A 72089-nucleotide genomic window follows, 5' to 3' on the forward strand; every position below is an offset into this window, starting at 1 on the left:
CAGAGGACTGGAGAAACACCAAGCAATGCCCAGAGAAATGGAGTTACACCATTTACTAGCCAGCAGGCCCAGAGGGAGATGTCTCCCAAATTTCTGAGCAAAAACACGGAGGAAGCTTTCCCTAGTTATATCTTTCCACCCTCTTTGTCTCCCAAATAAGGGTTTTTTCAGACCTTATGTCAGATGACTAGCCTACAAGGTCAGACAGCCAAGTTTATCTTCCCTATTATTCAAGCTGCTAAAAAGCAAAGTTAATTTACAGAGTAAGGGGCCATCTAAAAATAACAGAGTTGACTCACAGAATAAGGGATCATCTGATAGCAGAGAATTTCAAACAGTAGTTTGTTTGTTTTTTACAAAAATAGGGGTTAGCCTTCTCACTATCACTAATCTATTGCCCTGTCCCTTTCAAGTAATTAAAACATGCTGGTTTTCCCAGCCAGTTGTCATAACTGATGCAAAGAAAGACCAGCAGACATTTGACGAAAGAAGACCTGTTTTCTGGTTTCAGCTCTGCTTCTCTATTGAGCTGTGTGACCCTGGACAACTTCCTGTACCTCTCTGAGCCTGTGATCTCTCAACAGTTCTGGGATAGAGCATCTTTGCTCCAACAGCTCTGAGCTGAGTGTAGGCCAGCTCTGCTCCCAGGCCAGCAGGGGAGGGAGCAGAGGACAGAAGTCATCCCAGAGCCACGCCAAAGTGGGACACAGACAGGAGTGCCTGGACTGCTGGGAGGGGATCAGGAAAGACGTGAGGCTGAAGCACCCTAAGAGGAGACTTGGAAGATGAGGGGGGAGTCGCTGGGATAGACAGGGTGTGCGGGCAGGGGAAGCAGCTCAGCAAAGGCCAGCGAGAAGAGGTGTGTTCAGAGGCAAGTGGCTCTCAGTGGCTCAGGGTGAGGGGGTGGGCTGCAGGATAGGAGAGAGACAGGACTGTGAAAGTGCTTTGTGCTATGACAGCTGGCAAGGTCCTTAGCATCCCCAAGGGCTACTCAGTCACGCGGCTGCAGGGCTCTGGAAGGTGATGCACCAAAGTGAAGAGGATATGACACATAGGAGGGGAGGGGAGGGTTGGGTGTACCTGCCTAAAGGTGTCCAATTTTTTTGACCCCATGAAGTCTGTTTGCACTTTGAACTTGCCTTTGAACTTCCCTTCTGGACCTTTCTGTACAGAGAGTGTCACAACCATTACAACCAGGGCCGTGGTGGCTGGTGCTCTCTCTCCAGCAGTCTCTGTGACACCTGTGTCCTCAGACCTCCCTCCTCTGGACACAGGGGTCACAGCATCAAGCTCCCAGATCTCTGCCCAAGACCCCTCCCTCTGTCCTCCTCACTCTGCTGCTCTGCGCTGGGACCTGGTCTCTGACTCATTGCCCTGCTCTCCCATCCTCTCTGCTGGTGCTACTGAACAGCCTGCTGCCCACTGTTCCCCTGCCCCAGGCCCTGGCCCCGCTTTGATGCCCATATGCTCTTAGCCTCACTGCAGAGTAACTGAGACACGCCCCCCTCCCCCATCCCCACCTCCACTGATCCTCATGCACCCAGATGGGCCCACAGCCGGGCTGCTTGGGCCTCTGGGGGTGACGGCACTTTCTGACAATCACATCTTTCTTTCCAGAGTCCACACAGGTTGCCATGGTGACTGAGTCAACAGATTGGGGGAAGGGTGGGCTTTCAAGTAGCAATCACTGTGCAGCTCCTCAGAATAGCCTTTCTCTTGCCGAGTATTGTCCACTAGCTAGATTTCTCCTGGGGCCCTTTGCCGACTAGGAGGAGAGGAGGGTTTGGGGGCCCCAGCCCGGGCTCACTAGATAAACCCACTCTGAAGGCCAAAGACACAGGCAGCCAGCCTCTAGGATAGGGGTGTCGAACTCAATCAGAGAAGGGGCCAAAATCTAAAATCCAGCCTAAATCGCGGGCCGAATGGTTTATTGAACAGTCATAAACTGACAATGTCATAAACTGACAGCGGAGTGCAGTGATGACAGCGCGGTGCGAGCTACATTGCAAGGATTTGGCCCGCGGGCCTTGTGTTTGACACATGTGCTCTAGGAGATCGGGAGAGGTAAACTGATACCTGAGAGAGGTTGTCCCTTACCTCCATCTATCAGAGATAGCCTACTCTCAGCCCCAGCCCAGCCACAACCCCTGCTACATGTTCCTAATCATTAAACACAATAGGAGACCAGCATGGAACCTTCGGGAAGGCTTTTAAAATTGCCCCAAATGCCTTCCTTTCAGAGAAAAACCACCTTCAACATTTGACATGCCTCCTTCTTATCCTTCTTCTAAGATTAGGTGGCGATTTAAAAAGAGATGGGAAGAGAGATAAAAATATAAACAGTTAAAATATATGCGTTGACAGTTGCACACCCTACTTTTTTCGTTTTGCATTATATCATAAGCATTTCTCACATCGTTAGAATTCTTTACATCATTTTTAAATGACTCATAAAAATTTACCAAATGGATATGCCATGGTTTGCCATTGTGCCTTAATGGCAGGGTATTAAGATGGAATCTAATTTAATGCCGCTATAAACATCTTTATCTCCATCTCTGATCGTTTTCTTAGGATCTATTTCTAGAAATGGATTTCCTGAGACAAAGAGTATAAATATCCTAAGGTTTTCATAGACACTTGCCAAATGTCCTCTGGAACATTATTCTTTCAGCACCTATAGTATACCGTTTGAAAACGTTATGGGTAGATGAGGAATTGCAAGGCTTGGAGTTGCAATGAGCATAAATGAAAAGCTCTGATTTTCAATGCAGTTTAAGTGAAAAGGCTGTCTTCGCCCTAGTCCTTGCCTTTCGGACAAACAGGCCTTACGTTTGAAGTGCTGGTCCACCCGGTGGCGGTGTCTGCCACCACTGAGTGGGAGAGCCCCTCGCCTTCACCTGCTCTCCCGTCCCCCCGCCCTGATGGCCCGGTCACTGCCTGGGAGGTGGATAAATGGCTCCGTTGGCTGCCCTTGTTCCCAGAACCCACTTCCTAGCAATGCAAGGGAGCCATTTGTCATTCTGCCACAGGGCCCGGCTCTGCCAGACATCTCATTCCGCTTCCCCGACCAAGGACATGGCTCCGAACAGCCGATTCCAATGTGGGGCTCTGTGGAGCATTGGACAGAGCGCTGAAGTGGAGCAGAGGCCAGGTGTCTGACTGGCCGTGTGACTCTGGGCCTGACGGTCTTCGTGTCTAAAGATGCTGCCATCTCCTAGGTCCCCCGCATCCTTCCCGAGGTCCCCAAGGTTATCTCTGTCCGTACTCTCACTGGCATAATATTCCCGGTCTTGCTGTGCTCTCGGGACCCCTCCGTCTCTGTGCCTGGCTCCCTCAGGGTGGGGGGAAAGGGGGGTCAAGATGAGTGGGTCTGTGTTCTTGGGCATCTCCCAGTTCACACCCCCACGGTTCTCTTTGTTGCATTTGTGATGCTTTGGGTCTAAGCCTCTTGGGTAGATGGCAGGTTAGGGAAGTGGAGAGTCACCCCACATTTGGCTTCTTCCTAATGAGCCACCCACTCTCTCTGTGGGTGTGAGCAGCTGGGCTCCCTCTGGGCTGAGAGGCTGATACTGGTCTGTTTCCAGTCGCCAGTTCATCTCCTGGGAGCAGTGTGTCCAAGTGCTGACTCTGTGCCCATCTGTCAGGGGAGAGGGGAGGGATCGGAGTGAGACGGGCCAGGCCCTTGTCCTTGAGGGATCAAGTCGCTGCTTTACACATCAGGTCACTAAGCACAGAGTGGCCAGGCCCAGGGCCCGCATGATCCCAGCTGGGGGTGAGGGGGCCTTTGGGAGGAGGTAACCTGAATGGTGAAGGTCCAGTGAGAGGAAGTCAGGTGAGGGCGGCTCGGGGACAGGGACAATGCTTTGGTCAGGTGGGTCAGGGAGATGGAAGCCCAGCCCACTCCTCCTCTGCTCTCAGGTCCGGCAGCCTGTCTTGCAAAACCAAACCCAGGTGAGTTCTGTGACCTCTTCCGGGCATTAAGGGCTTAAAAGAGGCCTTATTCCCAGAGCTCTGAATGTCAACAATGGGGCTCTCTGGCGCCTCTGGGTGTTGCCCCCTCATCCCAGTCTCCTAGACTTCCCACTGCGTGAAGGAGGTCTGTAAGCCTAGCACTGAGGTGACCCTGACAGTGGCTCCCTGCCACCACCCCAACGGCTGTCTCCATCAGCTGGAGATGAGAACAAAGCCCAGCCGGCTGACTTTTCCATGGAGACCTATATTTCCAGATGTTCCCCGGGTGCTGAGTATTCCCTAAGGAAAAGCAGAAGGAGAAAGATGGGGAGGATGGGCGTGGGGGGCATGCAGATGAAAGAAAGGGAGCAGCTGGCTTCAGAGCCTCCTGGAAGGAGAGAGGGAGCTTCGGGCCTGTCTTTTCCCTGGTGCTCCCGGCTTTCAATGAAAGTGCAGGCTGATTGATCGGCGGTGTCTCTTTAAAAGGACCAAAGCAAACAGGGTGCTTTCAAGCCGCGACTGGGTGTGTCTCCACCCTCCTGGAAAACGAAATTCTACTTATTTCATTGCTTTCCGAAGCTGACTAGGGATTTGATTTTGTTCTAGTAAATTGCTACTTGCAAGAGCCTCCGGTGCCAATGCAATTCCTGGAAATGGGGGATAAGTGTGCGCAGAAGAGTCAAAAATAACCGGCCCTCCTCCGAGAGACATGTCTCTGGGTGAGGGAGAAAGTGGTCGCTGGGTCCCGAGTGCAATTCCTGACTCGGGCTAATCAGTGGGATGTAGGCCTTTCCGCCTGCCAGGCAGGAGAGGGGCAGCTGCGGGGACTGGAGTTCTGTCACCACGCCCTGCTGGAGGCCCAGGAGGTACAACAGTAAATAACGCGGGAGTCCCCCAGCAAGTGTGACAGGTAATGTGTGGGCAGATCGCTGGGAAGTTAGCTGTGCCCAAACCACTGCTCTTGGCTGCCTGATGGGATGCTCCCTGCCCCACCCCATTCAGCCAGGAGGCCCCGCCCTGCCTCTGCTCACACTGCCTTCCTCACCTTCCTTCCCTGGTGCCCCTGTATTTGACTGTGAGGGTCGGGCTACTGTTCTGAGGACTTAACAATCATGGAGGGGGGGGGGGGGGGCTTCATGCTGGTGTAGACACGAGTCAAGGAAAGTCCTACCAGGCAGCTGTTAAGCCAGGCCTTCCTGCTGGCCACTCTCCACGTGGGTGTGTCCGCTCCCCCTTTTTTGGCCCCCAGGAGCTGACACCCCTCAGTGCAGAAATATGTCAGCCCCGCCACCCCCATCCATCTCAGCTGGTGACTTCCCAGTTTTGCAGCCTCGGAGCTTAAAGGTTGGTAGCCTATTTACATCACAAGGCAGTGAGTCCTCCTTGGAGGAAGCCAGGAAGCTGCTGACCTCAGTACTTCAGCCCCTGGCCTCCCAGACAAGGCCAGAGCCCCACATCTGCAATGGCCCCCAAAGGCAGCCTGGTGTAACTCTGCCCCCGAGAAAATGCATTCATTCATTCAGCCCACAAATGTTTCCTGACTGCCTCCCATGCGCCAGGCACTGTGCTAAGAGCAGTGGAGACAGCAAGCGGAAAGAGAGATTGTTCCTGCTCCCATTAGAGGTATTAAATTAAATGATTGTATGAATAATTACTACTGTGATGCTATTACACGGGACAATAGAGTTCTACAAAAGCACGCAACACGAGGTCTAGCATTGCTTGGAGGATCTAGAAGTTTCCCTGAGGAAATGACACCTAAGCTGAAAGCTGAAGGGCTGGTAGAGACTTACCACAAAAGGGAGAGAAGAGTGTTCCAGAGGCAGAGGGAAGTGCAGTGCAAAGGCCCGGGGCTGGCGGCCAGGACATGGCGCCAATGAGCCCGGGTAGAAGGCTGGTGCAGATGGAACGCAGTGAGCGGGGCTGAAGGGGTGCAAGAGGAGTCTGTCACGAGTCTAGGGCCACGTGAGCAGGGCTGCAAAGGCTGCATTAGGATGTGTGTCTTCCTCCCGAAGGTAACAAAGCAGAAATGAAAGATGATCAGCAGGGGAGGGATGTCAGCAGTTCTCACCCACAAGGAATAAAACATTGATTCCTTATAAGTCACAGCATCGGGCTTCACTCTACCTTTGGGGCCACAGAACAGGGACAACCATTGAAAGTGCTCACTGTATGTGCTGGCTGCCATCGCAAACGCTTTCACCCAGCAATCCTGTTATCTCCATGTTATAGGGGGGCCTTGATGGATGGCATCGCTCACCCAAGATCTTGCAGCTAGTGTGCAGTGGGGCTGGGTGTGAACCCAGGCTGCCAGGCGCCAGGGCCTGAGCTGCAGCCACCAGGCTGGGGGTGCAGGCAGCATCCTCTTTATTAGGATGGAGTTTCCAGCATCCAAAGGCAGCAATCTTGCCTCTTCTTCACCAGAGGGAGGAAGGGCGGAGGGAAGGGATGTTTCATGAACATCTGCTCTCATTAAGTAATTTGCCTAAGTTCCCACAGCTGGTCTGACTCCACAGCCCTTGCCCTCTCCAATGAGCCAAACATTCCCAACTGTTGTGTACTCCATCCTCCCACTCTGTGTATTAGCTGTCCCTCCCTCGTGACATGGTGGCATCAAGGATAACCACAGCTCTGTGCCATGGGAGGAGTGCCTGTACAAGAGGCCTATGGCAGGCATGCCCAGAGACCCCTGCCTTCAGCCATTAAATAGCCAGGGTCATTGATGTTCAACACACCAGACTTCCCTTTACATCGGTGACTCTCCCCTCTGGTCCTCTAGGAGATCACCCAAAGTGTCAAATGTTTTCCTAAAATCAAGATGCACCATGCAGCCCTTGCCAGTGACTCAGTTATTTGGAGCAACATCCCATACACCAAAAGGTGGTAGGTTCCATTCCCAGTCAGGCAATCCATGTCTGCATCTCTCTCTCTCTCTCTCTCTCTCTCTCTTAAAAATAAAGAGATATACCATGCTGAGTGGGAAGGGTCCTGAGCAGAGAAAAAAGGGCTGAGTCTGGGTCCACATTCCATAACTTAGTTGTGTGAGCCTAGTAAATCCCATTTCCTCTCACCTTTTTTCTCTTCTACGAAATGGGCATGCTATACTTCTCTGCCTTTCCCAGAACTATGGGGGGAGGGGGGGTCAGAGGATGGGAAGATCATAGTAAAGGAAAATGCCTTAGAAACTGGGAACTAGCATGTGACTGTGAAATTTTACATGCTTTCATGCTGAAATAGGCTACTAATTCTCCCAGGAAGTCTTCGGCGTGGTTTCTTTCCAGTCACGCATTGCTGTCTTCCGGGTCCCCCTTTTTTTCTTACAACTCAGCTGTTTAGCTGGAGGTTGTCATCCAACTCACTCCCCTGCCATCTCTGTCTACATTTCCATTTGGATTCCCATTTAGAAACGTGGGGTTTCAGGGTGGGAAGAGAACCACCCCCCCTCCCCGCAGTGAGGTCTGCTACTCACCCCCTCACCAGCTACACAGAATTCCTGCCATCTCCTGCTGACATTCTCATTGGGTCTCACAGCCACCCCCTTGCAAGATGAGGGAGCACAGGTGTCAACCCAGCTAAGCTCAGAGAGGCCAGAGAGCCCCATATGGGTACCAGACCAAGACCCCCCATCTCTTCTGGACAAGGGGACTGGAGGGCACGTGGCTCCAGCTGAGGCTGAGTGTTCCACAGCCTGGGCAGACGCTTGGAGGTGGGGATGCAGAAGGGAGCCATATGTGGCCCATGTGGGCTCATATCAGGACTCAAGGAGAAAGGTCTGGATGGTGAATGACCCAAGTCTGGCAGGTTTATCCTGACCAGGTTAGGGGTACACACAGGTGTCCTCCATGAGATGAGAGAGCCTTGTGAGGAAGAGCCAGAGCTGAAGGTTCCAAAGCACTTCATCACCCCACACACATCACTGGCTACTTAGAGATGTCCCTCAGCCTGGTCTGAGTTGAGCCCACCTACCTCCCCTTGTGTGACCCAAGCTTTTCAAAACTTGTCATGGGACATCTCTCCTCTGGGTCTCCAGGCTTGTTCCCAGGACAACTTTCCCCAGCTGCTTCCCCAGGAGTAATGGACAGGAGGAGGGAGCTGCCTCAGCTCTCGGCCCTTGGACCCTGCCAGCGGAAGCCTCTCTAGACTTGACCAAATGTGTTTTAAAGGGTGGAGACAGAAACAGTCACAACATGCCAGCCCGCAAACAGATGTGCAGGGAATAACCAAATCGGAGGCTGGCTCGCACCAGCTCTGCCCTCTCATGAGAGCCAGCGACCCTGCATCTTCCCACCACTATGGCCAATGGAGAAATCTGCCTCTTCATAGGGCTGTGGGCCAGGGCGGTGATGAGCCTGCTGCTGAGGTCAGACTGCCTGGCTTCATACCACCTGCACCACATACCAGTCCTATGATTTAGGAAAGCTAAGGTCTCTCTCCTTCTCCTTGTCTGTAATAGGGGCTGGCAGTAGCTCTGGGGTTGTTGTGAGGATTAAAATGAGTCAATCAATGTAATGTGCTTAGCACAGGGCCTGGCCCAGGGAGGGCCTCTAGAAGCGCTGGCTATATCTGCACAAGTGTCTTCACGCACCTCAGAGTACAATTTGGTAGGCCCATCGACTCAGCCTTCATCCTGTCCAGACCAGTGGTACCAACCTTTTGGACCGTGGACCACTGATTGGTAACTGCAGGTCTAGACCACACTTTGCCTGGCCTCACATTCCCAGGGATCCTGCTCCCAGGAAAGGGCAGTGTGCTCGGCTCAGCTGGGTTTCCTGTGCCCAGGGAGATCCAGCCCCAAGGCCAGCCATGCCCATGCTCCTACCCATCCAGAGAGCCAAGGGAGCACGGATCACTGTTCCTTTCGAAGTCACGTTGAGACAGAAAAGACACATGTGTTTATTCTGAAACAGGAACAGACGTCCGTCCGTGAAGAGTCCAGCAGAGCTGGTAAACAGGAGTGATGTGTCAGGTGTCAGAGGAAGAGAAGAAAGGGATCCGGAGATTAAGTGCAGCAAGAGGCGTTTTAATGCTCCACGTAACTGATTTATAAATTCCGTGGAAGGCTCCGCACATTTGCTTCTTTGCCTGAACACGGCATCTCCATTTTTCCACTTTATAGTCTTGGAGGAAATGGCCTTTTTCAGAGCTGCCACTTAAGCACTTAACTGTGCCCAGGGGCGTCTCTTGGGACAAGGCAGTGATAAGAGTGAGACCTTGGCCCCAGGGAGAGTCTGCCTGTGTCTGCTCAGCCAGGGCCGCTGCTCCTCCTGCTCCGCTTCTCCCTCCTCTTCTCAGCTCTTCCCCCACCACACACACACACACACACACACACACACACACTCACACACACACACACACACACACACACACACACCCCTCAGGTCTGAAAATGGCTCCCCCACCAGCAGTTCTGGGTTTCTTGGGGACCTCTGAATAATCAGACTCTTGTTCCCCTTTGGGGGGAAATAGTCTTCCAGGCTATGTTTCAGTTCTTGTTTAAATCAGGATAAACCCAAGCAAATGACAGTTTGGTGGGGGTTTAAAAATTAATTTATTTCTGCCGCTCTTTTGATCTGAGTGATGGCAAATGAGCAGTGTTCCATAGCCCTTTCCTGTAGGCTGTGCCTCCCTCGGCTGCTTCTCTGGGTGGAGTTAAGCTCTGAGGTCAGACCGACCTGCCTCTGACATCAACCGTGTGTACTTCCCCGAAATCCAGTTCCCTCTCGCCCGTAAAATGGAGATGAGATCAACATCTGCCTCATAAAGTGATTACTCACGACCTCCGTGGAAGGCGAGGCCAGCTCCCAGTGCGGTCACCATCACGGCTCGCCTGCCTGAGGCCAGCCAACGCGCCCAGCCCTACTCTTGGCCAAGACCCAGCCTCAGAGCTGGAGCTCAGCACTAGTGGCTCAAGGTCAGGGCCGCAGTGCTCCTGGGTCCACCTGTCTCCAGCTGGGAACCGGGTCAGCAGCCTCAGACCTGGAGCTCAGCACTAGCGGTTCAAGGTCAGGGCCGCAGAGCTCCTGGGTTCATCACCCCCTGCTGAGAACCGGGTCAGCAGCTGTCCCAGCCTGCATCTGAAGAGGGCTCCTGCTCCACCTGGCTGCCAGCTGGTGGTGCAGGAAGCACGTAGACTCTGTGCCAGAGACCCAGACTTTTAGTAAAAATAAATAAATAAAAAAAACAACCAAAAGAGAAGAGAGCCTGTCTCGCATTACTTATCCTACCCTTCTCTCTCTCTCTCTCTCTCTCTCTCTCTCTCTCTCTCTCTCTCTCTCTCTCTCTCTCTCCCTCTCTCTCTCTCTCTCTCTCTCCTTCTCTCTTCAGTCTAAAAGGGTCATAGTGCTGTTGTGATAATCAAATCAGATAATGGCTATTCCGGGGCTCCGTCATCTGTAGAGCACTTTACAAATATTCACTTTTCTGGAAGAGTCCCCGGGGAGCCGCATGGAGCCGAGAGGCCTGGCTCCCTCCCAACAAGAAGAGCAAACGAACCTCTCCCATGACTTCATCACCTCAGGAAAGAAGAAAGGCTGTGCTGCTGGGGCCCCTTCCAGCCACCACAAGGCGTCAGCTGGTCGCTGGGGTTGCCCTTCCGCTCAGACTCGGATGACATTGGCCGGGCACAGAATCCCTGAGCTGTCCAGCAGGCAGGCTCTCACAGTGACTTTCAGCTCCATGTGGCGACTTCCAATTCCAGCTTCGCTTGCTTCAAAAATAACAGCTAACATTCACGGAGCTCTGCAGAGCACTCTGTACATCTTAGACCATATGCTTCTCGCAAGCCCCTGGGAGGGGCACAGAGAGGCTAAGTGACTTGCCCACGAACACAACCAGCATCCGAGGCAGTTATGCCCCAGCACCTAAGCTCCTACCCTCTGGTGCTCCTCTGTCCCACTTCCTCCCTTCTCCTCTGGCCTGACTCAGATGGGACCCCCAAAGGATGTGCTCAGAGCACAAGACTCGAGTACCTTTGCTGGTGGTGGAGAGCATTCACGTCCTAAAACCACACTCCACCAGCATGGACCCCTCTCTGCACATCACTGGCACGTGCACTGTTGGACGGGATGTAAAATGGAGCAGCCGCTGTAGAGACAGTGTGGCGGGTCCTCAAAGAATTAACGACAGAAGCACGAAAGGACCTAGCAATTCTGCATCTGGGTCGACACTGAGTGGGAGAGAAACAAACCCTCCTCTCCTGTTCTGGTGTGGCCCCCTTCACTCTCACACCACTGCCACACTTACATGTCTGATGCCACGCGTGGCCTTTCTCCTTCACTCCCTGTTGCCACTTACACAACCGATGCCATGTGCGGCCCTTTTCCCACACCAAGCTGTTCTCCCCAGCACCAGCTGGCTGTCCCACAGTTCAGTTCAATGCTGACAGGAGCCAGAGCTGCCAATTGCAAGTAGGAGGGCCCCAGGGTACCCACAACTCTGACGTGGCTACTAATTGGAGGTTCCCATGACACCATGCCTGAATTCAATGATTTGCTTGAATAACCTCCAGAAATCAGGAAAACACGCTTACTGGTTTATTACCTAATAAAGGATAAAATAAAGGATCGACAGCCAGATGAAGAGAAACAAGGGAAAAGGGGAGTCTGGAAAGGTCCTGAGCCAGAAGCCTCTGTCCCTGTGGGGTTGGGATGCATCACCCTCCCAGTATATAGATGTATTCATCTGAGAAGCTCTTCAAACCCCTATTATTGGGATTTTTATGGAGACTTCCTCAGTAGGAATCACTGATTATTAACTCTATTTCCAGCCCCTACCCCCCTCTGGGGAATGAGGGGCAGGGCTGAAAATTCTAAACTTCTAATCATGGCCTGGTCTTCCTGGGGACCAGCCCCCATGCAGAAGCCACCCAGGGTCACCTCCATAGAACAAAGGACACTGGTGTCACCCAGGAAATTCCAAGAGATTCAGGGACTCTGTGTTAGGAACCAGGGCCAAAGAGTGATCCCAGTACTCTTTTTGCTTAGACTATTTCAAGGTTCTTGAGAGTCCTGTGCCAGGACCCAGGGACAAAGACCAATATCTATTATTTTTATTATTTCACTAGAGGCCCAGTGCATGAAATTGGTGCTGGGGGGATGTCCCTCAACCCAGCCTGCACCCTCTCCAATCTGGATGTCCAACCGCCCTCTCGCAATCTAGGACCACTGGCTCCTAACTACCCACCTGCCTGCCTGCCTAATGCCCCCAATGACCCTCCCCTGCCAACCTAATCACCCCCAACTACCCTCCCCTGTCAGCCTGATCTTACTCCTAACTGCCTCTGCCTCGGCCCCCACCACCATGACTTTGTCCAAAAGGAAATTGGATGTCCAGAAGATGGCTGGTCGACCTGATCTATTAGCATATTATTCTTTTATTAATATAGATAATATCCAAAATAATTGCAAACAGAAACTCAGAGAAATATTTGCACAGCCATGTCTATAGCAGCATAATTCACAATAGCCTAAAGTATAAACCACCCAAGTGTCCATCAATGGATGAACAGATAAACACAATGTGGTGCATTCATATAGTGGAATGTTTTTGGTCTTAAAAACGGAAGATGCTGACACATGCGAGAACATGAATGAATCCTGAAGACATTATATGATGTAATAAGCCAGACACAAAAGAACAAATACCATATGATTCCACTCATATGAGGTTCCTAAAACAGTAAAATTCAGAGAGACAGAAAGGGCAATGGTGGTGGCCTGGGAGGATAGGGGATTCGGAGTTATTATTTAACTAGCGGTCTGGTGCATGAAATTCATGCACGGGGACGGGGGGTCCCCCTCAGGCCAGCCTGCACCCTCTCCAATCCAGGACCACTGGCTCCTAACTGCCCACCTGCCTGCCTGCCTGATTGCCCCTAGCTGCGCCCTTGCCAGTCTGGTTGCCACACACAGCCTGCTGGTCAGTGGTTTGGTCATCCCTCACTAACCCCCCTGCCAGCCTGGTTGCCCCATGTAGCCTGCTGTTTGGTCATTACTGTGACAGCGTCCTGGACAATTTGCATATTCCTCTATTATTAGTATAGATGGAAACAGAGTTTCACTCTTACAGGATGAAAAGAATTCTAGAGATTGGTTGCTCAACAATGTGAATGTAGGTAACATTGTTGAACTATATACTTTAAAATGCTTAAATGGTCAGTTTTATGTTATGTCTATTTTACCACAATTTTTAAAAGTTTTTTAAAATATATTTTTCTTGATTTCAGAGAGGAAGGGAGATGGAAAGAGAGATAGAAACATCAACGATGAGAATCATTGATCAGCTGCCTCCTGCACACCCTTCACTGGGTATTGAGCCCACAAAAAGGGTGAGTGACCTTAACTGGAATCAAACCCAGAACCCTTCAGTCTGAGGGCTGAATCTCTGTCCACTGAGCCAAACCAGCTAGGGCCAACAAGTTTTTAAACTGTCATTGTGGGCCCTGCCCCTGGGGCTTGCCCTGGCCAGTAAGCCAGCTCCAGCCTGTGGTTAGCTCCTCCTCCAAGAGTCTTCACTCAGCAAAACTCATCTCAACCCCATCCCTGTCTGGATCCAGACCTTGCCCTCAAGTCCAAAACAAAAGAGTGAGCCACTGTGGGTTGTCTTCCTCCAACACAGGGCCTGGTAGAAGCCTCAACATTTCACTCTTTCTTCAACCCCTCTCCCCTCCACAGACCTGTCTCTCTAAATGGAAGATCTAGGATTTATTTTCTCACTGATATTGACTGTGCCAACCCCCATTCCAAGACCAAAGTTCCATTTTGGTGTTAAGTAACACATTTATTCACCCTGCAAAAAAGATACCATGTCTGTCTATGAAATTGTCTCTGAATTGGATAAAATAAATGTGATATGAGCAACTTAAGAACTAATGCAGGAAGAAAATATTAAAACATTCTATTTTTATATACAAATAAAAATTTAACCCTTGCTAGGTGGTTCAGTTGGTTGGATTATTGTCCCATACACACACACTGGGGGGCTTGCCAGTTTGATTTCTTATTGGGCACAAAAGGGAGAGAACCAATCAATGTTTTTCTCTTCTCTTCTCTTCTCTTCTCTTCTCTTCTCTTCTCTTCTCTTCTCTTCTCTTCTCTCTCTCTCTCTCTCTCTCTCTCTCTCTCTCTCTCTCTCTCTCTTTCTCTCCCTCTCCCTTATTCTTTCTCTAAAAATCAATCAGAATATCCTCAGTAAGGATAAAAAATAGTAAAATAAATAATCAAACTGCATTAAGCATGCCATTATTTCAGTATGGTACTAATATTTAGTCTGGAGATTAGCAGTAGTATGATTTATAAATGTATATGCCTATACTGAGAGAGGACGCTAAAATATTCTTTACTATAAGGAGGGATGTGCAACCAAAATGCTTGGTGACCAAGGAACCAGGTGACAGCATCACTAGGCGACCCTCCGGCTGGTAGGCAGACAATCCCAGAGGGAATGGATCGGCCTGAAGCCGAGTCACTAGTGATCTGTCTTCGGCTCTATCTGTTGCCCCGAATTGTTTGGGAAAGCTTGTACTTTGGAGAATGTGGAAGTTAAATAGAAGCTACATTAGCCTGCACTTTCCTGTCACATAATGACATGCCAAACCCTCTGAGTCCTTCATTTTCTGCCACATGCAACGAAAACACCCACTCTTTTGAAGAAGAATAAAAGGAAATACTCTAAAATACTAATCGTGCTCGTAGTTAGATGGTGTCTCTGTGGGTAATTTTTCTTCTTCCCTCTATTTCCCACAGTTTTGGGATGTCGCTATATTGCTTTAACAAAGAGCAAATGCAGGTGTTCCTTTTGTTTTTCTGCTTCCTACCTATCAGCACATCACGTCTTCATAGCTCGCCGAGACCCAGGGCTAAGAGCTGAGGCCACAGGCCGCTCAGATGCTCCCTTGTTAGTGAAGAAATCAGCAGGAGTGGACAGCAAGCCAGAGGTGGGAGGAGAGCAGATAGATCTCCCTTCCCATCCCAGTCAGCAATCAGCAATCAGCCATGTGCTTCGCCGCACACCGATGCTTAGGTTGCCTGCCTGGAATATAGTACAGTGGGTAGGACAGTGACTGTAGAAGCCATATTGCTTGAGTTCCAGTCCCGGGACCTGAGAAAATACTGCCTGAGTTCAAGACCCAGGACCTGAGAAAGTTGTTTACCCACCTCCCATCTACCTCCTCCCCTCTCACAATGCCACTCCTTCTGCCAGCATCACTTTCTTCACCCTCCTCACTTGGTTTTTCCTCCAACGTCCTCAGCGAGGCCTCCCCACTACTTGCTGCTCGGTGTCCCCATGCCCTGGGCACTCAGCACTTGGCTGTGGATTGCAAAGTGAGTGAGGGCAGGCACTGTGTCCTCCTATACCAGTGGTCGGCAAACTGCAGCTCATGAGCCACATGCGGCTTGCGAGTCAGGGTTTGCCGCTCTGTTGACTAATGAATTTGCCGACCACTGTCCTATACGGCTCTGCACGCCCAGCCCCTGATCCCAGCCTGGCAGATACTCGGATATATGGAAATACATACGGAATGAGCCACTGAGCGAATTGGAAGCCTCTCTCCTCTCCAGGACAAAGACTTCCCATTACTCATGGATATAAATCGGCAGTTTCAAAGGCTTAATCCTTCTGCACTTACTGCAAAGCCATACACACATGGAAATAAATAAGTTTCTTTTTTAGGAGGAAAAAGACGGCTTTTCATGGCACCATAAAAACAACGCTTTATTTTTCATCTCAGAGAGCCTGTCTGGGCATAGTTATGCTCAGGAGCCCGAGAAAGACTTGAGGCTAACGCTCCCGTGAAAAATTGCTGTCCACACAGCTGCCCGAGGCTCGTGCACGAAGTAGAAATTTCTTTCTGTGTCCATCTGTGTGTGGCCAGCATCATCAATCTCCCCAGAATGGGGCCTGTGAGGGTAGGGTGGGTCTGCAGCTCTCAGTAAATGGCAAAGAGATTTGGTGGAAGGGAGAACATGTGGGCATGGGGGACTGTAAACGATGGAGAGCAAGAGAACTCTAGTACATCGTGACCATTTTCAAACCTATTATGAGGACCTGAAGAGCCCAAGTGCCCTGGCGCCGGGCTGGTTTAAAGTGTCTACATGGCTCTTTTCAACAGCCCCCAAACTCAGGGGAGGATGCCAAACACTTCATTGATTCATTCATCCATCATTCATGCATTCACTCATCGTGTGATGGACATCAGTGCTACTCAATAATATGTCCCTGTCTGTCTTCTGGGCCCATATAGGATGAACATCCTTGAAATCCTTATACTTACTTGGGGCCATCTGTCAAATTCTGGCCAATGAGTGTGGGTCAGAATTGAGTTGAAAATGATAAATGTTGCCCTGATGCAGCTGATCGATGTTTCCCTCTCATTGATGTTTCAAACTCTCTATCCCTCTCCCTTCCTCTCTGTAAAAAATCAATAAAATATATTTTTTAAAAGAAAATGATAAATGTCACTTATTCTGGGTTGAAGCATTTCATTGTTGGTGCAAGACCCTCCAGAATCTCAGCTGAGGACTCTGGGCACTCTGTCAGCTTGGATTCAGCAGGAAAGCACAAGAGAAACATCACCCTTCAGCCATGTATGAGCAAGAAAAGAAGCTTTTGTTTCCATAAACCATAAATCTGGATGTTGTGGTTGTTACTTCAGCTTAACCTAGTCTATCCAGACTAACATCATGCAATCAGCAAATCCAGAAGCCAGATGCCTTCAGCATCAGTCCTGGTTCTACAAGTTATTGGTTAAGCAACTTTGGGCAAGTCCCTGAGCCTGAGTCTTCTCTCCATCTGTAAAATGGGGACAATAGCAAAACCTGCCACTCTGGGCATCTTCATAAAACGGGAAAAGCTCCTTCCAGCCCTCTCCCTCACCTATTTCCCTGACCTCTCCTTGCCTTTCTACTCTTGAGAGTCCAGGACAGGAGCAGTCCACAGTCCTGGGTCATGAAACAAACATAAAAAAGGAACACTGGGCTCTTCTCAAGCAGCAGCTCCAAGGCACACACACACTGGTACTACCTATTTTTTCACTGCAGAGGCCTGCACCCAGTCAACTCCATGAGTGAATGCTTGCCAAAAAGTTGATCTAAAAATCTCCATTTTTTTAAGGGTGTGTGGAATGTGTCTATGACATTCTGCAAACAGACAAAGAGTAGCATGTCGCACCACCGCTGTCTTCATCTGCTCCGTCTGCCATAACAAAGTGTCACAACATAAATTTACATCCTCCCAGTTCTGGAGGCTGGGAAGCCCAAGATCAAGATGCCAGCTGATTAGGTTTCTGGTGAGAGCCCTCCTCCTGGCGTGCAGACAGCTGTCTCCTCGCTGTGTCCTCGTGTGATAGGAGAAAGTTCCCCATGTCTCCTCTTATCAGGACACTTATCCCATCTGATCAGGGCTTCTCCTCATGACCTCATCTAACTCTACTTACTTTCCAAAGGCTGCACCTCCAGATGCCATCTCATTTTTGGTTCAGGGCTTCAACTTGTGAATAGATGGAGAAACAATTCAATCTCCAGCAAAAGCATAGCAAAACTCACACGGTCTCTGAAGCAGTTACCACTTTGCAAGCATTTTACAGTTTACAAGGCATATTTCCATACACACACTGGAGGTGCACAGTGAGCCCATGAAGAGGCCTTGTGGAGGAGGACACAGATCTAAGGGACTGGCTCACATGTACTCAGCAAGAGGCCAAGAACCCAGAGTTTAAACCAAGTCCTTTCTGCTTCCCAAGCCCATCTCCCTCCTGAACCCCAAACTGCAAACCAAATGCAGTCATTATTCTAATAATCTCTGGATGAGGAATGGAGTGTGAATGATCTAACGTCATGATTAAAACAAAAGTACAGTCAGTTCTGGATTAATAGACTGGGAGACAGGTATGCAGTTAACTTCAGGTCTGGGTGGGAAGGCCTGAGTTCTGGTCCTGGCCCAGGCACACACCTGTGTTACGACCTGGGGAAGTCACTAATCTCTAAGCCTCAATCCTTGTCAGTGACATGCAGCTTATACTTGCTCCTCCTCACAGGGCTGATGTAGAGATGAGGTGAGATAATGGGTGCACTAAGCACAAAAAAGTAATTGTATCAGTTTCCTCGGGCTGCTGTAACAAAATGCCACAGCCTGAGTGGATTAAACAACAGAAATATGTTTTCTCACAGTTCTGGTGGCTGGAAGTCCAAGATCAAGGTGCCAGCAGGGTTTGGTTTCTCCTGAGGCCTTTCCCATTGCCACACAGATGGCCACCTTCTCACTGTCTTCATGTGGTCTCTCTTCAGGGCACATGCATGCACTGTGTCTCTGCAAGTCCTGATCACCTTTTCTTACAACCAGATTGGAACAGGGCCCACCCTAATGGCCTCAGTTGAACTTAACTACCTCTTTAAAGACCTTGCCTCCAAATACAGTCACATTCTGAGGAATTAGGGGTTAGGGTCTCAACATAGGAATCTGAGAGTTGGGGGTCCTAATTGAGCCCATAACCCGAGGACAGGTGGAGTGGACCTCTCTCTCACAAACACTGGTGATGTGAGTGCAGATTTGTCAGACCCCCTTGGGGCATTATTGGGCATCGTCTCCTCAAGGTGAACGTGAACATACCTCATGACCCCACCAGAAATGCAACCCTCTGCTCACCCAAACACGGGCACCAGGTGTTCATGCAGCACCGTTCTTAATAGCTCCAGACTGGGAGCTGCCCAGCCCCCACCAACACCTGGATGGGTAAGTAACCTGTGGTGTGTTCACACAATGGACTGCTCCGCACTGCAGGGAGAATGAAGGGATGACAGCCACACACAACAACTGGGGTGAAATGCACAAACATAATGTTGAGTTGAGTCTATTTGTACAAGGTTTACAGATATGCAACCTAAGTAATGGATGCACCTAGTGGCAGGAGTCCAGTCAGTGTTGACCATTGGGGGTAATAAGGCTGGAGGATGGGAGGGACTAGAAGGGAGGGAGCATAGGGGGTCTTCAGGGTGCTGGAAATATTCAGTTTCTTGATCTGGGGGCTGGTTATACCTGTGTGACATGGACTAATTTGTATCCCCACACACACACACAAATTCATATGTTGAAGCATTAATCCCCAGTGGTACCGTGTTTCCCTGAAAATAAGACATCCTTAGAAAATAAGACCTAGTGCATGGAAAGATAAGACATCCCCTGAAAATAAGACCTAGCGCAACTTTGGGAGAAAAAATTAATATAAGACACTGTCTTATTTTAGGGAAAACAGGGTATTTGGGGTTGGGGACTTTAGGAGCTGACAGATTTAAAAGAAGCCCTAATAATGGGCTAAGTGCCCTTAGAAGAAGTGGTGGCTGGCTCTTCAATAAATGGCTGGTGAAATTGGAAAGCTTCATGCAAAAGAATAAAACAAGACTCCTCTTTGTCACCATAAGCAAAAATGAATTCAAAATGGATCACAGATGATGCATTATGCTTGAAACTTACATAATCTTATTAACCAATGCACCCCAATAAACTTAATAACTTGTTTTAAGAGGCAGCTGGGAGCTATCTCTCTGTCCCTCTTCTGCCACAGGGAAAAGGCAGCCATTCACAAGCCAGGAAGAGGAAGACCCTACTGGGACCTGACTGCAGGCACCATGATCTGACTTCCAGCCCCCAGAACTGTGAGAAATCAGTATATGTTGTTGAAGCCGCCCTACCTGTGGTGTTTTGTAGCAGTCTGAGTGAACTACAGCTGCATGAACTATAAAATTCATGAAGCTGTACCCTACTATACACTCATAGTTTGTGCAACTTTTTGTAAGTAACAGTGTGATTAGAAGTTTTCAGGGAGTGGGAGGTGGAAGGAAAATGAGTCCTCCTGGGATAGGGAAAACAGTCTGACTCTAGAAAGACTTCCTTGGCCAACATATGTGAACTCAGTGTCTCTCCCCACTTTAGCCTTCTGACCACCCCGACCCCCTGGCCTCTCCTCTGCCTCTTCCCAACCTGCCTTCTCTTCCCTGGGCACCTCCCTGACCCACATTTACAAAAGCTCCTACTTCCAGCTCCACTCACTTGTTCTCACCTGCTTGAGCTTCCCCGGTTCTGAACAGGAGCACCTCCCCCGCCCTAAGCCCAGAGGCAGATGGTGTGCCATGCCCCTCCCAACTTCCTTCCTAATTTGCTGGCCTGATGCCTGCTCCTTGACCTCACTCCATAGGGGCTGGGGGTGGTGAGCTGCATTTCTGCTGACCTGGATTCTGTGCCTTTGATGGTGAATAAGAAGTTGAACTTTGCCCCCAGAGACTGAGGCTCTGCAAAAATGCTGGCTCAGATCAGATAAGAAGCAGAAACAGACCAACTCAGGGGAGAAGGGCTGACCTCCTGGGAAGCCTCAGTGAGGACTGTAAGGTTTCTCCAGCTCACAGTGTTCAGAGGTTTCAGGTGTTATGCCTTTATTTTTAAAGTGATATGGAGGTATAATTTACATACCATCAAATTAGCCTATTATTCATTTACTTACAGAGTTGGGCAGCCGTCACCACAAGCTAATGTCAGAACATTTCCATCCCTCCAAAGAGAAATGGCTGCGTGCATTAACAGTGACCTCCATCCTTCCCCACCTTCCCTTCCAGGCCTAGGAAATCATTAATCTACTTTCTCCGTAGATTTGCCTGGTCTGAACATTTCATATAAATGGCATCATACAATATGTGGGTTTTTCTGTCTGGCTTCTTTCACTTAGCAAAATGTGTTTCAGGTGCAGGCATGTTGCAGCATGTATCAGTACTTTATTCTTTTTTATAGTCACAATCCTATTGTATGAATATGCCACATTTTGCGAATCCATTCACAAATGGATTGATGGACATTTGGGTTGTTTCCAGGCATTTGGCTGTGAATATTTGCATGTAAGTCTTTGTGAGGGTGTATGTTTTCATTTCTCTTGAGTGGATATGAATGAATGATTGGGGCAGTGTTTACTACATGCAGGCACTCAAATAAATCCTTGTGAGGGAGTGAGTTAAGGGTTCTCAGAGCCCTCTACCTTTGCCCAGTCATAGAACGGGTCACCCTGAACTAAAATTAATCATTGAGCTCTAGGCCCCAAGAAGGCCAATGCTATCTCTGAGGCTCAAAATATGTCTGCGGGTCATAGACCAAGGCTGGAGGATGGACAGGCCCTAATCATAGTGATTGACTGAATGAAGAGGGAGGACAGTTCGGCAAACAGATTTTGGAGTCCGATATCGGGGATCTGGTAATCAAGTTACGCTCCCTGCCTCCCGGTTATTTATAAATTAAATGAGTCAGCAGATGAAAAATCCTTAACACAATGCCTGGCACAAAGCAATCACTCAGCAGACGCTAGTTACAATGATTAGGATCATCAGTCACCATCAGGAAGGGGTGCTCTGAAGAGGTCAGCATCCTCAGGAGATGAGGAGCACCAACCTTCTGTTGACGTTCTTGTTAAAGTGCAAGATTTCCTTCCTCCCTTTTATGAGAGAAGACAGAGGCATGTTCGATTTCAGCTGCAGCACAGAGCTCCGTGTGAGGCTGCGGGAAGGTGAAAATGACTTCATTTTCATCCATCTTCCCCGGGCTCCTTCAGCTGACACCGGCAACAGAGCTCTAAGCATTTCATATTGGCTTGTCCTGATTCATTACTCTGGCCTCACCCTGACACCCAGCCCCACCGGCTGAGTGGCAAAGCTTGGCTCCGATCAGAACATGAGGGCTCACCGGCAATGAAAGCACCTGACCGCCTCTGCCCCTGCTCACCCTGCCTCGCCTTGCCGAGCCATGTCCTTCCCTGGGTTGCCTTTTCCTCCCCCCATCCCCCCCTGTCACGACCAGCCCCCTATGGTCGTGTGGAAATGACCGCCCGGTAACGGCTTTGAAAACACCGAATGGCATCAAGTACAAGGACAGCGTGGAGTCCCATCCTCAGCAAGGCATTCCCCTGTTTGGTTTGGACGTCCAGCGGAGCATCCGACAGCAGCTTCATCATTATTAGCGGTGCTGCACTGCGACTCTCTGGAGGAGCACTAACGGGAATGAAAAGGAACTGACATAATCAGTCTGACACAGTTCAGTGGGGAACTATTACACCAAAGGTAATGAGCTCCGATGATATGTTAATGTTATTGTAGGAAATTATGCCGGTGCAACAAAGTGGCTTCGAGTTGCGGGGAGGTGGGGGAGGGGGACGGATGCAGGCAGTAGGCTGATGGAGGTAAAATTGAGGCAGTTCGGAAAACTCCCTCTCCTCTGTCCCCAGGTGCTTGGGGTCACTGGGGGCTGAGGTCTGGTATCAGTCCTGCAGGAGGCTGCAGGGGCCACGTAGGCAACGCTGCCGCTGTCAATATGCACAAGGCGCTGGGCATTTGCACAACTAGTGAAAGAGCATCGCTAAAAACTGATGGAGAGAAGTGTCATGCTGAAACCGGTTTAGCTCAGTGGATAGAGCGTCGGCCTGTGGACTAAAGGATCCTGGGTTCGATTCAGATCAAGAGAATGTACCTTGGTTGCGGGCACATCCCCGGTAGGGGGTGTGCAGGAGACAACTGATCGATGTTTCTCTCATCAATGTTTCTAGCTTTCTATCCCTCTCCCTTCCTCTCTGTAATAAATCAATAAAATTTATTTTTTTAATAAAAAATTTAAAAATTAATGGAAAAAATATCCTTGAGTGAGGGTTAACAAAACAAAGCCAAAAAAGTTTTGCCACTCTGCACATATCAGCAAAAACTGGACAAGAACAATGAGTACCACTGATTTACTATCACAGTCCGTCTTCTCCTCTCTCCCATTACCTGGTCAGACATGAAAGGCTGCATATGCTATGATTCCATTTCCATGAAAGCCCACAATAGGGAAATCCATGCAGACAGAAGGAGATCAGGGATTGTCAGGGGCTGTGCGGGTGGATGAGCAGTGACAGAATACCAGGACCTGGGTTGGTCTGGATAAAAATGTGATGTGACGGTGGCCAAAAATTGTGAATGTGCTTAATGATGTTGGAATTGACACTTTGAAGGATCATAAAGTTAAATTTTATATTATTTAAATTAAATTTATTGTAACAGTATTTTATTAAATTTTATTTAAAATACATTTCATTTTACTCAATATATATAAGAAAAATACACTAAAATTCTAAGTATATGTAAGATAAACACAAACATTTTAAAACTGCAATTATTGGGGTGGGGAAGCCCTCTCTGCCATGGCAGCTCACACAGGCTGCCGCCCAGGACCTGGGACTGCAGGCCTCCCAGGAGCTGAGGCGAGTGGCTCACAAGCTGCAGGTGGTTGGAAGCTCAGTGACAGCTGTGCCTGGAGCTCAGGTGAGGGCAGCGGAGTTGGCATTCCCTCTTCAGGTGTTTCTTCAGCTTGCTCTGGAGCTGCTTCTGGAGATCCAAGAAGAGAACATGTTACACCATGACTGCATTTTGTGCGCCTTCCTAGGAAGGGAACCTCCCATCTTCATCACTGAAGTCCCAGTGCAAGCCCCACCCCAGGAAGTCCCCCAGCCTGTAGGCCTGGGCCCTGACCTGAGCGGCTCTGTGCTCCTGCCTAAGCCCAGCCTCTGGGAGCTCTTCTCTGTGTGGCCCAGCCACATGCCTTCCCCCTCATACACACCACCCGCTCCTCCTCCTGTGTCTCCTCCTCAGTGAGCTCAGGTGCTCCAGCCATTAGTGGAGATACTGGGCCTGATTTGGCAGCTTTGGGACTGGAAAAGTGAGATCTATGGAGCCCAAAAGCATGATCAGGCTGGGAAATTCTGGCGGCTGGAAAAAATCTTGAGGGTACTGGTCCAGCCAGATGCCCAGGATGCAGGAGATGGCCCTGGGGAGGGAAGTAGGTGGACAGCAGGGTCTGAGGCCTGGCCTTTCCTTCCATGCAGCCCTCCCAGAGCACCACTCAGAGAGCCAGGGGTCCTGTGCCTGCTGCTCCTGCCCATCCAGAAGCCAGACCTACTCCTTGTCCACCTTCAACCTGGCAGTCCTGGCAGAGATATGCCTGGTCACCCAGGAGGGGCTACAGAAAGCACTCCTAACTGACAGCTCTGGATCAATGAGGGAACTACCTGCCCCCTTCTTCAGGGGAACCTGACATGCTCTCTCAGTGTCCCTGTCCCCTCCCACTACCTTCCCACCAAAATGTCAACTCCATGAGGACAGGGAAGGCTGGTGTCCTCCCTGTTCATGTCACTCATTGGCACACAGTAGGTGCTCCAGGAATAGATGGTCAATGAACAAACAAACAAACTTAGTCTCCAGCCCTGGCTTCCCGTGGCCCACATAACACCTCAAGCTTTGGCTCCTGCACCTACATGCTGCCTAATTCATTAGCTGTCCTGTAGGGTTCTCCTCCCACTGACACTCAGCTCCACAGGCTGGGGTACACCTGCCAAGCTGCCACTGAGAGGTTCTACCAGATTAGTGAGCAGGGTCCCTGGATAGGGGTGCAGGCAGGGGTAGGGATATGAATTTTCTAAGGGGCTGACCCAGGACAGGGACACTTCATAGAATCTCCAGTCTCTTTATCTAAAGAGAAAATAGTTTAGCCCAAAGCCCTGAGGAGAGTCAGAAATGAGGCAGAGGCTTCAACAGAGAAAGAGAAAATGGCCAATTAGCTCAACCGTAGCCCCTCCAGCACACTGTCTAGGTACCCAGACAACACTTTCTAGGGAGGACCTCTCTCCCTGGTCCCTACAAGAACCCTATGAGGGTTCAGAGGACTAAACGCTCAGAGAGATGCAGTGACCTGAAGACTCACAGTAAGCAGATGGCTGAGTGGCCACTGCTGTGGAGGGGCATGGCTCACCTGGGACATGGTTGGTCCCACACACGTTGGTAAGTAGCACATGTTCTGAATTAACACAGAAGAGTGAGGATGAAAGTGGGGTCATTGCTCAGTTTGTCCAGCTGGTGTGTCTGGTGGTGTGCACTGTATAGGTCCTTTTCTTTATTCCCTGTGAGGCTGGAGTTTTTTGGGAACCACGAGTGGGTGGTGCTGGGGCCACTGGGCTGGCTGGCAGCTGGGGCCCAGGGTTGGGCTGACTGGCCTCTGTGTTCTGCTCAGGACACCCCCACTGGGAGGCCAGCCCTTGGCATCTGACCACCAGCTCTGAGTCCTGTGGGGACGGAGTCCTGGCTCCCAGGAAGGACAGGTGGAGAAGGTGAGAACCCTTCTCGCTGGGAGTGTTAGGGGTCCCGAGGCCAAACTCACCTTTGATGAGTCTCCAGCTCAGCACTGTCCACCTGACCTCCACCACCAGAGTTCTGGGTAATCAGCAGAGCAGTTGGGGGCTCCCACTGGGGGCCACCACAATAGTTTACAGGTTGTGAGCACATTTGTGCTTAAGAATGTTTCTCTTTGTGTTTCCAGGGTCAGTCTCTGTACTAAACTGAAACATTCACAGAAAAGCAACTGGGCCCTCCTGTGCTTGACATCAGCAGGGCCACAGGCAGGGCTGGAAGGTGGAGTCGGAGCATCTGGAGATGCAGATGGGGAAGTGCTGGACGTGGGAGGACCCTGGGCTGCCAGCTGGAAGAACTTCACGTCATTCCACACCACACCTTTGATGAGGGCCCGCAGCATGTTCTGCTGGTGCTGGCCCTGCAGACCAGGCGGCTTATGCCCTCCAGGCACTGGCTTTTGGACACTACGACACTGTCTTTGGTTTTCTTAAGCAAAAACACCACCTTCTTTTTCTTCTCTTTAGTGAGCCCTGTCATGGACGGTGGGTGTTGCTGTGGCCTCCCTCCTGCTGTGCAACCTGCTGACCCAGAGAGAGTAGGAGGTGCACTTGAGGGTGTTGTCGGCGGAGGCAGGTTTTTCTTCTTGGAGTCTTCCTCTTATCTGTGGGCTGGGCAACTGCCCAGTAATCCATCAGCCCCTCCATCAGCTTGGCGCCATCGCCCTGGCTGGAAGAGGACAAACCCCACTCACTAAGGCCTCCTTGGCGACCAGAGGTATGGACAGAGGATGGATGAAAGCATGCTGTAGCCCAAGGGGGCCCATTATCTGGGTCTCCTGATATGTCTGAGGACTGTTGCACTATCCCAACTTTCACCCACTCTCACCTAAGGGAATGAACCATAGGACTCCTCCTGGGGGCTCTTCTGCTTGTCAGAGAGCAGGGCTTCCTCAATGGGCAGTTGGGAGACACAGTTGGCCCCGTGATGTACTGTGTGATTCTCGTCAAGATGTCCAGCGTGTCCTGCATGGCGCTCTGGGCCTCCAGCTTGTGGAACAGGTCCCGCCAGGCCAGGTCCTGAAAGAAGCTATTGTCGTGGTAATGCACGGAGCCCGGGTGCCTGGCCATGGGGTGGGAACCCAGCGGGATGACCTGGAAGTGCATGTAGCCCAGCCAGCGGAGCATCTTGTAGGACAGCAGCTCCAGGAAGATGCGCAGCTCAGCGCTGAAGTAGTTGTGCCCCTGCCACCAGGATCTTCACCGGCTCCAGGGGCTGGAATTGTAGTGACAGTGTCTCTGTATCCACCAGATGATGGAGCTGAAGGCCGCCAGGACATCAGCAGGGGAGCAGGTGCACAGCAAGGTAGCGTGTGCCCCTGCAGGGTGTCCGAGGGGAACTGCTCCTGATGGTTGGAGGTGTTGAGGAGGAAGGTGTTCTCTGGCAGCTGGTCATCAGAGATGAGGACGTGGTTCAGCTGGTTGTACGTGATCTTCCTGGGGATCTGCCGCTGGCTCCCTGGGTCTGGCAGTAGTCATTGAGGCTGTTGGCCTCTTTTTCTGCTGCTGTGCCGTCTGCCGTTCCTTCAGGTGCCTGCTTCAGCCATGGTGGCCAGATGCTTCCCCATGGCCTTGGTGGAGGGGATGATGAGAGATTCAGTCTTGGTGATGAGCCCACTGGGCAGCAGCTTCTTGGTGAGTATGTCCAGGGCTGAGGTCTCTGCCTCCTGGCTGTCTTTGGGCTCTGCTGGCTGCTCCCCTGGGTGGGCATTCTGTGGGGCACCAAATCTAAGACATCTCTTGGCTGCTTGCAGTTTGAGGCCCACATCTTCTTGGTCATGTAGGCCAGACTTGGAGGCTCCTCCTGGCTCCGGGCACTGTGATGCTCCTGTTTGAGCTGGAGTGTGAAAAGCCTTCAAAGTATGGCCTGAGCTTGGGCTTGTTGGTGCTGAGAAGCCTGTCATCATACTCTCTGTCTGAGTCACTGTCACTGGTTCTCCAGCATGTCAGACAGAAGGTGCAGGTCCTCCTCCACTCGGGGACATGATCTACAGGGCCCTGCTCTGGGTCCAGGTCTTCTTCCAACACTTTGACCCTGTTTAATCAAGCCACGACTTTCTCCTTGATGTACTGATGTCTGGTCATGGACATCATTCTTATCATCACTGGCCACTGCTTCTTGGGCTTCTCCACATTGATGTCATCCTTGTCCAGCTCCTGTCCTTACACAGCATCATCTCTGGCCTCCTGCTCAGAGAAGAAGTTCTCATGTTTCCCTTCGGAGTAATGAACTCTGGACTTGGCCTTGGAGCCAGCATGCATGGCGCCGTCCTTGTATTTGATGGGATGACTGGACAGGGAGGAGATGCTGACCTCCACCTCCAAGGTGGAGGACCCTTTGATGCTGCTGCTGAACTCAACACCTGGGCACCCTCGAGGGGTCTCTGCGTCACCTCAGCCATGTCAATGACACCCACAGCAAGTGAATTGTAGACCAGGGTGGTCCCCTTGTTATTGCACTTCCTCTGCTGCAGCATGATCTGCAGCTTGTTGCCTTCCCTCTTTAGGAAGTGGGGGTATTGCAGGGAGTTCAGCGCCAGGTCGGTCTCTACCTGTCCACTTGGGGGCAGCACAATCTCCCTGGACCAAAGGAAGCACCTGCAGCCCTGCATCTTCATGGAAATCACCAGTGATGAGCTCCCTCTCCAGTTCCTTGTAAATCAGCAGCTTCTTTACAGTCAGGCTGCACAATCTGGACATGCAGCTGAGGCTGGAGCAGTCCACCTCCCAGGTAGAGAAGAGGTTCAAGGGCACCAGCGTGCATACGGTAGTGGGCATGTTGGCCAGGCTCATGGGCAGCCTCAAAGCCGCAGCTGCAGGCACCATAGAGGTCTTATTACTACTCAGGGTTGATGGTTTCTCTTCCTGTGTTGGGACAGAGGAGGGACATGCCGTCAGAGGCAGCTCATGAACTGCCAGGTGGGTTGGGGGCATCAACTCAGACTAAACCCTTAAGCACGCTGTGATTTGGTAGCAAGAGGTGAGACATGAGTGATCCCAGGACAGTGTATGCGAAAAATGATCATATGCTCTCTGACTAGCTCAGGGAAGGCCTGTGTGGTGTTCTTGAAAACTCAGAGACCTAAAGTAACTACAAAGGATGGTCTGAAATGAAAACTTTTAACAAGAGCAGTTTATGGTGGGCAGTCACATCCTAGGCAGGCATCTTTCTTGACAAAGGTCAATCTTTACCTTAGCTGAGCCTGTCTATTGTTTCTTGGTGTCTACAATAACATATCTCTGGGATGTCTGAAGAATTGCCCTTTATTCAGACCCACCCCCCACAAATCACAGGACCACACATCCCCTTATTGTTGTTGACTGTTAACTACCCTGCACACACCCAAGTGAAAGAATTACGTGTCTACCATTTTACTGTTCCTCCAATACCGGATGTTCCCCTACTTTGCTTTCTCCTGGCTCCCTAATCTATCACCAGTGGATTTTATGGAGCCTACATATGTCTCCTCTTTGGATTGCAATGTCTAAAATAAGGTGCAAAACTGCCATTCTCCAGAGCATTATCTCCATCCATTAAGATTTGGCTTCCTGGCAATTGTCAGGTTTGAATGTTTCTTTTGTTGAGAAAAGAAAGTGTTCCTGACAGGAAAAGTAGAATTGTAGTTGGGGACTGATGAAACACATTCGTATCTTAGTCATTTCTTTTTTTTTCTTTTTTTAAATTTTTTTTTCTTTCTTTTCAGCTGTGACTCCAGACAGGATCCAGAGAGGAGTTTTGCCACCTCTTCTCTGGGTTTTATGGAGACTTGCTTCATGTACCCTTCTGTGTTAGCCTCTTAAGGCACTCAGTCAACCTTAAAAGGGCACAGGAAAGGGCGTTAGTCATTTCTTAGCAGAGGACGGACAGCACCTCCCTGTGTTAACAAGGTCACCCTGGGATTTCTGACAGAACATCCCATTCTAAGATGGGAACACAGAGGTTTTTCTGGGTGGGAGGGCCTGGATATTAGAACAAGTGGGGTGTTCAGGGCAGCACTGTTGACATGGCAACAGGACGTATCATATCCGGGTCCCACAGCAGTGAAGAGATGGATCGCCAGCCCTGATAACAGGTCACCCTCCTGGTATGTTGTTAGCCCAGGGAGGCCCCAGCTCCTGACCAGGAGAGTCCATGGGGATGTGATCCTCGGGGAAGCAAAGGGCAAAGCAACAGACTTGGTACCTTGAGCTCCACATCCTTTTGGGCAAAGCATCCCCACTAATCACGATGATGTGTAGGAGTGGGAGAAGGTGTGTAAGGATTGTCAGGACAACATGGACACGTGGACACAGGCCTTAAAAGGGAAAGTCTGTAGGAAAATGAAAAAATACTCTTGACTGAGCATAAATTAAAATGGTACAAAGTCTCTCTTCTGATATTCCCAAAACTTTGTGGACAGTGACTTTGAACTCATCTGAAAGAGGATGGACAGTGAGAGTGGGTTGGGGAGGAGGCAAGGACCCATATTCCTTTAGAAACTGGGACCCGGGAGGGATCTCAGGGAAGTAGCAGGGAGCCTTCCCAAACCCAAGGGCCCCTTTGACTAGATGGGTTCCTGGGGTTTGGGTCACCTCAACACCTGTACTCACCCTGCAGCCATGCTGCATGCTGGAGGATGGATGGGGCACCTGTCCCTCCTGCAGGGGCATGGAGTTGAGGACCCCATCTGTCAGCTCCTCTCTTTTCTCCTGTGCGGAGCTCTGTAAAGACAGTTCCCAGTCACCAGGGGGAAAGCCTCAGAGCCCTATTTTGCTGGGTCTCTGCCTCTGTGACCCTCCACTCCAAACACACACACACACACACACACACACACACACACACACACACAGTGTGATCCGCTCAGACCTCCACAGGAGAAAAAAAGCTGTGACAGCCTGATGGCCTAGGTTGCCCATTGGCACAGATAAGAGACCCCATCTCCACCTGCCTGCCCTGCCCTGGGGTGTCACCATGACAGGATTACTAGGTTATTTGAGACCCAGCAACCTCTTTCTGTCCTGGGGGTTTGGGGACTGCACAGGGATGGCTCACAGAGGTGGCCTAGCCAGGACTGGTCTGACCCAGGCTACCTTTTGTTACCTGAGGCCATATTCTAGAACATGGCCAGCAAGTCTGCACCATCTGGAAAAGCTCTCACTGTGGGGTCTCCCGAAGCAAGAGCACCAATCACTGGGAACACAGCAAGAGAACATCTTGCACTGGCAAATGCCTCGTGGCAAGTGAGCTGACTGTTGGGCTGTTGCTAGATGTGGGTGCCTGGTTACAGGGGTTCCAAGTTCTATTGGGAAGTGACCTCAGTACCTGGGATTGTCTTGCCTCAGTTCCCTCATCTCATGACAGCTATGCACATAGTCCTGTGGGTCACTGTTTGCAGACCCCTCTTCTCCGTGAAACACCTGATCTACACACAGAGGTACCAACACACCCCCAGCTCCCTAGAAGCTCTGGGTGTAGCCACGGTCCCAGAGTTGAGGAAACTGACCTGGACTCAGACTCAACCCCTCATTCTTACCTCTTCTAATCCCCCCAAGGTCATTTCGCACATCTAGGCTCTGTGTGTGTATGTGTGTGTATGTGCATGTGTGTGTGTGTGTGTGTGTGTGTGTGTGTGTGTGTGTTGCTCCCTTTCTGGATCCCAGAACAAAATGGGGATGAACAGGCAGGAGCTGCCCAGTATGTCAGGATTTCTAATTTCCAAACCAACTCTGTGGGGACAATGGGGGCCTTGGCCTGGGAGGTCTGAACATTCCTGAACTCTGGACTCTGAATGTTATGTACCCTGAGCAGTCCCTGCCTGTCTATGGGCCTCAGTTTCCCAATTATCCAATGGGAGTATGATTCAGGACTGGGTAAATGTGAGCCCAGCAGTAAGAGGGCCCAGATCTCTCCACCCTGGATGGGCTGTGCACAGTGGTTCATTCAGACACACACACACACACACACACACACACACACACACACACACACACACTTCCCCCAGTGCTCTCTGGGTCAGGTGACATTAACACAGTAGTTAGAAACTGGAGTGCCAGATTCAGATGGGCCCGTGTCCCAGGTCCAGTCCTGCCATTCCTATCTGAACCCCGGCATGCTGCATACTCTGCATCCCCCTTTCCTCATGTTTTATGGGAATGATAAGAATAACTACTTCAGAGTCACCGTGCATGACTCAATAAAAGCAGCAGACATGATTTTCTCATTATTATTATGTTTTTACTTGTAGGGCCACGGGAGAGGAGGGAAACCCAATTGGAGAGTTACAGGAAGAGAACCCTCCCTCCTAAAACAGCGTGACCTGTGTCTCAGTGGTGGAGACAGGCTGAGCTAGGCAAGCACACTCTCACCCTGGACCCGCATGGCCGAGGGGTCTGTCCACGGTGGGGGCTGATTTCCCATGTGGGTGGTTCTGCTGCAGCCCCCAGAGCAGGGTCACCATCACCCTGGGTGCCTCGTGCTTTCTTAAAGGACTTAGAGAGCTGCTTTGTGCCTAGGGCAGTGCTGGGCAAACTCATTAGTCAACAGAGCCACATATCAATAGTAGAACAATTGAAATTTCATTGAGAGCCAAATTTTTTATTTATTTATTTTTTATTATTATTATTTTTAATATATATTTTATTGATTTTACACAGAGAAGAATTGAGAGGGACAGAGAGTTAGAAACGTCGATGAGAGAGAAACATCGACCAGCTGCCTTGGTACATGCCCTTGACCAGAATCAAACCCGGGACCTTTCAGTCCGCAGGCAGACGCTCTACCACTGAGCCAAACCAGTCCCGGCAAGAGCCAAATTTTTTAAACTTAAACATCTTCTAATGCCACTTCTTCAAAATAGACTTGCCCAGGCCATGGTGTTTTGTGGAAGAGCCACACTCTTGTGGCCAAAGAGCCACATGTGGCTCACGAGCTGCAGTTTGCCGACCACTGGCCTAGGGCATGACCCATGCAGAGCTGGACCAGGAGCCTTCAGGCACAGGGAGCCCATCCTGAATCCCAGGCTGGGTTTGGACAGCCAAGGATGCACCATCGACAGCAGGACTGGCTGAGAAGCAGGGCCCACACCTTCCCAAAATTCTTGCCCCGGGCTTTGCAAGGCTCCGTGCGCAGCCCCGCACTCCCCGCCTACTCCCATCTCACTCTCCAGGCCCTTGCCTTTCACTTCATGTCCTCTAACCCGTGGACACAAACAATCGTACAGTGAAGAACTGGGGGGGGGGGGGGGGGGAGGGAAGGTTTCAGGGGGTGTCAATGGAGGAAAAGGGGGCTATCTCTAATACTTTCAACAATAAAGATAAATTTTAAAAAATAAAAATAACCTGGCCAATGTGGCCCAATGGTGACCATTGACCTATGCACCAAGAGGTCACTGGTTTGATTTGTGGACAGGGCACAAGGCCAGGTTGTAGACTCAGTTCCCAGGTAGAGGCGTGCAGGAGGCAGTTGGTCAATATTTCTATCTCTCTCTCTTCTCCCTCTCTCTTTCTCACTCTCTAAGAAATCAATTGAAAAATATATTTAAAAATAAATTAAATAAAAATAAATTTTAAAAAGACTCTTTAAATTGCAAGTCATAAATAATCTGACTCAAGATGGTTTAAGCAAAAGAAAGAATGTATAAGCTTATATAACTACAGAGTTCAGACAATAGCCCTGGCTACAGGCATGACAGGATACAGGGATTCAAAATTACATTATATATTTCTTAGCAAATACTTATAATACATGTATGTTCCAGGCAGTGGCCTTTAGCATATGAACAAAACCCCTGCCCTTGTGAAGACTCAGATGCATAAAGAATGTGCATTCGAACTGAGACCAGTTTGGCTCAATGGATAGAGCGTCGGCTTGGGGACTGAAGGGTCCCGGGTTCGATTCTGGTCAAGGGCATGTACCTTGGTTGTGGGCATATCCCCAATAGAGGGTGTGCAAGAGGCAGCTGATCGATGACTCTCTCTCATCAATGTTTCTAACTCTCTATCTCTCTCCCTTCCTCTCTGTACAAAATCAATAAAATATATTAAAAAAAAAAAAAAAAAAAAAAAAAAAAAAAAAAGAATGTGCATTCGAACCCATCTCTCTGGTGAGAAACCATCAGGAAAGATGAGTTCCCACAAACGTCCTTGAAACCCTGATTAGACACCAGACATCAAGCTCCCACTCCTGAACCAAAAACCGTGGCCAGGAGAATGAGATATGGTAGTTGGCTCAGACCTCGGTCTCATCATCCGAAGGGGGGATTGATGGCGGGGAGCAAAGAGCAAATCTCTTCTTGCTTCCCCTGGCCAGGATCTCCATGCTGAAGGCCCACTCTTCTCTGGAGATATAACCAGGCTCCCTGAGAAGCTGAGTGGGCTGAGTCGTGCTTGTCTTTCTTCCTGGTTTCCTCCCGAAGGTAAAACAACAATAAAGCCGAAACCGGTGTGGCTCAGTGGATAGAGCCTTGGCCTGCGGACTGAAAGGTTCCAGGTTCGATTCCCGTCAAGGGCATGTACATTGGTTGTGGCCACATCCCCAGTGGGGGGTGTGCAAGAGGCGGCTGATCGATGATTCTCTCTCATCGATGTTCCTAACTCACTATCCCTCTCTCTTTCTCTCTGTAAAAAATCAATAAAATATATTTTTTTAAAAACCACACAATAAAAATGTACAGATGCATACAACCTACTGAGTACACGTTAATTTCACAGGGATGTCGGTGTGTCTTCCATCCAAGCCCCTCAAAAACCCCTGTGAAGGGGCAGGTGCTATGGACTGAATGTTTGTGTTGCCCAAAAATTCATATATTGAAGCCCTAATCCTCAAAGTAATGGTATTTGGAGATGGGACCCTCAGGACATAACTAGGGTTAGATGAGGTCATGAGGGTGGAGCCCTGGGATGGGATTAGTGCCTTTAGAGAAAGAGACACCTGAGTGCTTGCTCCACCCCACCCCCAGCCTACATGCATGCAAAGAGGCATGTGAGCACACAGTGAGGAGGGGGTGCTGCTCGCCAGGAAGAATGTCTCCATTGGAACTCAACACTCCTGGCACCCATCTTGGACTTTCAGCCTCCAGAAACATGAGAAAATAAATGTCTGTTGTTTAAAACACCCAGTCTATGGCATTTGGTTATGACAGCCTGACTCCACTCAGGAGAGCAGGCTTTAACCCCTTGTGTCCCAAACCCGCCAGGACCATCTGGAAGGGAAACAGGGAGGACTTTGAGGGAAGGCCTCCCGCACTACAGGCCCCAGAAGAGGAAGGCTAATGGAAGAGGGGACAGGTGAGAGCATGGGATAGGGTGGCCCATGTCCAGGCCTCCCCAACACATACTGTCTTGGATCCTAGGTGCAGGATCCGGAATCTCGGACCTAAAGAGAAGTTCTTGCCTCTTCCCAGGCTCGGCGTGAGGTGAGATCAAGTGACAGCCTGGGAGAAAGAGAGCTGACCCGGGAGCCAGGACTCGTGGTCTTAGTCTCCGCTCTGCCCCCTGCTTGCTGGGGTCACTGCAGGCACCTCCTCCTCTCTGGGCCTCAGCCTCCACATCTGTGAAATGGGGGCATTGCTCCTTTTCAGCTCTTCACCTTGGAGGTGATGAAGAGCTAGGATGACAGGGAGAAGTGGCAGCAGGTGCCCAGGGTGAGTGGCCCTTGTCCCTCTCTCCTCCTCTCACTCAGGCTCTGGGTGGGGAGGTGGAGCCCCAACAGCTCCAGGGAGACTGGCATTCATTTGTACCTTGAGGATCACCCCAGCCCCGTTCAGGTCCAGCTGCCGCTAGAAGTGCAGATGCTTAGTCATACTTTTTTGAGTAAATATCATGGTAAAAAGAATGACATTTCCGGGGCCAGTCTTCAGCATTAATAAAAGATTCCTAGAACAGGTGACCTTTTCACAGAGGATTTGTAAATGCCAAAAACTACATAAAACCTCTCTCTGTGAGGCAGGCAGGACTGTCACAGCTCAGCCTTTATTCCCTCACATGTGAGGCAGGCCCTCGCTTCTCCCAGTTCCATGTGCAGTCTCAGGGAAGGAGGGATGTGGAGGAGGAGGAGCGGATGGGCAGGGCAGCCCTGAGAACAGTGTGGGGCTTATGGGACTCTCAGCCACTGAGCAGGCCTGTGGGACGAAGCATGAAGCTGCCATCCCGTAGCCACCACTGCAGGACTGTCTGTGTCCATCTCTCCAGGCCCCTTCCAGCAGCCAGCCAACAATGAGAAAGGAAGGACCGTGTCTGAGTGCCTGGCCAATCCCCAGAGTCCCTGGGTAAGAGTTCCTGTGTCTTCCCTCCCTGGCCTCCTCATCCGTATTTCACAGACCCCACAAGGCAGGCAGCAGGGCATATGGAGAGAGTAGATGTGCCCAGTTCCAGGCTGGACTCTTCCTATGTCTGATGCTCACATCCAAAGGGACCTACCTCTTAAGGGTTACACAATGGGGCCATGACATCTGAGGAGCAAGGGGGAGACATTCCCACCACGGTGCCTGCCTGCCCTTTAGTCTTTCTCGTTTGCACAGGTTTCTGGGTAGGCGGCGGCAGGGGAGTCTGGGCACTTGCAGAAGTGGGGCCTGCTTCTCCAGCCACAGGTTGTACCAAATTCTTCCCTCGGTTGCAGGGACCAGGCGGGGAGAGTCCCCGGGAGGGAAACCTCTGCGCGGAGCTGTCCTCCTCACATCAGGGATGACGGCCGCACACCAATGCTCCCCGTGGCTACCTCTGCGGGATGTCAGCTTGATGCGCTGCCTTTGCCTGCTCCTTTGCAGGGTTCGTCGTGTAATGGTGCTTGACAGTCCTAATTTTCTTCTAAAAAGACACACGTTGCCGCAGAGAAAATAATAACACACGTCAGTGACATGCGGCAATTGTCCAGTTAGTGAGGACAGAGTGCATTTCAGGGCCCGGCTCAAGCACCTCACTCATGAAGGATTTTTAAAGTCCAGAATCGGGGAGGGGGGGAAAGGGGGGAGCTGCAAAGAGCTTTTCAACTCTACAATCACCTTTTCAGGGCTGTTATTAATGGGCAAGGCCACGTGCTGAGCGGTAGGCAAGCCCTCCTAGGGAAGCCCGGGTTCCAGCTCCACAGTAAGGAAAGATGAGTCCTAGAACAGCCTTGTCAATTAGGAGCCATGAAAAGGAAGCTCAGAGAGGGACTTGGACCAACATGCAGGAAGGTCTCTATTTACCCACATGGGCTTTCTCTGCTCTTGGCTTTGTCCTCATTACTCTCCCTTCCTTCCTTCCTTCCTTCCTTCCTTCCTTCCTTCCTTCCTTCCTTCCTTCCTTCCTTCCTTCAGCCCTGTGTATACATGGAGCACCTGCTGTGTTCAGACTTACGCCAGGCGGTGGGATATCATCGAGAGCAGAGCACACATGGTCCCTGACTCAATGGTGTTTAAGCTGGTGGGGAAGACAGGCAGCTCAGAAAGCAATCGCCATTCAGGGTGGCAAGTGCCATGGCTAGAAGGTAAGGTCTCATGGGAGCACTGGGCTGGGGATCCCAGCCTGGGGAGGGGGAGTAGAAGGGAGGGACACACACTGAAAGGTTAAGAATACAGGTGAAGGGTGAGGGACAGGAGCAGATGCCACCCAAAGAAGTCCACAATTCGGACAGAACAGTGAATCCTGCACATAGACCAATGTGGCCAAACATGGACATGAGGCAGGGGTAGGGGGCTGCTGCTGAGCCGAGAGACTGGAGGAGGGATCAGAGACCAAAGCATGGAGTGTCAGGTCCTTCAGGCTTTGCCCTGAAGCCAGCGGCAACCCAGCTGATTCTGAACAGGGGATGGTGGCCAGATTTGCCTTAAAGAAAGTGCCCTGGCTGCTGTTGGAGAATGGGCTGAAAGAGCAACACCTGGAGCAGAAAACCCAGGTAGGAGGCCAGGCAACAGTCCAAGTGAGAGAAGGCGATGGTTAGGACTGTGATAGAGAGAAAAGGACAAATGCAAGAAACAGCAGGAAGTGCAACTGACACGCCTTGGTGGCAGGAGAGTGTGTCGTGCTGCTGTGGCTGAGGAGGGACCTGGCCGGTGACAGACCCCACGTAGGAAGAGCCAAGCTGCTTAGGGCCAGAGGTCAGAACCAGAACGGTGTCCATCTGAGAGAGTCAGGGGAGGGAGAACCAGGAAGACATCCCAACGGGGTCACTCAGGGGGCTAGGATGTGCTTAGGGAGGAGGTCAGGGCACCAGGGAAGTGAGCACAGGGGCAGGGGCAGGCAGCACACTCTCAGCCCAGCACCAGGATGCTGTGGCCCTTGTGCATGTGGTTAGGTCCAGTGCAGGACAGAGCTGAAGGGCAGCGGAGGAGAAGGCCCACGTCGGCGAGGTCAGAGGGCAGAGCCTGCTGGAAGTTGGACAGCAGGCAGGGAAGTCAGGTTCAGGTGCTCCCCAGGGCAGTCTGGTGCCTCTGTCTGAGTGGAAGGTCTGTGTCAGCTGTCAGCTGTCAGCTCCAAGTGGCTGCCAAGAAAGCAATTGCCTTCTGTGACTACATTAATAGGAGTTTAGTGTCCGGATCAATGTGGCTGAGAGTTCCGCTGCACTTGGTACTTGTCAAACCGCATCTGGAGGCCGAGTGCTGTGAGGAGCCCTCTCTTGGGGCTCCCCGAGGCCAGATCTAAAAAGCCTATGCGTCTCCTTTCGGGTGACTGTGGCTGCACCTCCTTACCTGCAGGGCCTGCCCCCACCCTCCGGGGAAGGTACCACCTCCAGCCTGAATTGGCTGGGAGGGTCTGAAATAGGCAGGGGTTTGGGCCAATATTGGCAGATCACCTCACATTTTAAGATAAATCAGAACTATACACTTAAAGGGAAATGTGATTATATTTAAAAGTTGGTCTAAATACTAAAAAAAAAAAAAAAAAAAAAAAAAAAACTGTGACATGTTAGCAGTGTCTATGGACTGGGTCAAGCCCACCACCCAGTCTGTGACTTCCAATCTAACCACCCCTCGGTGGTGGTCAATTTTATGTGTCAGCTTGACAGCCCCAGAATGCCCAGATGAAACCTTATTCCTGGGTGTGTTTGGGGGGCATTTTTGATGAGGTGGGCATGTGAGTAGATGGACTTACTAAAGCATATTGTCTTCGCAGGGTGGGTGGGCCTTATGCTATCCGCTGAGGGCCTCCATAGAACAAAAGGCAGAGGAAGGGGGAATCTCCCCCTTTTCCTGCCTCACTGCTTGAGCTGGGATATCTCATCTCATCTCCTTTGCCCCTCAGACTGGGGTTTATACCTTCAGCTCCCCTGGTTCTCAGGCCCTCACACTCGGACTGGAATTACACCACCAGCTTCCCAGGTCTCCAGCTCATGGGATTTGCCAGCTTCCATAATTGTGTGAGCTGATTCTATATCAAATAAATAAATAAATAAATAAATGTGGCTGAAATCAAGGCGTCAGCAGCTGAAGCTTTCAGAAGAGAATTTGTTTCCTTGACTTTTCCATCTTTCAGAAGCTGCCTCCATGCCTTGGCTCACGGCCCCTTCCACCATCGTCAAAGTGCTCATCTCAAGCTTCTGCCTCCCTCACTTCATCTTCTCTCTGACTCTCACCAGCCTGCCTCCCTCTTACAGGGAGCTTTGTGATTACCTATGGATCCATATTGATAATCTGGGATAATTTCATCTTGAGACTCTTAACTTAATCACATCTAATACATCTTTTGCTATGTAAGGTAACACATTCACATTTCAGGGAGTAGGATGTAGACATCTTGGGGGAGGAGAGGGGTCATTATTCTGTCCACCACCCTTCTCATCCTTCAGTCTGAATGCCTGTCCACTCCAACATGCTCATTACTTGTCTACCTTGGTGGTGGTCTGGCCTCTGAATCCTGGTGAGCTGTGATTCCAACAGGCTGACAGAAAGGCAGAAAGACATGTGGCAGAAGTTCAGATCAAGAGCCAGAAGAAAAAGGCAGCACAGCACAGGCACATAAGTGCACGTGTGTGCGTGTCCATATGCATGCTCATGTGTGTATGTGTCATAGCTGAGGGGACAGGAAGCCCTGGCCCACAATTAGGTCCTCTGCCTCTTCTGCTCACACTCCCATGTGTATCGCCGCCTACGCCCCTTCTCTGAGTCCACTCTCCAAAGTGTCAGGTCAGCATCTTTCCGCACCCCCTCCCCCAGTCACTTACCAAATTGGATCAGCTGTGGTCAGAGCCCATTAAACAAATGCACCTCCCATCCCTGATTTACTGGAAGAAAATAAGAGGTGTTTTCTTTTCTGGGAAGGTATCTTTCTTAGTGTGCTAACGTGCTAAGACTCCTCCTGCAAGCTTTCTGTGGAGCCGGTCTCCGTTAGGCCAGGGAACTCTGCTACTCAGAACCTTAGCATCAGAGCATGAGCTCTGGGGCTGGAAGTTTATCCAGCCCAGAGACAGCCAAGGATTAGAACAGGTGATACCACCTGGCAGCAGAGGAATGTATGTCAGGAGCCAGTGTCTTAATTCCAGGGAACCGAGAGTTGGGATGCTCAGCAGATGAGACTGTCAGAAGCATGACAATTGACATCAACAGTGACAGAACCTTAGGTGCTGCCCACTCCATCCCATGCCCAACCAGGAGCTCAAGGTGGGTCCACACTGACCAAGGAGCTGCAGCCGGAGTATGTGAACGGAGCACAATGAGGTAGCCTGTGCGTGGTTCAGAGGACAAATTCGGGATGTAAACCAAACTAGCCTCTACTCCTGGCTGCATAAACATTCACTTGGGGATCTCATGTAAGTCATTTAGCCACTCTGTTCCTCAGTTTACTCATTCATAAAATGGAAATAAAACCTACCTCTTATAGTCACTAGAGAAATTAATGTGACATCAGCACAATATTTGGCCTAGAATGATTATTTTTTAAAATACATTTTATTTCAGAGAGAAAAGGAGAGAGTGGGAGAGATAGAAATACCAACAATGAGAGAGAATAATGGATTGATTGTCTCCTGCACGCCCCACACTGGGGATTGAGCCCACAATCCTGGCATATACCCTGACTGAGAATTGAACCATGACCTCTGGGTCAATGCTCAATCACTGAGCCATGCCGGCTGGGCATAGCCTAGGATGATTATTATTAACATTTGTAACATTAGTGCATGAAGGCAGGACCAGACTAGCAACCTAAAGCCTTGCTGCTGAGTTCTCTGGGGACATGAGAATGGCCTCAGTCCCTCCTCCCAAAGCCTGGGCGGGTGTGGAGGGGTCCTGGGGCCTGAGCTGGGACTGAGCCTGAGGTGGGGCTGCCAATCACTCCCATGGAAAAATGATGGTCTAGGTCGCCTAGGACCAAAAGAGCCTGTTCAGGACCCCAGTAGAGCCTCTCTGTAGACGAAGCTGGTAAGAGCTACTGCTAGATGAGAACACAGCAGCTCAGGGCTGGGCCACCTGGTCAGTTTTGAGTGGACAGAGGACACTGACTCTGGGGAAGGAGGAGCAGGGAGGCCAGTGCGGCCTGGGACTGGCACAGGGTCCCATGGCCAGGCCTGGTGTGAGAGGAAAGCCCAGGTCTCCCGACCTCCAGGAGCAGGCCTTCTCCTCTCCTCCTCAGCGGCCCCTTTCACAGTGTGAGCGTCCTGTCCGGCAGGTGGGCACACTGAGCTGTGCAGGGCCTTCAGGAGGTTTCACCCAAAGACCTGGGTCACCTCACATGCAGATTTGTCATGAGTTCTCTTGAAGAAGAAAAAATCATACTAGGGTTTTTGGGCAACATCGGCTGCAGATTTATGAACATTAGCTACTTCTCCTTCCTCCTCACAAGAAGGCAGACACCAGAAGTCAGGCAACTGTCACTTTCAGTTCTACCTCAACGCAGGCACAGAATGAGCGCTGTGCTCAGGGCCAAGCCTTCAAGTTCTCCTTCAGCTGCCTCAGGCGTGTGGTTTTGGGGGAAGTGGCTCAGCTCTCTGGCCTCTGTTAGTCGTCTTTAAAATGGGAATAATGCCACCACCACCACCATCCCCACCTCCATGCCCCGAGCTCCCTGCTTCCCACCTGGGGTGTTAGATCCTCAGCTTCCCCTCTCAGCCCCTCCCGGAAAAGAGAGGGCCCGCTCAGGTCTTCTTCCTGGCCTTCCTGATCCCCAAACCTGCAGCTCCCAGTCCCAGCTCAAACCCAGTTTACCCGGAGCCAAAACAAGGAACTTCCTTCAGCGGAATAATCAGCCCAAGCAATTGTCTGACCAAATTGACTTGTCAGTCACCTGCCCAGACAGGGCCCAGGAGGATCGCCCTCTCTCCGTGTAGGAAAGAATGATTTGTAAGCTTTGAGGTCAGGAGTAAAAACACCCAGGGAAAGCCTGACACGGAGGGAAGGACTCAGACTGGGTTTCCATAGCAATCCTGGGAGAGACAGGCAGAGCACGTGCCAGGGCAATTCAGAGCCGGCAGCCGGCAGTCACCTTGCTCCATGGGCCATCTGCCCCCATGTCCTTCAGCAACAAGTTCCTCTTCAAAGCCACCAGTCCCCAGACCTGACTCCAGGCAAATGTCCCGCTCAGACTCCCTTACACCCTCTCCGCCACAGTTTGGAAGAGGAATCCTAAATTCTTATTCATAAAATACATGGAAAATACGTGTAATCATCTCATCAAGTCACTATTCTTCTCTAACCCTAACTCATTAAAGTAAGGATAAAAATAGTTCAGTATGGTGTCTGAGAGTTAAAATAATGCATTGTTTCATAAACAGGAACATAATTATTTCCTCGGCTTTGCACAGCCTTTCAGGGTGCCAAGCGCTTCGCCTCGAGCATCTCACAGAAATCACACGAGGGAGCGGGAGGGGGTGCTCTTCCCCAGGTCCTGCCATGGGTAGCACAGGAGGGCTGAAGCCAGCAGCTTGGGACTCGTGGGTGACTGTTCTTTCCAAATGATCGTCTGCAAATTGAGGAAACATTCGTTCTGAAATAGCAAACATGAACAGAGAAAGGAAGAGACGTCAACAGAAACTAGTACGTTTGGTGGAAAAAGGGCAGATATAGCCCAACAGAAAGCCCCGCCTACAGGTTCTGCGGAGCTGAACCAGAGTGAGCAGAAGTGTGTGTGTATGGGGGCGGGGGGGGGGGGGGGAAGCGAGGGGGGGGACGGGAGAGTAGATAAGAAAAACCAACAAAGCAATCACTTTTTTAAAGCTTTACTCTATTTCAGACAGTGTACAGAGCTTTAACATTGGAAAATCCCATGTATTCTTCAAAACAACCTTATCAGCCGAAACTGGCTTTGCTCAGTGGATAGAGCGTGGGCCTGCGGACTGAAAGGTCCCGGGTTCAATTCCAGTCAAGGGCATGTACCTTGGTTGCAGGCACATCCCCAGTAGGGGGTGTGCAAGAGGTAGCTGATCGATATTTCTCTCTCATTGATGTTTCTGACTTTCTATCCCTTTCTCTTCCTCTCTGTAAAAAATCAATAAGATATATATTTTTTTTAAAAAAAAAAAAAAACCTTATCAGATAGGTGCCTCTATCAGTTAGGAGTTTAAGTTGGAAGTGATAATATTCTAAAGAAATTGAAAATGGTTTAAACTGTACAGGAGCCTCCAGTCAAGATGGCTCCTGAAGTCCATGCTTTGGGCTCTCCCTCTGATCCATGGCACTCAGAGAAAATATAAATTGTGAGAATGAATAGGACATAGCCACTGTCAAAAGCAAGACAGACATCTTTCTGGGCTCGATATAGAAGACAAAACCAAGAGGAGGTGCTGGCTGAATTGCAGGTTGCTGGGATTGGTCCCAAGAGGCAGGCAGAGGTGGCCAGGAGCTCTAGCCTGTGGGGTACAAGGGACTAAAAGTGTCACACATAAAGCAGGGGTTTTCCTTCAAACTCACTGGGCCTGGCAGGCCATTGAGAAAGGAGTTAAAGACCAACTGTGATGCAACCAGCCCAGGGTTGGGTTTGTTTGAAGCTCTGTGACTAGGAAGGTGGAAGGAGGGAGGTGCAGCCTTCCAGCCAGGACCTGGGAAACCCAGGCAGGCTCCTAAGTCCCTCCTCTCCCATCCCTTCAGAGAACCCGAACCTAAAATACCCAAATGAGAACAGGTTCTTTGATGGGGCCTCAGTGGCTGTTTGAGATGACTATAAAGGTGGATGCGTGTAGGGAAAATGGATGGGCTTCCCATTCAAGATAATCCTACAAAGCCAAGTTCCAAAAGACGTGAGGCAGTCTCACACTAAGAAGGAAAGCAACTTCTCAGGAGGCTAATTAGCCCAGGCCAAGGTAGAGCAATAGAGCGACCACCAAATAACTGTTCTGGTTAGATAGGATCCATAAGAATAAAGGAAAAATAACATGAATCATAATGATAAGGAAATGTGGAGCCAAAGCAAATGGAAATGAAACAAGGGCAGGTATTGTACTTAAGCAACAAGATGTAAAATCAAGGAAATGAGTGTCATGCAAGAAACAAAAGTGAACTCAGAAATAGGTAAAAAAAAACAAAAACAAAAACAAAACACATGGACAGATTTAATTGTTTGCTAAATAATTCTATTTAACTACTCTATGTAGTCATAATAATAATTTCTAGACCAAAAGGCCTGAGGGTTCTGTAAGATATGTTATCTGATAGAGAATAGAAATATCAAATAACCTTTCACTTCATTAGAAAAATTAATAGCAAAATAGAAATGCTAAAAATGTAAAGGTCATTGCTAAAAGAACAGTAATACTTTATAGTTTCCAAGTTAACAGGAGGAGGGAGGAATGGGGGAAAAAATCTAACCGTTTAACAGTTTAAAGTAGAAAAACAAAAGTAAAGAAAAACACAAATAAGGTGGTAGACACAATACAACAGTATTAACGACAAAAAAAGGTTAGCCGGCTAAACTCATTTGTTAAAGAACAGACTACCAGTTTGGATTTTTAAAAATCCAACTACTCATTGCTTACAAGTGACAAAGAAAATCTGAAATAAAGAGAAAATTAAAAACCCGTGCCAGGTAAATATTCAAGGAAAACAATAATAATGTGAGACAAAATTTGAGGAGGGGAAAAAAATCAGAGAAATAAAGGAGGACAATACATCATGATAACACATGAAATACTGTGAATCTAAATATTCTGTGTCTAAATTTATAAAATAAAAACTGGAAGAGGAATTAAGAGATATTACCCAATTGCAGAAGAAGAGTTTTGTGCACCCACCAGAAACAGATCAGGCAATAAGAATATAGATCATTTGAAGTAGATAATTAAAAGATTGGCCTGACAGATAAATCTGTAACTCTGTTCCCAGTAAGCATGGAATATAAATTTTTTTAGGCACACAAAGCACATTATAAAAAATTGACTTTGCAACAGGTCCCAAAGGTAGTATCAACAAATTGGAAAGAATCCATTTCACAGACCATATTCTCTAACCAATGCAATAATATCAAAATGCAATATTGAAAGTAGTTTTAAAATGCATTTGGGAAAGAAAAAATGCTCCTGAATATCATGGATTAAAAGAAATTCACAATAGAAATATTTAGAAGCAAATGGCAATGGCGGTACATCATGTAAAATGTGTGGGACTGATTAAAGTATTACAAAAGGAAACAATTAGCCTTCGGTGTACTTAAAAAAAATAAATAAATAAAAGCAAATGAGTTCCTATCTAACTCAAGAAGCTAGGGAAAGAAAATCAGAGGAAATGATAAAGATGACAGCAGAAATTAACAAAATGGAGGAAGTATTAGAGATTAAACCAAAAGTTGACTCTAAATATTAGCAAAATACCCAAACCTCAAGCAAGGGGAAAAGACTTAATAAAGATTTTAAATCATTACAAGAAAAACTATGGGCGACTTCAAGACGATGATTATGTGGACAATTTTCCATAAAAACATAAATCCTGAAAACCATCTCAAAAGAAATAGAAAACTTAAATAAACCAATAACACTTTTAAAATACAATAGGTAGATAAAAAATTTCCCCTTCCCAAACACACCAAACCAGATATAGAAGCAAGTTTTAGAAAACCCTCAAGAGACAGATAATTCCCATTTTACACAAGCTATTCCATAGAATTGAGGAATGGGGTATGGGTGGGATTGGCCTCATTTTGTAAGGCTGGTGTGATCTTGCTACCAAAACTGGACAAGGACAGTGTTAAAAAGAAAATTGCGCTTCAAATTTTATTTGTTAAATGGATTTTTAAAATACTACATAAAAAGCAACAAGTCCATTCCAGCAGTATATAAAATATAATATGACGCAATAGAACTATCCCAGGAATGGAGATGCAGCTCAATATAAGGAAATCTGTTCATATAATTCAATATATTAGCCAATTAAAGATAAAATATTATATAATCCTATCAAAAAGATGTACAAAAAGCATTCAATAATATTCAGCATCCATTCTGGTTTTGTTTTGTTTTGTTTGTGTTTTTTTGTTTGTTTGTTTTTAAAGGAGAAAACTCTTAACAAAAAAAACAAAAGAATACAATTTCTTCAAGCCAATAAAGCATGCATGCCAAAAGCTCCCTTCTCTCTAACAAATCAGGAAAAAGACAAGGGTGCCTGCTAGTGGCAACACTATTCAATATAACACTGGATGTGTGGCTAATGAGAGGGAAAGGGGGAAGGAGAAAGAGAAACACAGAAAGAGAACTGGAAAGGAAGCTGTAATTATAAATGTATCATTATTTTCAAATGGCATGCTTATCCGCATAGCAAAATACTCCATAGGTGCTCGTTGTGTGAACAAACAAATGAGATGCAGTTTGGCTCCACAGGATCAGAGAGGAAAAAACAGACAGACAGAACGTCCAGGCCCCTGGAAACTCAGAGCCGTGGGAGACCAGCTGACCTGCTCATCAGATCACACAGCTGTGGCCCTGGGAAGTCAGGAAAAGCCTGTCCGTCCTAGAGATGCTGCAGTAATTTTGGTTTTTAAATATTGTGTGAAAACATCGTTCCTCTTGATTACTGAGGCGCTTGGTGCTTCTTAAAATCGGTGAGTGCGTCACCCTCCTCACATTAGTCCCGCCCTGCAGAGGGTGACAAGTTTTGTGCTTGTGCCCTGATGCAGTTCCCCCAAAAGGGGATAGGAAGCCTCAGGGCTGAGAGGCACCTGATCTATTAAGGGATCCCCTGCTTCAGGGCCTCCCACACACATGTCATTGCTGTCTTCAGTCAGACAAGAGGCTGACAGGCTTCCTGTCTGAGCCTGAGGAGGTGGGAGGCGGAGTTGTGCCTGGGAGCCATTCTCACTCCAAATGCAAGGGGGCTGGTTTCCTTGACAGCTGGGGCGGGACCTGTTTGCTGTGCAGCTGAGCACCTCCTGGCTGACGGATGCTCCAGAAGGACGGGTCCTCTCTGGGGGCCACAGCCCACAGTCCTACCACCTTCTCAAAAACAGCTCCACTCACACAGACCCGCCAAATCTCCAACTCTCCTCCTTCCTCTCCCATCTTAGCCCTGGGAACTGGCATTCATGGGGCTCCTACTATACTAAATAATCAGGCAGGCCCTGGCCAATTTGGTTCAGTGGTTAGAATGTCGGCCTATCGTTCCGTTCTGGTCACGGTCACATACCTAAATTGCTGGCTCAATCCCCAGTCCCGGCCGGGGTTCCTGCAGGACGCAACAAAGTGATGTGTCTCTCTCACATCAATGTTTCATTCTGTGTCTCTCCTCCTCCCTTCCACTCTCCTTAAAAAAAAAAAAAAAAAAAAAAAAAAAAAAAAAAAAAAAAAAAAAAAAAATCAATGGGAAAAAATATCCTCGGGTGAGGATTAACAAAAATAAATAAAAAGAGGCAGGCAGTCTGTCGTTAACAGCAGCCTCAGTTCAGATTCCAGCTCTGCCACTCACTAGCTGTGTGACCTTGGGGACATCACGCTGAACTTGTCGGAGGTTCCATTTCCTTATCTGTGAAAAGGGATCAGAACACCTGCTTCCAGGGTTTGTGAAAGGATTAAATGGAGATAATTCCCATAAAGGGCTTGGCGCCGTGCCTGCCACAGGCTGGGTTCCCTGCAAATGGTGGCTATTGCCGTCAACAAACACATCATCAACAGCATTGAGTAAAAAGCACAAGACAACATGTGGGAGGGAGATAGAAAGGGCGATTGTTTGGCTGTGAACAGAGGGGGATATGGAGGAGGCGGTGCTCGTGCTGGATCGGGGAAAATGAGAGGACCTCAGGAGGCAGAGTGAGCAGTAAGGACTTTCTAGGCCAAGGGAACCGGTTAGCCTGTTGGACCTTAGAGCAGAGTGGAGTAGGGGAGGAGGGAGAAGAGAGGGAAGGAAAGTGGAGGGACACTGGTTAGACAAGTGGCTGAGGATCAAGGGAGGGGCTCCGTGCCAAGGAGCTGGACGAGCCGTGGGAGGGCCATTGTCTTTTCTGGAGGAATACAGTGGGGCAAGATAACCTGGTGACCATTTGGAGGACTGAACTGGAGATCCTGGAGGCCAATCTATCTCTACTTCCCATCACAACTCTCTTCCTCCTTAGACTGTGAGCTCCTCAAAGGTGGGGACTGGTCAGATCCATCTCCTGGTCCCCAGGGCCCAGCATGTGACCCAGCGTGGTGGTCAGCTAAGGAATGAGTCTGACTGCCAGAAGGCCTGAAGCTCCTCCCTCCTTATTCCTGTCTCCCCCACAAGGATGGATCTGAATCGAATGCAAGGAGGAAGGAAGTTTCTTCTAAGGAGGAAATGGCCTGGTCTGTTCCTTGGATTTCAGGACAGTGATTGAACTGATTTTTCTACAGCAGGATTTTCAACAGACTGAGTTCATGCCAAGATGGTCCACCCTCAGGAATGGCTAACACCTCGACAATCAATGTTATTATCTCCTGTCGCAGCAGAGGTCTTCTGAAGGAGTCTGTGTGTGACATGTTCATGGTGGACCCCATCAGGAGAGCCACAGACACTCCGAGCCGCCCAGTCTGTCTTTGAGAAAGGGTTATCTTAGTACAAAGAAACTGATAGTTCCACCAGTCCCCGGCCAGTGCTAGAAGAGAGGAGGGCAGTACCAAGTTACTGTATTGTTGCTATGTCATAATGTCAATTATGTGAACTATTAACTAGTAACTGATTTTCACCTTGTAGCTACAGCATGTAATTTTAGTGGTATAAATGTTTAATAAATCCTTAGGGGGGGAAAAAAAGCAAGTCGGCCAACTTGCTTCTCTTCCTTAAACCCTCTCTCCTGCCTAGAAGTGCGATGGGTAAGTACATGGGGTGCCCAGATGTTTGGTCAAACATTACTCTGGGTGTGTGTGAGGGTGTTTGGGGATGAGACGGGCATATAAATCAATGGACTGAATCCAGCAGAATGCCCTCCCCAGTGTGGGTGGGCCTTGTCCAATTAATCGGTCCTGAGTAGAAAAAAGGGCTGAGTCTCCCAGGAGTGAGAGAGAATTCCTTCTGCCTGACTGCCTTAACACTGGGCGTGTTCTTTCTGCCTTCAGACTCCAACTGAAACATCAGCTCCCCTGGGTCTCGAGCCTTCAGACTCAGACTGAAGCTAAACCATCAGCAATCCTGGTCCCCAGCTTCCTGTTCACCCTGCATATCAAGGGAATTGTCAGCCTCCAAAACACATGAGCCAATTCCTTATAACAATAATTATTATTGATCATACTTGTAATTATATATATATATATAATATATATAATTATAAGTATATATATATATATACATTCTCATGGTTCTGTGTCTCCAGAGAAACCTGAAAGACACATGCAGCCAGGCCCAGGGCCCAGCAAGTGGCTCAGCTTGGTGGTCAGGTAAGGAATGAGTGAGGGCTACTGTCCAGGCCTGGAAGGGCAGGGGGAGGACAGCTTGAGCTATTTATGCCCTTGAACTTGGAGGAAATGCTTTTTCTTTCATCATAGCAATAGGATTTAAGATTTGGGCTTAAGCATTAAGAGATAAAACAGGCAGCATGACGCTCCTGGCCTTGAGTCTGAGGCCAATCAGGCCTAAGTAGCTTAGGAGGAAGAAGCCATCAGCAGGGTGCTGCCAGTTCACTGGAATTCTGCATCGAGGTTTCGGTATCAAACTCTCAGCTGCTTTAAAAAGGGTTATCTTGCAGATGGCATTTTTTGAAATAAGGCAACAGTATCTCTCATCTCACATGTCCCTTGCACCATGTGACTTCAACAGTCCTATCCTGCCACCCTCTTAAAACTGGCCAGGTTGGGACTGCTCCAACCAATAGAGTTCTGTGGAGGTGATGCCATATGACTTCTGAGGCTGGGTCAGAAGAAGGATAGAGCTCCCACCTATCATAGTGCACACTGTTTGGGGAATGCTCACTCTGGAGAAGCTAACTCTCATACTATAAGGAGCTCACACTAGCCCGTGTGGACCGCATGGAAAGGAAATGCATCCCCCAGCCAACAGGCAGCAGCAACCACCAGACATGTGAGTGGATGAAGTTCCTGGGTCCTCCAGCAATAACACCATCTCATGCACTCCAATATCATGGAGAAGGCAAGAGATGACAGGAGGAAAGCGAAGAAGGAAACAGACAGAATTTCAGCCCAAGTGAGACTGTTCTTTGGCTTCCTGAAGGGCACTCACCCTCTACCTTCTCCCAGCCTTATGTGACAAATGTGCCCCTGTCTTCCCCATGAGAAGGCCAGCTTGGTCAGTCGGCAGCACCAGGATTGTCAGAAAGGTCTTCGTGTTCTAAGGGTCATCCTTAAAGTACACACAACCAAGCAGGATCGAGTGCTGGAAGTTTGACCCAAAGTGCAGAGCTCATGTAGCAGGCTCCGGACACCTAGCCTAAAGCCCATTAGGGAATGATCATTGCTGGAACCCCAAACCAAGAGGATGACAGCAGGTTGGAAGCCAAGTCATCCAGGGGCCTTGGTCATGGGCAGGTGGCAGATGCAGGAGCACTGGGTCTAAAAGGGGTGAGCTTGGAGGCAGCAGGCAGCACCTCTGCTCAAACCTCCAGCAGCCCTGCTTTCACTGGCTCACGAGGCCATGCTGTGAAGAAATACCTACCATGGGGCAAGTGGCAAGGGCCTGAGTCCCATCACCACTGGCTGTGAGACACAGGGGTCTCACAGAGCACCAGGGGGAGTTTCTAGGTCACTTTCAATGAGGAGAAAAGTGAGGCACATCCAGGACATGATCACGTTGGTGATCATGTCCTGGATGTGCCTCACTTTACCCCTTTCAGGCTTTTCCAGGGCCCAACCCCCAGGAACTCTCACCTTCCCCTGGCTAGGCTGGCTCCAGCACCAGCTGGCCAAGGTCACGCTTGCCTGAAGTCTCTTTGCTCAGCTCCCAGTTCCAATGCCAGAGCAGACATTGGCCCATCTGACTACGCTCACAGCCAAGCAAATGAAGATCTGGCCCTTGACAGCCAGGCCACGCAAAGCTTGGCAAAGCAGGTGAGGCTCACGGAAACCTTGGCAGGTGCAGGCAAACAGTCTGAAAGCCAGCCAGTGAAGAGAATTCAGGGCGCCTGCTCCCAAGACCAGAGTGTCCAGGTACTTCCTTGAGCCCCATGCCTAGTCCCTGATGATGGAACTCAGCTGGTGCATGAAGGGGGCCAGGACTCACCCATCCTACAGTTCTCCATGAAGGAAGTTTAGGGTTTCTCCCTTACACCCCCTCAGGTCAGACACTTAGTCATACCTAGCATGGCAATTAACACAGGGTGCTCATAAAAAGCCTGATATTTAGATGTCTCTAATGTGAGTTGTTCCACTGGTTCCTACAGAAGCCTGGGTCCCAAAATGGCCCACCCCAGGTTCTGGATAGACAGTAATGGAAGAGTGCTGGCACGGCCCTGATCCCGGCTGTGGGATTGTACGGATGCACCACCTACACATGAACAACAGCCAGCTGTGTGACCCTGTGATGTCCACACCTCCGCCTCACATCACGTCTTGGAGACAAGGAAGATGCGGGACTATGTTAATTTAGCTCAGCTCGAGCTACGTTCTCTGGATTCCCTGTCCTGCATGCTCCCAGGTGCAGGGTGGCCCCGGGAGAAATGTGCACAAGGTTGGAGAAGCGGAAATAAAGCACAAGCCGTTCCTCGCAGAAGGTCACTGAGAGCCGCCAGGCAGCGCTGCAGCTCACACACAAGGTCTCAAAGGCGGGCTCACCTGGCAGGTGTGGGGAAACACCTGGCTTATCCTCCAGCTCCTAATGGGTCTCTTCCTTTCATTTTTCTCAAGTCCTGGGCCAGGTATATGTTCAACTCTGCCGTCCAATATGCCAGCTTCTCCTCCAAGTCACCTGTGTCATCAAGATCGGAAGGGGGCCATGGGAAGCAGACACAGTCGATAATGTGCTGGTAAGTGTTTGACAGCGAGCTCTGTGGGTTCATCAGCCAATGTTCTGATGTTCTTGCTTATGATAACACGTAAAGACAAAAGTGAAGCGAGGAAGATGTGTGTTGGAATTTTATTTATCATTGTTGTAAGCTACTGCTTTGATACATTGAAAACAGTTCTGAATACCAAAAGACTACTTCCTTTCTTCACCATGTCCCTGCTACAAATATCACACGCTTTTAAAGTTTAATTTATTTTATTAATGTTTTCTCCATCACCTTCTCAAGTCTAGACAATCAGCAAAATAATAAATCAAAGGCTTATTTGTAGAATGTATCGATGTCTATGGTAAAAATACTCCCACTTGGGCTAATTCATAGCTACCAACATTACATCACTGAACATGAGGCTGAGAGGAGGTGTGCAGTAGCATGCCATTAAATAGTATTTCCGCTGTACAGATATAATGGCCCTGAATAACCTCAAGAGTGTAGGTAATAAAAAGACAGCAAAAGAATTAGAAAGTGCTGAATTTTGAGTAGTTATCACCTTTGTTTTCAATGTAATTTATTCCACTGTAAATTTATATAATCCCATTGTCAATCATGGCTGTGTTTCACAGCTGGATTACAGAACTCCTGAAATTTTGATCATCAGCCCTCACAGGTGGATCCGAGCCAGCCCCACCACCACTGGTTCCGGTGGTCTTCACGGCTTCCAGCTTGTCTTTACTCTTCTCAAGTGCATATCCAGGTTTCCTTTTCAGCAGCTGGCCTTGCTAAATTAAAGTGGCTTCAGATCCAACACCAGACACAGAAGCAATACCTTTACACGGTGGTCTTAACCACCTCCCACAATAACCTAGTCTACTTTCTATAATGTATCCCTTATTCTATAAACTCAACATGTTTCTTCTTGTTTGATTGACGCCTGGCTGATACAGAAATCCAGGGAATTCATGGGAGAAAGAGGATGCTGGCCACCCCTACAGCAAGTTCCAGCGGTCTGTGACCATTTCTCAATGTTGCAAGGATATACCATCTCCCAAGCTGCTCCTATATCAAATGCACTCACACATCCACTTGAATGCATACACTCTCCCTCCAGGCGTGGGGTAGAAGCATGCAGAATCGGGTCTTGGACTATTATCCCAGCCTGGCAGAGCAGCCAAAGTAATAGGGACAGGGTGACCTACGACAAGCACTGAGGGGCTGTCCCAAGCAGCAGAGCTGACCAGGCCTCAGGTGGTTGGACTTTAGAAAACCACTGGAGTCTCCCGGCATGTGTGGGGGCATCAGGTACATCTTAGTACCAACTAATCAAGGTGGAAGAGCTGTTCTTGGTTAGCACTTGGTTTCTCATGCATTCACTCACTCATTCATTTACACACACACACACACACACACACACACACACACACACACTGCCTGTTCCATGCCAAGCCTTAGGCTGGACTCTGGGGACACAGTAATAAAAGCAGATGCTTTTCCTAAATATAATGTGGTACCCTGGGATGGATTCTGAAACAGAAAAAAAAAAGGCATTCGTAGAAAAACTGTTGAAATTCCAATAAAATCTACAGTCAGTCAATAGTGTTGTGCCAATGTTAATTTCTTAATTTTGACAGAAGAACCTAGCTATGTAACATGTTATTATCAGAGGGCTTGAGTGAAGGGGCTACAGGAACTCTCTGTATTACCTTTGTAACTTTTATGTAAACCTAGAATTTCTCCAAAATAAAAGTTTGATTACAAATTTTAGAAAGGAAAAACAAATAGAAACACTCCCACCACCACCACCAGCACCAGGGCCAATCAGACGGGAAACAGGCCAGAGCAAGTCAAGGCTTTCCTTCTAGGAAGGGGACCAGGGACTAAGTTGATCACCAGAACTTGGAGCAGAATCCAAGTCCAAGGCTTGAATAAAGACCCAGGCCCTGGGCTCAGGAATCTGGCAGAGCAGGAAGTTGAGGCTTGAAAGGTGAGAGCTTCTTCCTCCTTTCGTCTACGTTCAATGAGTTATCTGATTAGGCAGAATTCGGACATTTCTAGGGAGTAAAATGTGAATGTTGCAGCTACTTCTCTATATCTGGACAAATAAGGCAGCAGACACCCCTTCACCTCTGCTGCCCAAAGGTGTCAGTGGGATTCACAGATTCTGAAGGTCATTGATCTGAAAGTGCCTGCTGCCTGTTAAAGAGGGCTGCAACTGGGCATTTTTCTGGCCAAAGTATTGGCTGCTGCAGCCAATACCACCTGGCAAGCAGAAAGGATCTTGGAGGTTGACTCCTTGGACAACTTCTCAGCAAATATACCCATGTTGCCCTCTTCCATTCTGAGATTCAAACCTCTTGGAATCTCTGATGTATTTCAATGCTCCTGGCTGAGATCAACAGCAGAAATGACACTGTGGGGCTGAGAGCCTCCCTAAGGGAAAGGGCAGCCAGGAGAGGTGACCCAAGGTAATGTGAGAGAGAGTTGGTCTTGCACCAGGCATGGAGGAATCCCATGGCTGCCACCATGTGACAGTGATGTGGCTGAGGACACAGAGGTGACCCAGGGATATGCTGGCTCAGGGGTTCCAGCACGGAGCGCCCAGAGCCCAGGGTAACATTGAAGAAGGAGGATCACTGTCCCCAGGCAGGGACCTGAACAGGCAAGTTCAGCATCACTGGCACGAGCAGGAGAACATCACTTTGTACTGGACCAGTTTTCAACAACCATCCTTGTGGCAACACCAGCATCAACGGCAGCTGAAGCTCAGCCTGCCTGCTGGTGGACTGGTTGGATTTCCCAGCTCTACCAGCACAGCATGGGGGAGCCAGACTGACCATTTTGAATGAATTACACCCTGAAGGTTGTTTTGTGTGTGTGGGTGTATGGGGGGGGGGGGGGGGGGGAGATGTTATCATCCAAAAGCTCCAGGAAATTTATTTTGATTTGAAAATATGAAATGTGACCGTATTCACACCCACTTTTACAAAGCTAGACATCCCAGTCCCAGTTGTACACTCTCAATTCACTTAGAATCAACCCCCCCAGAATAGCCCCCTCTAGTTCCCATGTATTTGTCTATACCAGAAAGGCTTGCTTAGAATTTTGAACCTGATATTTCAAAAGCATACTTTTGTTTCTTCAAAATAGAAGCAAGTACCACCCGTTGATGGCTGTGGCTTGGAGTGGGAAGGCGAGGCTGCAGATAGAAGGAGGAAGAGCTCTGGCTATTGCAGAATCCTCAGACTGGGACCTTGTTGCCAAGGAGAGACGCCTCCTAGACTCTGAGAAGCTCTTCTTTCGGGCACATCTCTGCTCTCTCTGGACGAATAGGCAGCAGGCACCTGATCCCCTTAACCTCTGCTGCCCAAAAGTGTCAGTGAAATTCACAGATTTTGAAGGTAATTGATCTGAAAGTGCACAGAGCAGATGGTGCTGTCCCTGAAGTAAGGAACTCCACACCCTCTTCCTCCAAGTGCCCTCTCGTGTGTCCAAGGTCAGCTGAAAGGTTGCCTCAGATTGGATCTGCCAACTCAAACCCTGCCATCTGCCTGGGTTAGTCCATCAGGACCAAGGGGCTGCAAAACCTTCAGGTGCAGTTTATCCTCCAAGACAAGGATGTGGGGAAGGACACAAGAACATCAAACAGACCTGAGTTCATTTCCCATATCTCTCCTCTCTCTCTCTCTCTCTCTCTCTCTCTCTCTCTCTCTCTCTCTATATATATATATATATATATATATATATATATATATATATATATATATATATTTTGTCTCTCTCAGTAGCTTAGTGACTTTAGGAATGACACAACTCCTCATGAGCCTCAATTTCCTCATTCCTTAAATGGGACAATATAGTAATTACCTCATTAAAATGTTAAAGATTACATGAGATAATATATGTAAAGTGCTTAGCATGTCTGGTCTTAGAAAGCACTCCAAAACTTTGAGCTATGGAGGTGTTTCTTAGTTTCCAAATTCCCTCACCCTGTTTTCTGTTTGATTATCAGAGGAACTCAATGAGAAAGCAGAAGCAGATATTTTTGCCCCCAATTTCAGATGGGGAAATGGATCAATCCTTTGCCCAGGATCCTGCAGTTAGTGATGAGCCAGGACTGAACTCTGTGCATGGCTGCTTTACGTTCCTTGATCACATTTTCCTTCTTTCCCCAGTCCTGAGCCCTTTTCCACCCATCCCCTGCTGAAAGGGATCAGGAGAGATGAAATCTTAAGACCCTCATCATTTCATTCACTTTAGGTAACATTAAAGAAAGCTTCTTTGAGGGATGAAATGGCAAAGCTTTTTGCCACCATTCTTCTTGACAGGGGTTTCCATGGAGAAACTGTCTGTTTCCAGAAGGCAAGCCCTGGCTCCCTCATCAGGGAGCTGCGATGCACCACTAGAGCAGGAAAAATAAATCTGCTTCCAATCTGCTTCACTGCAGCTCAGAGGCCAGGAAGAGCCTGCTACTCCAGCCACCCCCCTCTCCTCACCTCTCTCCTACCCCCAAGGAGGCTGTTTGGGCATGCACAAGGCAAGACTAAGGCACGATTAAGTGTGTTCCTGGGAAGGAGGCAGAAAGGCAGCTGCTCTTATGACCAAAGCTGGTCTAGTGTGCTGTAGGGAATCTGATCCCATTAAGGGGAGTTCCTCTACCTGTACTACCAGATGGAGAGTCCCTGCTGATTGGCTGCTCAAGGAAAACCACAGCCATCCATCTCTGTTTCCCTAATGAGGGATGGAGGCCTGAACCCTCCTCAGCAACATGGAGAGCTGCTTGCTCCTGGGCCTGCAGAAGCTCAGCTGGGCTCTCAGTCTGGCAAAAAGGAAGGAGAGAAGCAGAGGCAAAGGGTGGTGGAGGGAGAAGGACAAAGATATAGAGACACATAAAGAGACCAAAAAGCAGTGTGATGGACAAAGACAGACAGATAAGCATAAATAGAGTACAAGAGTCATAAAGATGGACCAAGAGACATGCACAGAAAAAAAGAGAGAGAGAGGTAAAGACTAAGAGAGACAAAGATTAAGATTGGGAGTCAGAAGGGAGGGAGAGATCTCCTAGAGAAAAGACTTGAATAGAATGTTAAATCTTGGCTTTAAGCCCCAGCTCTTCAGCTTTCTGAATCAACAACACAAATGAGAGCCAGCATTTACTGAGTACTTACTTTGAGCCAGATTCTTAGTTAAGTTCTTCCATGCATCACAGCCTGTGATCCTCACAACAATCCTACAAGGTGAAAATTGCAATCATCCCAACTTTTCAGATGAGGCAACAAGCAATGTCCATTTCCATGCACAGTCTCACGTCAGTACTCTGCAGTAGAACTGATGTCTTCTCTTCTGAGAGCCATGCATGGTTTTTTACTAATAACTTTGGAAATGCCTTTTACATCCCCAAATGCAACTATGAAGCAGCTGGCCTGCAGAAAACAGTCTCACCTTTCCATACTCAGCCAAACCAGTCTTCGTGAAAACACCAAGATTGTTTCTGCCTCAAGACCTTTGCACTTGCTATTCCTCCTGCATGGAACTCTGTTCCCCAGACCTTCATAAACATAGTTTCTTTATAGCATTTAGGGTATTCTGATATTACTACTCAAAGTTTCAGTATTGCTACTCTTTGAGTAACTGTGCACAATCATTCTACATTTCCTGACCAGGATTATTTTATTTATTACTTTCTGTTTCTCCAATTAGAATATGACCCCATCAGGGGTAAGACTTGGTACATACTGTGTTTCTAGATCCTAGAGGAAGGCACTTGATTACTATTATTTAATGAAAGTTGAATGAATGATCTGTTATTTCTGGAACCAAAGACTACAGGGCAGATGGTGTCCAGGAGCCAACAGCTTTAAGCTAGAAGCTATGCAAATGCACTGTTTATATCTATCCAGGACCTATGCTGGAGGCCCCATGGGGAATAAATGGTATCTTCCATAAACTTTATATTATCATAAAATGTGAAAACTGAAAAGATCCTAGAAGTCATATGATGGAGAGGTCACAACGTCCTCATCAAGTTGCCATCTCTAGTTGTTGCCATGGTGCACTGCCCAGATCCCCCCTTCAAGGCCCAAGGCTTATCCCTCCAGCTCCCCAGATTGTAGGCAGCTCATGATTCAGCTGAGCTGTTCTCCTGGAATTTTACTCAGCTGAGGTGATCTGCCTCATCCAAGGTCATCCCTCTCCCTGGGAGACAACTGCATGCAGTGACTAGGCAGTGCAACGTTCCAAAGGGCTGGCTGTCTTGCCTCAATTCAGGATGGCACCACAGGGCCATTTCTGTTCCAGGACTCCCTATGGGATAAGCTGAAGTCTCTGTTACCTCCCTCACAGATCAATTCCTCCCTCTGCCCAGTCAGGCTTCCACCACCCTCCTCCAGGTACTGATCACAAGGGCACTCCCTTATAAACTTGTGCATCCATAATTACACCTCAGAGTCGTGTCCCAGGAAGCCTAACCCAAGGTACCACAACTGCTCATGATCTCATCCCCTTGTCTGGGCATCAACAACAAGGAGAAAGCTCTTCCTCAGTGTGAAATATGCCTTCCTGTGGTGTCCTCTTGTCCATAGGTACCAAGTCATTCCCCTGGGCCACACAGAGCAGCTCAAATCACTCTGCCCCAAGATAGCCTCTCAGAGATTTATAATGAGCCATCACCATTAATTAACTTGATGGAAGAAATCATTTCACAGTGTAGACATGCATCAAATCATCACAATGTGCACTTTAAAAATCTTACGATTTTATTTGTCAATTATATTTCAATAAAGCCACACCAAAAAAAGAAAAGAAATTAGTCAACACGTCTCCTCAGACACACCTGCTGCTCTTTCCAAGACAATGGACCCCACTTCTTTCAATCATTCTGACCCTGAGGCAAACTTCCACATTCTCCATCCCCCTAGAGAAGCGTGTCAATTACAGAAAGAGAAACTATGCCCTACGTTTGTGGAACACCTTTCCTTCCTCCATAACCACACTGAAGGGCCACCTGGATGCTAGAGGCAAGGACACACTAGGGAAGTGGTCTGCAAACTCATTAGTCAACAGAGCCAAATATCAACAGTAAATGATTGAAATTTCTTTTGAGAGACAAATTTTTTAAACTTAAATTTCTTCTAACGCCACTTCATCAAAATAGACTTGCCCAGGCCGTGGTATTTTGTGGAAGAGCCACACCCAAGGGGCCAAAGAGCCGCATGTGGCTCACAAGCCGCAGTTTGCTGACCATGGCCCTCCGGTGTAGAGACACCTGGAATCTCTCCTCCATTTTGGTTACTTCTTCTGAAACCTGAGTTTTTCCTGTGGAAAATGGCAAACAGGCAGATAACCTCCCAAGATGTGTCAGTGACTGGTGATACTTTCCATCAATGCTTTTCTCTTTTGTTCTGAGCCACAGTTTGGAGCCAAAAGGAATCTGGCTTTTGTGTCACCCCACGGGGATAATAGCCAAGAATCTCAACAAGTTGCAAAGACAATTTTTTTATTATCTCTTTTCTGCCAAGTTGCAAATCTAGTGGATATTATACTGGTGAGGGGATAACACATTGTAGGAAATAGGCTGTTGTCTTGAAGAGGGGGAAATCTCATATTAATGGGCAAAACACATGTTACTATGGCTACAGTCTTTGAAAGATTATGAGCAAACCCAGCATCTTCTATTATTCATAGAGAAAAGATAATGTTTTGCCATCACCAGATGATGTGCCCACGTCAGGATGTGCCGCCTTTTATCTGAATGCGTGGAAGTGAAGGCAGTCCGATGTCTGTTGTCAGCAACGTTAGCTCCTCCGGAGAGAACATTGGAACACCCTGATGACGGCGCATCCATAATGTGGCTGACAGCCTCTTCTGAAGCACTAATTTTCCCAGCACTGGGCAGTCTACGCCGGGGATCTGAGCTGCACATGAGCACAGCGGGAATGCGATAATCAGCTGTGAGAGTCCTGCTTCAGCTCTGACAACAGGCCTGGAGAGGCACCCATCTCAGCACACATTTACACACTAGAGCCAGAAGGGCTTTTGACTGTCTCAGGCTCCAAGATGCCAAGCAGGAGTGTGGAGGGGGTGCAGGAGGAGGGAGAGGGGGCAGAAGGAGGGCAGCTTTCAGAGTATAGAGAGCTGCTTCAGAGCAGACAGCCTGTAGAAGGAAATGAAAGGGGCGACAGATTCAGAAAGGAGGCAGGGCTCAGAGCGGTACAGGCTGCCACTATGAGGAAGACAGTGAAGGTCAGCATCTGAACCCTGGTTCCAGAGAACAGGGCTAGGGAGACCACAGTGCTGACTGAACAAATGGCCTCCGGAGCTAGTCACTCATCGGGCTCTCTGGGCATCACTGGGCTTACAGAGATGGCAAGCACCAGGGTCACCCTTGCCCTAAGGGAGTACACAGCTCTGAAGTCATTATTTTTCAATTATTTCTACATAATCTGGAAAGCTTTCTAGAAACATTGTGTGACATGTGCTCTGGTGGGAGGTGGCTAATCGGTTAGGGCAGGGACCGCAAATTGGTGGCCTCTAGAGCCAACTCGGCTTGTCTGACCTACTTAAAGATTTTAAAATCAGGAGACTTCACATAAAATCACAGCCTTGTCTGTGAAAATCAAAAGGTCTAGCCACAGTGAGTCCACAATCCAAGGAGGCAACAATTATCTAGGGCCAGGTAATAGTGCCCAGAGATTGACCTGAGGTCTCCAGCACCTACACCCCAGCTCTGACTTCACTTCATAGGCATTTGAGTTTAGAGCCTTTTGGAACCTTCTTGACAAAGAGGAAACTGTTAGATTAGTCATTGATGGGTGAGTAGAAGTTCTCCAGATTGAAAGGTTAAGAGGTATGATAAAGAGAGACTAGCCAGACAAGGAGAATTAATCATAAAGTAGCACTGAGTGTTTGAGTCCAGGCTCAGGGAGACTAGAGAATGGGTGCTTGGGGTCTGGTCTGGCCTTCTGGTTGGCCTAAGTAAGGAGGTTGAGGGAGGAGGTAAGTCACTATAAGAAGACACAGTGAGGAAGATCATATCTGAAGTAAACCCAAGGAAGGGGAGATGCAAAGAAGGGGCCTGCCTCACTGAGCCTGAGACTGGAGGCCAGCCATGGACCCAGGTGGATCCGGGGCTCCAGCTGATGCTGCTGGACAACACACTTCCTAAGACTTGGAATTAAAGACCCATTTCATTGTGCTCTGGGTTAGAGATTCAGTCAGGGCACACACAATGGGAACAATTTTCTCTTCTCCCATGACCTGGGGCCTCTGCTGGGAAGACTCATCTGCTGGGACCCATGATGGCTGGGGACTGGAGCCATCTAGAATCCAGAGGTGTCTTCACTCACATGTGGGGTGGTGGAAGCCGGCTGTCAGCCAGACCTCGCTGGGCTGTTGGCCAGAACACCTCCATGTGGCCTCTCGACATGGCCTCTCCATGTGAGCTCATTTGGGCTCCCTCTCAGCATGATGGCTGAGTTCCAAGCACATCTCAAGAGAGGAGGACAGAAGTGCACAACGTATTTATCTTCGAACCTTAGAAATCACATAGTGTCACACCAGCCACACTCTCCAGCGAGAATCCCAAAGATCTGCCCAGGTTCAAGGGGAAAGAACGTAGACTCCACATGTAAGGATTGTCAAGGACACATCGTAAGAAGACATGAGGATATTGTTACAGCCATCCTGGGAAAATGCAATCCACTATATTTGGCTCTTTGCAATGATCTATACAACAGACTGTATTTACTCAGCTTTTTTTTTTTTTTTCACTCCAAGAAACTTGAATGCATAAGTTTAGGATGTGGGAAGAGATCTGAGCTAGAAATATAAATTGAGAAATCCTTAGCAAGTAGATGATTTTTAGGACATGAGAAAGGATACGATCACCACCGGTGTGAGCATGGGTAGCTCATGAGAGAGAAGAGGTACCAGGACTGAGTCTGAGAGGTGGAGAGGAGCAGTAAAGGACTGAGAAAGGGCAGTTGCTGAGATAGAAGGAAACCTAGGAGAGTGTGTTCTGAACACTATGGAGGGAAAGCGTTTCAAAGAGGAGAGAAAAATCAACCAGACCTCCTTGCAGCCAATAGGGAACCACTGGAGAATTTGAATCCAACAACCATAAGGTCGAAGCTATGTTTTATAAACAAATATGGCAGGGGTGTGTAGGGTAATTTAGAGATAAGGGAAAGATGGGAACAAACCTATGGTGACAGTATAAACCCATGACTCAGTCCTGAGGGAGTTTCAGGCCCACAGAGCCTTCCTCAGAGTCGAACATGAAGTCAGAAATGAAAGAAGTGATGAGCACAGAATGGTGGTGTGACGTTTATAACTAATGCACATATTACTGTTTATTTGGGAGGGTTCTTCTCTCTCTGCATGGTGCACAGGTGGCCAGGGGGTCTGGAGGGAGGGAGTCCAGGGACTCCTATTTCAGCTCTGCCATGTACTAGTGTCCCTCTGTTCATCTGTCAAGTGAGACCAATGTTATTTCTTTTTTTAAATATTTTTTTATTTCTTAATTACAGATGACATCAAATATTCTTAATTATAGATGACATCAAATCACTGGTGTATATCCCAGTTATTAGACATCATATTTCACTAAGTGATCATCCTAATAAATCTCATACCCATCTGACACCATACATAGTTATTACAATATTATTGACCATATTCCCTATGCCGTACTTTACATCCCCATGACTCTTCTGTAAGTACCAATTTGCACTTCTTAATCCCTTCACCCTTTTCACCAGCTCCACTCCCATCTGGCAATCATTAGTCTGTTCTCTGATATCTGTGGGTCTATTTTTGTTCAGCTTGTTCATTTATTTTATTTTTTAGATTCTATTGATATCACTTGTATGAAAGGTTAGTGAGAATGTATGCAAGGCAACCAGCACGTACTAGGGATTTCATATTTGGAAGTTGTTATTATTATAATGATTACTTATTCCCCCAAACCTCATTCTACTCCCTCTCCCCAGCACAGTTACCTACACTTTAATTTCTTAGAAAAACAGCAGTATGTTCTTTTAGATGCAAATGGCACCTCCTTCCATTTGTGTCCAAAGCAGTTTCTTCTTTGTTTGTAGGTGGCAAGTTCCTCAGAAGGTCTCTTGAGCAGAGAAGCAAGTCCACCATTCAACGTTGTATTAATCAGGATCCAGCCAGGAAAGAAAACCTACTCACCAGTTGAAAACACAGGGACTTGAAGGCAGAGATTTGGCTACACAGGTGATAGGAAAGCTGAGCAGGACAGGAAGCCACACCTCCCCAGGCCTCAGGGACAGAGAGGACACATGACCAGAGCAATCTATTGTCACCTTAGAGAAGCTGAATTTACAAAGGAAGTACAGCTGCTACTGGAGACTATGCAAAGCAGAGCAGGTGGAAAGAAATAGCCCCCCATTTTTCTGCCAGTGCCTCCCTCATAGGCTGGGAACTGCTGCCTTCATGGGACCCACGGAGTAGAGCAGAGAAATCAGAGGACCAGATCTGAGAGCAAACAGACCCCAGACCTGTATGGTCTTCTAAACACTTCATTCACCCTTTCCCTAGCTCAGAGACATCGGGTACCTATTCCCTCTACGAGACATCTACACTGCCTCCTCTATGGTCTCCTCGTCTCACCTCTGCCCCTTCCCCACCCATCTTTACAAAGATGGAATATCTCATTTAATTCTCACCACAGTCCTAACAGAACTCCCATTATTATTACTTCTAGAAAAGAAACTGAAGTGCAGAGACATTAAATAATTGCCCCAAATCACATAGCAGGATGTAGAACCTCAGTGGCCCAGTCTCAAGATCTTGTTCTTAACTTCTCCCTCATGCTGCCTGGATGGGAGGCGGGGACATTCCAGGAAAAGGGGACATCATTATGTTACCAGTATACAGAGTCACCTTGGAGCCTGATGCAAAGTCTACCTTTCCCACACTGGAATTTGCAAATATCATTGATGTGTTTGCTTCTGGTAAAAGTGAATGTATGATAAATTCTGGTTTGGGTAAAAATAAAATATTTAAATTTAAAATAATGCTGTGAGTGTTAATACACCTACTTTTCTATTTTTCAATATTTAAATGAACTCTTTAAAATGCATAAACACACATATTAGAATGCAAATTTTTCCATTGCTTCAGCTCTAATATAACTCAGCACCACACTGTCAGAGCCTGTCATTGTGTAAAATTCTGGTATTTTGTTCATCATGGATTCTTCTGCATTAATTCTGATTGTTTAAAACTATTTTTATCTCGGTTTGGGGGCACCCTTAAATTTTGCACCTATGGCAAGTGTACACTCACCCTAGTCCCAGCCCCACGTTGCATAGCAGGGAGCAGGAGAGCCCTCCACAGAGCTGCAGTGTGGGGAGAACGTGGGAGAGTCAGAGAAGGGCATTAGAAAGGTAACCATGGGCCAGATCACAGAGGGCTTCCTGTGCTGTAACAAGGAGTTTATATTTGTCCCGTAGACACCAGGGAGCAACTGAAGTATTTTAGTGAAGAAAGTGACAGGACTTGTGTCTTAGAAAGAACTCTCTGGCTGTCAGCCCAGACTCAAAAAGATCCTCAAGAAGGCTGCTGCACTGGTCAGGCAAGAAGGGACAAAGCCTGACCTAGAGCAGGGACAGTGCAAAAGAAGGAAGGCTAAGGATCATGGGGTGGCTGACACTGCCAGGGCTCCCAAGATTAAGCAGCAGGAAGCTGAGTCTGGACCCATTCAGAGTCTGGGAGCCCGCACTGAGACTGGCTCGAGGGAAGCTTATATCCTCCAGGGAGATAGATCATGACGGCAGCAGGGTTAACCTGCACAGAAAGAACAGCTACTCATTCTGCAAAGTCTGGAGATTGTCTCCCCCGTTCCCTGTTGCCCGGAGTGGAGCTCAGTGAGAGAGATCTGACAGACACCACCTGAAATCAAAGGAATAGTCTTGTGCATTGGATGGAACTCTGTTGGGGGCCAATTAGGAATCAGAGGTCACCAGAAAAAAGTAAACAGCAGACCCTTCGTTTTCAATTTCCATCACTGGTGTCCAATAACACGTTTTATTTCTGAGGACCTCTGGGGACCCAAGGCCCCCTTCCCCCTGCCTGACGTATGCGAAAGCCCACAATTTCACACTGAAACCCTATTAATTAATAATGCCAAAAGCAACACCCAAGGCATTGACCCATTTTTCAGCCTTCAATTAATCTGCTCCAAATGTTTTTCTTTGTTTTCCTGTTGGCTAAGTTTTTTACTCACCATCCACCTCTCTTGCCCTGGAAGACAGGCTCTGTCAAGATCTGCTTCAAATTCTTCCACAGGAAACCCCAGCCAAGGTCAGCTCTGCAGTCATACGATGACAGTGACTGAGACAAAATCCCTACAGATCATCTTAAAGAGGGAGAGATAGACCACAAAAGGCCTGGCGAACAAAAGTTCACAGTGTATGTATTCATTATAGGCAAAAACTGAAAACAGCCCAAATGTCCCTAAAAGGTGAGCAGATAAACAAATTGTGGCTCAGCAACAAAATAGTACCAACTGCTGTTACATGCACAACAGCAATGAATCTCAAAAACATTATGTTGAGAGAAAGAACCTAACGCCAAAGACTACATAATGTATGATCTGACATATGATCTCATGTTCAAGAACAGTCAGACTAACCTATGGTAATGGAGTTCAGAGTGGTTACCTGGGAAAAGGGTAAGTGGGGAGACAGGATATTGACTGCTGAGAGACAGGAGGGAACTTTCTGGAGTGATACAAAGGTTCCACATATTGATTTGACTGGTAGTCACAGTGGTGTACACATATTAAAAATTCATCAGCCGAAACCCGTTTGGCTCAGTGGATAGAGCGTTGGCCTGCGGACTAAAAGGTCCCAGGTTCGATTCCGGTCAAGGACATATACCTTGGTTGTGGGTACATCCCCAGTAGGGGGTGTGCAAGAGGCAGCTGATAAATGATTCTCTCTCAACGATGTTTCTAACTCTCTATCTCTCTCTCTTCCTCTCTGTAAAAAAACAACAATAAAATATACTTTTTAAAAAATTCATCAGGATGTACAATTCAGATTTGTGCATTTAATATGTATAAATTATGCCTGACTTTAAAAATATAAAAAATAAATTAAATCATTTTAAAAGGAAGTAGTTGATGTGTATTTATGTGTGTGTTTAAATCTGTTTAACAATGTTAAATGTAAGTATTGGCTGAAACCTAACATTATAGATCAACACAGTCCAATGGAATTTTCTTCACTGGTGGAAATGATCTATATTTGCATTGTCCGCATATGGCTATTGAGCACTTGAAATGTAGCTAGTGTGACTGAAGAACTGAATTTCTCATTTTGTTTAATTTTAATCAATATAAATAGCCACATGGGGTGAATGGCTACCTCTTTGCAGCATAGATTTCATTTGGCTTAAATGAGATTTCAAACCAAGAGGTGTAGATTTCCCGCATGGAGCCAAGAGAGAAGACCTTCAGGAGGACCACTCTGGAAATCTGATTCATTCAGGAAGTAGGTAGATGCTTGGAGTGGATGTCTTCTATAAGTTCTCTTCTCTGCCCTAATCATCTCTGTTTCCTCTGACGTCAACTCTTCTATTTCCCTCACTCTATTGTTTGATTAATTCATATTACCCCAAAATACTTGGAGATCCTTGTTCAACCATTTACTTCTACAAATGAAGTGATTGGAAGCCTGACCAGGAGCTCAGAAGCCAAGGGTGGTGCCATCACCCCATAGGTTTCATCACATTTATTCAAGTCCCCTTCAAAATGCCAGCAGGCCATTTTTTGGGACCCCAATTCACACTCACTGCCCTGATTCTTTCCAGATGCTGCATGCAGCTTCTTAAGAAGTAATTTCTGTTTTGTCCTGAAGGAAAATTCCAGAGTATCATCTAGTCTGCATTTGGGAGAAGAGAGAGAGGTTTGTGAGGGGCAACTATTTTTGTATAGATCTTCAATTATTCCTCCTGTTTTCAGCCTCACTCTCTCACATATCAGGCCAGCCTAACATCTGCCTGTCATTTCCAAAACCAAGGTCTTCTTTAAACTCCATCTCATTCACTCCTCCCTCACAACCCCTCTCTCTGTGTTCTGTTCCAGGAGTTTCTCCATTCTGCTTCATCATCTAGTATTTCTCTATGCACTCTCCGCTTCCAGAAATCTGTTAAAATCTCTCATCTCCTGCTCCCCTTATTGTCCTCCTTCTTATGGGATTATAGTATTTATATTCTTTGATCATCATTTTAGTGGCAGGAGAGGGAATACGATGTGGACTTGGTTCAGCATCTTGAACAGGAAGTCCTCCGGGGACATCTTTAAAGTCTCATGATCTCAGGAAGCTTTCTGAGGTTCCCTCCTCGTTGTATGAGTGTGCATTGCATTCTTCCTCTGGGCTGGAATGAGGGGAACAGGACTTTTAGGAGTCAGGATGATGCAAAAAAGATGACAGCACAACTCGGTATTGTAAGGGACAGGTACTTCCTCTTCTGACCAAGTAGAACTATTAAAGAGACATGGAGGAACCAATTCCCAAAGCCACAATGGAAAAGAAAGCAGATAAGGGGGCCTCTGAATGCTGACCTGATTAGAGGCTATTTAGAGTTCTGTATAACCAGCCCGCAAAGCTTACTGGGAAGTCATGATCTGAGCACCCAGGAAGCCAGGCATCAGGGCACTGGAATGAAAAATTAAAGCCACAAGTAGAAGGAGCCCTACCATGCCTTGGATGGGACTGAGAATGCCAGGTTGGTTATATAGAGAAGGGAGCAGACTGGCCAAGGCACAGGGGCTGGCTCTTGCTCCTGCTAAATGCATGTCTATTTCAGAAGGCAAAATGCTGTCTGAGGGACACAACACTATGCAACAGGTGGTGGTCTATGTTTGAAGGTAAAGAGCTTGTTATTTTTGCCACAGATAAAAAGTTGTCTGTACAGTGGAATATAACTAATCCCAGGTCCAATCACTTCGGTAATGATCAAAAACAACCAAATAGGAAATTAAATACCAGAAAGAATTTGAGAATTATCCACTTGGAGCAAGGGCTTCTGTGGCCATTCACACACACGCTCAGGTCATTGTCCTCCTTTGTCAATATTATAGAGAGTTGCACAAGTGTAGGATAAATCATTTATATGAACATATAGTTTGAACTCAGGTGGATGCATGGTTCTGGAGTGAGCTTGGAGATAAAGTAATACATCATCGAGAGAGGAGGTTGTCAGGTTTAGAAGCCTTGCACTACGCAAGAGTGACATTCAAAATAGTTAACTATTGTGGCCCAGCCATTCAGAACAAATGCTGACCTTAGCAATCCATTCAGGCAAACGGGTGCTGACTATCAGCCCCACATGTCTTCAGGTGCAGCCTAGATGAAGTGGAGTGGGCTCTGCTGGGCTGCACTGCCTGGCTGCTTGCCTTGCCTGGAACCTCCAGCCCATGTCGGTTACTATGTTGCTCTGGATACCTGTGCCGAAAGAGTTTCTGGGGAAATTCCCCGGGGGGCCCGGGCTCCCCTTACATCTGCCACTTTATAATAAAGCGTTTTCTCTTTGGTCACCTGACCATCCCCAATTTAGTGAGATACTTATAAGCCTTAAATTAAGAGCAGGCTGGCCCAGTCTGGGTGGCTCCATGGTTGAGTGTCAACCTATGAACCAGGAGGCCAAGGTTCAATTCTCAGTCAGAGAGCATGCCTGGGGTTGCAGGCTTGATCCCCAGTGTGGGGTGTGCAGGAGGCAGCAGATTATTGATTCTCTCTCATCATTGATGTTTCTATCTCCTCTCTGAAATTATATATATATATATATATATATATATATATATATATATATATACACACACACACACACACATATATATATACATATATATATTTTTTTTAAACAAAACAAAAACAGGCTGGTGTAACATTATAATGGCACACCCATCTAACTTTAGATCCAGTGCTCTATTGGAAGTGAAAGAACATGTTTTAGCAACAGAATTTTAAAAGATGGGTGGATTACTTGTGCATGAGCGACGCAGCCTCTGAATGCCTGACCGTCCTTGATAAAAGCCATGACTATATAGCCTCTACATCCAGAGTTTCAGAAACTGGAAATAACACTTTCTCTCTCATATAAAACAAGGCTCAAGACAGGCAGTAGAAAATGTTCTGTGGTAATCAGCTTCAGGAATCTTCAACCTTTCTGTGCCATCACCCTTAGAACACGGCCTCCATGCTCAAGACCACTTATGACCCAAGACGACTCTGAGAGCTTTAGCCATGTGTCTGCATTCCAGGCAGACATCAGACAGAAAGGGACGGGAGAGGAAAGAGTCGCATGCCATTATCTGTCCCAATGTTAAAGCACTCTTTCAGCATAAGGCACACGCGAGCACCTGCATACACCTCTGTATGCAGGATGTGTGTGCCTGTGGGTGCACATGGTAGTTCACTTCTGTTCCCAACCCATTGGGCACCTGTAGCTGTAAGAAAGTTCTGAGACCAGTTTGGCTCAGTGGATAGAGCGTCGGCCTGCGGACTGAAGGGTCTCATTCCGGTCAAGGGCATGTACCTTGGTTGTAGGCACATCCCCAGTAGGAGGTGTGCAGGAGGCAGCTGATCAATGTCTCTCTCTCATCAATGTTTCTAACTCTCTATCCCTCTCCTTTCCTCTCTGTAAAAAATCAATAAAATATATTTTTTGAAAAAAAGAAAGTTTAGTCCTTTCATTAGACCCATTGTCACATGGACTAGAATTGGGGTTCTGCTGTGAAAAACAGATATAAGGATGATATTGGAGAGGTTAGTATTCCTTGACTCCTGGGGCCACTTGATAGGAGATCCTTCCCAATACCTGTCACTGCTGTTGCACCAGCGAAGGCTGCCCGGAAGGCCTGCCCACCTTCCCCTGAGCACACAAGGCAGTTCCTCAGGGCCCACAGGCTGCCAGGAAGAAGCCTCCTCCTCCGGGGAGTGATGAAAAGCTGTAGCCCTTTCCTGCCTTTGGACCTGAATCTTCCCTGCTCCTCCTCACTGGGTGGCAGAAGGTGGCACAACTAGAAAAACTTGGGAATATGAGCTCCCTATGGAAAGGGAGAAGAGACTGCTACTCTCAGCTTCACCTTGAAAAGGGAAATTGGCCATGAATAAAAACAAAGAAGACCTCAGGGGGATAACGACAACCAGGGGTTGGGAGGGGATCAACATTAGGTGTCCAGACAGACTGTCAGCACCCCTGGGAGTGGTGACTGCCTCCTTCCACCCCAGGCATCTCTCTTGGGGTTTACACAGGGGAGGGGAACCGAGTGTCCAGGTGAAGGTTTAGATATCCATCTCGGTGAAGCTGGGAATGATGAATCACGGGTGGCTCCTGCCTTCAAAGCAACTGTATCACAAGGAATTTGTGTTGAAACCCAAGTGAGAATGTGAGGAAAGAGGGGGAAGGATAGGGATCAGATGAGGGAGGCATCTTTCTACTTTTTGAACCCAGAGAAGCCCAGCACTTTTTTAGTATGGGGAGACTGGATGGGAAGATGGACAGCCTTCTTTGAGATGTCAGCACAGGTGAACAAAGGCTAGAAGGGACCTTGCTGGCCTGGTGCTTAGACTCTGTCCTGCCCTATCCCTGTTTCTCCTCTCTCCCCCTCAGCACTGAATTTCTTTCCTGCTTTCTAAGGAGGTTGGGAGGAAGGCTTCCTCCAGGCTGGCATTTCAGTCCTATTGCAATGGTTCTGCAGCAAAGACTTGCTGGTGCCCACTATCTCAGCCCAGCCCACCCCCTGGAGTCTATCTGCACATCATATTGACACTCAGTGCAATCTTTGGACAAAGTATTGGGTGAAAAAATACACAATTGAAAGGGGGCCACCAGGAGCAGCCACATTTGCTTTTGAGGGATGCTCTCCATCCAGGGCAGCACATATCTACAAAATGGACTTGTTTCAGGTCCACCAGGACTGTGTTCTCCAAGGGGAAAGCGACCCATATGTTTGCTCAGTAAAACAAATGATCTGGGTGCCAATTACTTAGAAACAAGCCTCTAATGTGAACAATCAGAAGAGAGGAAAAATCGATTCACTTCTCCTTGTGTAGAAATGGAAAACAAGCTTCATTTTACTCCAGCCCCAGGGAGAGAAAAGCAAATTAATGGTGCTACCTCTCTGCCCAGGGCCTGGCTCAGGAAAGTACTTGAAACCTCCAAGTGAATACTGTGTGCACACACATGCACACCTACACCCACATACACATACATCCTGTATACAGGGTTGTGTGTGCCTTATGTGGGCACATACATGTATAGCATGCCTGCACATGTGCATACACATGCAAATACATAAGGATATCTGTCTATATACATACATGTACAAAAATGCTACATGTGTTCATCCACACAGGCACAGGTGAATATTCACATGCACATGTAAGTGCCTGAACATGGGTACCTGCACCCAGTCAGCCACATAGATACTTACTTTCAGACCTTATGACATGTCACTCCTGTAGAGTTAAATTACAGTACTGTGTTGGACTGTGTTAACTAACAAAGGGATAGATAAATGAGTGCAGCCCTCCCTGGTACCGTCTGGATTCTGCACCCCTGTTTGGTCACCCAAGGGGCCTCTCTTACTCAGAGACATTTAGACTTTTGGAAAGACATATGCACGTAGGAAGCCAGTTTTGCCCCTACACGGAAATCACACACTCAGAGATACTCATTCTATTGGTTCCCTATTGCTGCTGTAACAAATACCACAAACTTTGTGACTTAAAAGAACACGTTTTATTCTCTTAGATCCTGGGGGTGAGAAGTCCAAAATGAGTCTAGTGGGCTAACCTCGAGGGGCCAGCAGAGCTGCATTCCTTCAGTAGGCTCTGGAGGAGAATGTGCTCCTTGGCCTTTCCCAGCTTCTAGAAGCTGCTTGTATTTCTTGGCTCATGCCCCTTCCCTCCTCTTCAAAGCTGCAGCTAGCATCTTCCAATCTCTCTGACTCTGACTCTTTGCCTTCATCTTCGATTTATAAGACCCTTTATAATTACACTGGGCCCACCCAGATAGCCCAGGATCATCTCCCCACTTCAGTCAGCTGATTTTCAACCTTAAGTCCACCTGCAACCTTAGTTGTCCTATGCCATGTAATCTAACACATCCACAGGTTTTGGGGGTTGGAACATTGACATCTTTGAGAGCCTATTATCTTTGAGGGGCTACTATTTTGCCTATCATACTCATATTCTTCTTTATGTATTCACAGTAAAGAGAACTCATCCCTCAAGGGTCCCAGATTGGAGAGGGTGCAGGCTGGACTGAGGGACAACCCCCCACCCCCACCCTGCACAAATTTTGTGCACTGGGCCTCTAATATACATATTATATACATACACACACACACACACACACACACACACACACACACACACACAGTATGACTCTAAAATTTTGTGATTGTTACATAGCAGTAGCTAACTGATGCAGAAATTGGTACCTGAAATGGAATGCTTCAATAGTAAAAACCTGAAATATGTGGCATTGGCTTTGAGACTGGGTGGTGCGTGGTGAGGAAAATGTATAGAGGCTGGTAAAATGGCACTCATGTAACAAGGCAACATTAGGTAAAGCTGTCACTTGCGATAACCTGCAATGTGGGAAAATGTGCCTAAAGCATTTGTCAAGTTGGGTAAAGTCATTTGAGACAGGAAAG

General features: G+C 48.3%; 1 pseudogene across 1 annotated transcript; it reads right to left on the reverse strand.

Moving 5' to 3' along the window:
* Positions 1 to 23621: 23621 nt before the first annotated feature.
* LOC311610757 (phosphofurin acidic cluster sorting protein 2-like) lies at positions 23622 to 30726 on the reverse strand (annotated as a pseudogene). The gene is made up of 9 exons: positions 30703 to 30726; positions 29780 to 29890; positions 27788 to 28054; positions 27583 to 27690; positions 26724 to 26901; positions 25937 to 26648; positions 25336 to 25551; positions 25162 to 25247; positions 23622 to 23775 (listed from the first exon to the last, which is right to left on the reverse strand). The product of its transcript is annotated as a phosphofurin acidic cluster sorting protein 2-like (transcript).
* Between the last annotated feature and the right edge of the window lie 41363 nt (positions 30727 to 72089).

The sequence above is a fragment of the Pipistrellus hanaki genome (assembly GCF_964339955.1).
Source record: "Pipistrellus hanaki genome assembly, chromosome: 16".
Taxonomy (NCBI): Eukaryota; Metazoa; Chordata; class Mammalia; order Chiroptera; family Vespertilionidae; genus Pipistrellus; species Pipistrellus hanaki.